A 68,555-nucleotide genomic window follows, 5' to 3' on the forward strand; every position below is an offset into this window, starting at 1 on the left:
TGATGACCATTCTCTGGTAGTATTCGCAGAGCTTACAAATTCATTTGGAATTGCCGTCACAAAGCATGTGGGATGTGGTGGCGCTAGCCGCGGCGATGCGTGTGCATGTGCGACACTCAAGCTCGGCCAGCACCGACAACGACGGATCCGATAGCAACTCGCTACTACACGAGGCCGGGATGATCTCCATCGGGAGCAAAGTCTTCAGCATCGCTGACGAGGGCAACACGATGAGCATCGGGGACACCAAGTTCCGAGTTTTCAGCTAATAGTCGCGAGCAGTAAACGTAGCGGTTGCTACACTCTAGCTCAACTTCCAAGTAATATTTCATTTTCCACTATCACTCCTACTGCATTCTCGTGGTATCTTACGTCGTCCCCGACCGCTTCGCCAGTGCAGCAAACACCGACTGCGGTTGCGCCAAGAGATCCGACGGACACCCGAACTCCGCCACGCGACCCGCGTCCAGGACGGCGATCTTGTCGCAGTGCAGAATCGTGTTGATGCGGTGCGCGATGATCAGCACCGTCTTGGCCGCGAACGTCTCCTGGATGGTCGTCTGGATGAGCGCGTCCGTGGCCGTGTCCACGTTGGCCGTGGCCTCGTCCAGCACCACCACCTGACTGTCCTTGAGCAGCGCGCGGCCGATGCACAGCAGCTGGCGCTGGCCCACGGACAGGTTGTCTCCGCCCTCGGCCACCTCGAAGTCGAGGCCGCTCCCCCAGCGACGCAGCTTGTCCGCCATGTGCACCTGCTTGAGCACGGCCCAGAGGCGCTCGTCCGAGTACTCGTGGAACGGGTCCAGGTTCTCTCGCAGCGGTCCGCTGAACACGGGGTCCTGCGGGATGATGGCGAGGCTGCGGCGCAGCTCGCGCACGTTGATGCTCGAGATGTCGACGTCGTCGATGAGCACGCGGCCGCTGTCGAAGTCGCAGATGCGGAAGAGCGCGACCATGAGTGAGCTCTTGCCGGCGCCGGTGCGGCCGCAGATGCCGACCTTCTCTCCAGCGGCGACGTCCATGTCGACGCCTTTGAGCACGAGCGGGAGTTCGGGTCGGTAGGAGACAGAGTTGGTCGAAGCGAATCGTGCCTCGGGACGGCCACGACTGAGCTTTCACACCGGTAGTACGGTTCTCTGCGTCGAGTAGCTCAGCAACGCTTGTGCCCGAGAAGTCTTCGCTCTCGATCTGACGGAAGAACAGTAGTCGTTCAACACTGGTCATGGCGTTGTCTGTGCGATCCACCGAGCGCATGACCCACTGCACCATCGAGGTCAGCATGAGCGAATACGTGAGCGAGAGGCCAGAAGTCAAGGACCCGACAGACCCAACCGTGGCAACGAGGTACAGCGAAACAATAAATATGATGGCAACGGACAGGAAGTCCAGTCGCGTGGCCAACCATCGACTTGCAGCCCAGTAAGTCAGGTACAGGTTCGCGTTGGTGTCTACTACGCGCCGGTTCTGCTTTATGAAGTTGTCTTCCATGCGGAAGGCGCGGATCGTGTCGAGGCCGGACAATGTTTCACTGAAGAGGTTGTACACGGGCGTCCGCGTGACGCCTTCCAAACGCTTGATCTCTCGCGAAGACTTCTTGAAGTACTGCCCGATATACAGGAAAATGAGGAAGATCGGGATATACGCAACTCCGATCCAGTAGGACGCAAATGCAGAGACAATGAGCGCCCCAAGAGCGAGCGACGCGTTCTGAAGCAGCAACTGGTACTCCTGGGGAAGGATCGAGTCCATCTGATCCAAGTCGTTCGAGAAGCGATTCAAAATCTGCCCCATAGGAGTCACATCAAAGTACCGGGTTACAGGTGCTCGCAAAACGCGTCGGAAGAGCTCGTCGTGCATGTGCTGCGACGAACGAACGCATGACTCGATGATCATCAGTGCTCGACCGAAGGACAACATGGCACACAGAACAAGAAGCCCCAGGTACCACATGCCGAAGGTTGTGCCCGAGTCGGTCCACGTCTCGTCGTGGCATGTTGCGAGCCCAGTGTCCAGGCCACCAATCCACAACCGTACGCGCAGCTTGGCCAGCAACATAGGCCGCCACAATCACGAGAATGACAGCCAAGCCGTTGAATCCAGTCTCATCGAAGTAGGTCTTATAGATGCGGCCGCCAACCTTACCTTTCACACGATCTTCTGCCTTGATCAGCCTTCCTGATGCCTTGTCCTCCTTTGTTTCAGTCTTTTGCGCCACTGCAGCTTTCGTGATAGTGCCCGTGTTTCCCACTCCTTGTTTCTTGTCATCGGTCGGGTTCTCCATCAGCACCTCGATGTCGTTTCCAGCAGAAAAACGAGGTTCTGCAACACGCTCAGCGCTTTCAACATCGGTAGAGTGAGGTGCCAACTGCGGGAACTAGAGAGAACGTCCTTGTACGTGCCTTGCGCAGCGATGGCACCATCATGCATCACTACCACAAGGTCTGCACTCGGCAGCAGGTCATAGTGGCTGTTCAACACCAGCAACCGAGTCTGCTCCCCAGCCAGATCAACGATGCACTTGTCGAAAATCGCGTGAGCCACGTGCGGGTCCACAGCACTCAGCGGATCGTCCAGAATCAACACATCCGTCCCAGTGCGATACATGGCTCGCGCAATGGCCACGAGCCTTCTGACCGCCACTCAAATTGATGCCACGCTCGCCGATCTCCGTCGAGTCTCCATTGGGGAGAGCTCGCAGATCCATCGCCAGTTGCGACGCATCCAGCACCCGCGCGTACAGCTCAGCGTCGTATTCTTGTTCAAAGAGGATGTTGTCGCGCAAAGTGGCGTTGCGGATCCAGGTGTCTTGGCTCACGTAGGCCACGCGGCCTCCGATGTCGAGCACACCCGATGTGCGCGGCATTTCTCCTAGAATGGCGTTCACGAGGCTGGACTTACCCGATCCGACCTTGCCTACAATCATGATGAGGGATCCATGCTCGATTTCGAGATTGACACCCTCAAACTGGAAGCCTTGTTTGTCAGTGGTGTCTGACGTTGATGAATCGGGAACAGCAATGCCATTGGTTGCTGGCTTCAGGCACTCGCTAGCCTGTACGCTTTCAATTTCTTCTTGCTGGTGTAACTACAACAATGTCGCTTCCAGTCAAGTTTGCAGGCCATTCGAAGGCTCCATCTCGAATGGAAATGCGCCCACGACCGATTGCAGCATTTTCCACCCCGCCAACTGCTGACAGAAGTGGAGCATTGCTTGCTGGTGTCGACTCTTGTGCGCTCGAGTCCAACTGAAGTACGGACATCGCAGAAACCTCACTGCTGGAGAGGAAGGCGTCGATGCGAGTGTAGGCGATCTTGGCTTTCGACAAACCGCCAATTGCCAGGGGTAACTGATTCAACGCTGCGCGACTGATGTTGACCATGGCGACAAGCGTGAATGCCTCCACAACGGTGATCGTGTGTCGGATCAGCACATATACACCCAGCGTTACGCCCGAGAGGAAAGTCGGCGTGATGAACAGCATCACCGTGTTGATCACCTGGTACGAGTGGAACTGCCGCAGCAGACCCACCTCTCTCACTCGAAGCTTCTCCACACGCTGAGCCAGAGAGTCTTCCCACGCGTAGAACTTCATGACACGGATGCCCTGCAGAGTCTCCGACGTGACCTTGACACGTTCATCAATAACCTGCAGCAGCCTTCGTTGCAAGTCGGCGATGCGATCACCTTGATGGACGGAAATGACCATGACGACAGTAAGCACAACCGCGCCAGCAAGAGCAGCGTACACGTCGAAGAGAAATCCAATGAGCACGCACGACACGACAAAGGCCAACGGGCCCATAACAAGCCACGGACCCTGCACCATCGCAGTGAACACGCGCTCGGTATCGACGCTCATAAGCGTCAGAATCTCTCCTGTCGTGTACTCCTGCCTCGCCGCACTCGACAGCTTCAGCGCCTTCTCGTACACAAGTGACATGGTCAATGAGCGCATATTCGCGCCGATCCTCGACGCCACGAAGAACAAATAGTTGAGTGCACAAACCGCCACCAGCGAGCTGCCGGTCATCATGGCCACCAACCAGTAGCCGCTCGAGATGCCAAACACATTTTCTTGGCCATTCAAAAACTCGAGCAACGCTCTCGTCACGTACGTCTGCAAGCCTAACGCCAGTACGTACACGACGCAGCCCAGGAGCACCACTGCGAGTTGCGCTCGGAAAGTCTTCAAATAAGCCACGAACACCGGCGAAAGGCCGAAAATGTGCTTACGGTGCGGTTCGTACACTTGTCGGAAGCGATTTCCGAGCGATTCGCAGGCGTCGCTCGCGCACACGGGCCACATATCGTCAAGCTCGAGGATTTGGCGAGACCCGAGCGAGATCAGGGGCTGGATCCATTGCGCTAAAACGACCGACGGTAGTGAAGCTTTTGCCAACGGGTTGGGCACTTGGCTGAATGTTGTGCCTCGAGTTGCTGGAACTGCCTCATAATGGTCGGCCATTGCAAGGCGAAGCCAAGTCTCCGAGCTGCGCGGCTAATTGACGAGTGGAACGGAGGCCACGTACTTGCAAATCGATCATGATGTCGTGCACTTGTAACTTGTGGATCTTCCACAGCTCGTACGCCTTCTTGGTCTTCTTTCTCTTTTTGGCGCCACTGACACAGTCGCTCTTCTCTTCCGTGCAGGTGCCCGGAATCCAAAGTAGTTCATCTTGAAGCTGTTGCGCAGCACCTCTGCGTCCTCGTTCTACTTAATGTCTTCGTGCAGCGCCGAGTACAGCGCCGGCACGAGCGGCTTGATGGTCTCCAGCCATCAGCACTGTCATTCCAGTAGGAAGGGATAAATTCGCCAACATCCACATCAGGTGTATTTAGGCTTGCTTGCTATACAAGCTGTTCTCGAGTAAGCAAGAGTTGTCGGAGACTTGCACAAGGCAACCCGGAAAACTCCTTGTCATTGTCATGAAACGCGGCATCCAAAGGCCAAGAACTGCAATATGCCGTAGTAATCCGTAACACTTTCAGAGGAAGTTGGAGCTCGATGACAAATTGAGAAGTGAGATTAGTTAAAGCATTGCTAGCTAGGCTATTGCTACTCGGGCAAAATGCTGATCAATAGTGTGGCACTGCATTTAGTGGAGTGGAAAGACTAGGAGGAACCCCAGTGGATTCCCCAAGGTGATATTTCTTGGCAAGATGTACACGGAGTCTGCCTGGGATCACCAGACGACTTGGCCCGTGCGGCACTCAAATGTGCTGCAATTCTCTATTTGTGACCTGCCACTAATGTTAATGCTTTCTGCTCGAGCAGCATTGATATGTCAGCTCGCGTTAGTGCGAGGGTCTCTTTTCCTTATATAATAAATCAGTTAAATCCTTTGTTTGGCGGGGCCCAAAACTCCACTAAACCGTTCTGGATGACACGCTCGCCGAGCCAATACTTCCCTCGAAGACATAGTCGACGACAGTTTGGTAAGACCTCCTTGCAGGATTGAACAGAATGCCCGCTACTTCTACCACGACCGTCTTAAACGCTTCGGCGCGCGCAAAATCGCACCTAAACGGATTTAATCTTGGGTCGCACCTAAACGAAGATACCAATTTGGTCCGCGGTCTAAAATATGTGACATATTATTTGGTGCGCTGTCCAAATTCTCGCAGAATCGCATTGGTGGCGCGTGCTTGCTGCTGTCGACCGACCTACGCCGCCGTTCAGCGCGCTCGCCAGGTGCGTCTCGCTGCGTGATCTTCTCCGTCGTCTTGGCTCCACAATGCACCACGGTCCACTCTCTAACTCGCTCGTCTTCCCGACTAAATACACTTAACGCTTGTGTATCTCCTGCAGATCCCACCCATGGCGGACGTCGCCGAGTTCGAGCGCGCCGTCCTCGTCGCCTTCCAGTACGCGGGGGCCAGCATCAATGACCAGCAGGCGCAGACGGTCAAGCTGCAAGCCGAGAGCTTCTGCGCCGCCGTCAAGAGCCGGGCGGACGGCTGGCGCGTCGAGCTGCAGCTCTTCGAGCACTCGGAGCACGAGCAGGTCAAGTTCTACGCCCTCCAGGCGCTGCAGGAGGCGCTGGCAGGCGGCGTGGCTGACGACGTGGCTGTAGCCGTGCGAGTGGAGCTGCTGGCCTGGCTGCAGAGCCATGTGGCCTACGTGGAGAGCAAGGCGCCCTACCTCAAGACCAAGTTGGCCGTGGTCATCACGCTGCTGATCAAAAGAGACTACCCAGACCGCTGGCCGACGGCCTTCACTGAGTTGCTGGCCCTGCTCCCTCAAGGCGCGTCCGTTGTGGAGATGTACTTTAGGATTTTACTGGCCATCAACGAGGAGATCGTGGAGTTCGATGCTCAGAGGACCCAACAGGAGGCCGCGCACAATATGAGGATCAAGGACGCCATGCGAGAAGGGTCCTGCATGCGCGAGAGCTTCGATGCTATTGCGCGCGTGCTCATGAACGCGGACGCGAGTGACGTCATGCGACAGTTGAGTGCCAGTGCGCTCGACACGCTCAAGAGGTATATTAGTTGGGTGGATATCGGACTCGTGGTGAACGACACGCTGTGGCCGCTGCTGATGAAGCTGCTGCGGGACAGCGAGACGTTCCGCTGCCAAGCGGCCAACTGCGTGTTCGAGGTGATTGACAAGGGCATGACGCCGGAGAAGAAGCTGGCCATGCTGCAACAGCTGCAGATTCTCGAGATGCTGGCGGCCTTGCCGATTCGCGAGGACGACGAGTTTGCAGAGGAAATTGGAGAGGTGATCAACGCGGTGGGGCTGGAGCTCGTGACGTGCATGGACGCCTTCCGTCACACGAACCGGGCCGACCTTCTTCAGGCCAGCGGGGCTATGTTGGGCCAGCTGATGCCGCTTGTGTGGGAGCTCTTTGCGCACGAGTCAAAGGACGTGTCTGAAGAAGTGTTCGAGATCGTCAATACAGTGGGTGGTGCGTTGCTGCGTACGGAGACGCAGACAGCGGGCAAACCTCAGAGCGAATCGGAGGTTTTCCGACCGTCGGAGTACGTTCCGCAGATCCTGCATGGAATTTACCGACAGACGCGGTTCCCGGAGGACTCGGACTCGGACGCGGCTGAGTTTGAAGAGTACCGTCGCAGTCTGTACACCATCTTCCTGAACATCGTGCGTCAGCGACCGCATGACACACTTGCCTTCCTCACGAATCTAGCGCAGAGTCTGCCGGGGCAATTTGCTGAGATCGACCCGCGCGACCTCGAGAGCTTCCTGTCGCTTGTGTACCGCTTCAAGGAAGGCCTCGCCGCGCTCAAGGCCGTGGCAGTTCCATTTTATGAGCCAACAAGTCCGCTTACTCTCATGGTCGTGCAAGTCCATAGCCATGCTTTCAGCGTCCAGCAATGCAGTTCCGCTGCACCCGTCCGTGTTGCTTACCTACTACGATCTCACCGTGCGATACAGCAAAGTGTTGCAGAATGAATCAGCGCTTATCCCGGCAGTGCTCGAGATGATGTTCGGTACACATGGACTCGCGCATCCGGCCCACGTGCGCTCTCGTGTGTGTTACCTGTGTCTGCGTCTTGTGAAGGCTATCGGGGCCTCAGTTAATCCTCACGCGTCCAGTATCCTGACTGCGCTGCAGCCGCGCCTTGCAATTGCTAACGAGCGCGAAGAGCTCGCAAGCCTGCACAACCCAACCTACCTGGCCTACGACGACCAGCTATATCTATTCGAGCTTGCCGGCCAGATCATTGCTTCGCTCGTGCTCCCCGCAGAGGAGACTGGCATGACCGCGAAGCAGCTCCGGTACCGCTACACAATCGCCGTGTTGGACCCACTGCTCCAGGGATTGAATACGACGCTTAATGAGCTGGCGAAGGGTGCTCTGACGGACGAGGAGTATGTTACCGAGCACTGCGCGTCCCACCTTAACGCTATTGCGCACGTGTTGAAGGCCTTCAAGGGCACCGAGTGCATGGAAAACCACCAGGAAACATTCACACAGGTGCTGACCGCGGCGGCGTGCGTGCTTCGCGCACTGCCGCGTACTCCGCGCGTGCGCTCCAAGGTGATCTTCACGCTACACCGCTTGACCACAGTGCTCGACCGTGAACACTTTTTGGGTAACGTGCAGGAGACGTTGCAGACGCTTATGATGGGCTGCGAGCAGCCTGAAGTCGTGGAGATCGTGCAGCTCGTGGATCAACTTATTATCAAGCACAAGCAGGCTCTAGGCGGGTTCCTGGACAAGACAACGCTGCCGTTTGTGCAGCACTTGTGCGCTCTGATGCCCGAACGGAGTGCGCTCGCCCATGGCGAGACCAAGGACGCGCCGCAGCTCGAGCGTGAAGCCACACAGAAGTACCTGTACACCTTCCTACTCCACCTGGCTACCCACGGACTGGACGCCGTGCTGATCAGCGCGCAGAACGCCGCGCAGCTGGAGAACATGCTGCGTCTCGTGCTTGAAGGCTGCGCTGACGTTCAGGACGCCAACATCAACCGCGCGTGCTTTTCGATTGGGAGCATGCTGGTCGAGCGATGGATTAGCAGTGGAGCTCCTTCTCCGGCGTGCGAGGCGTCGGGCGCTTCGAGCGCGGCAACTTCGGCGGCATCGGCCACGCTGCGTGCCGAACTGCGGGCCGAGCTGTCCGCAGAGGGCAAGGCGCGCTTCACGCAGATCGCAGTGCAGGACTTCACGCGCGCCATGTTCGCCGTGGCGAAGCTGCGCCACTTCGACATCGACGACATGCAGACCATGCTGGCGGTCAAGGAGATCGTCAACATGCAGGCGGTGCTGGTTGGCGCCATCGGTCGAGTACCTGACGTTCATGCGCGACGTCTTCCTGCCGTCGCTGGGCTGTCCACCCGAGCTGGCAGGGCCATACACCGAGCAGGTCGCCACCGGAGACCGCAAGGCCATCCAGGCCGCGTACAAGGCGCTGGTGAGCAAGATGAAGTAGTAACTTTTGAGGCAATAGGATAGTAGGCATCGCAAACACACCGACAGCAAATAGAGATGCCGTCCCCATCGACACCCTCGTGTCACCCGCGATTCTGTCACGCCCACGTACGTCGGCGTAGACGGTTCGGTCTCTCTTTCATCATGCTGCGACTTGTCGATTCCTCACCATTCCTCGATTTGCGCCCATGGACGAGAGCGACTCCCGTTACGTGGGGCGCCGGCCACGCCGCGGGCCAAACGTGCGGAGCCCTCGCCGCCTTTCAGCCATGTGGCGAACCCGCTGGCCAAAGCCTCGCTGCCTTCGATCATCCTGGCCCAATGGATTCAGCCCATGGTGTCGCTCGGAGCTCGCCGCGTGCTGGAGAAGGAGGACGTGTGGCCAATTTGCTCGAGCGACGCGTGCGAACAACTGCGCGGGAGGTTCCAGCGAGTGTACGAGCCGCATCGACGACACCGGCTCGGCTTGTCGCCGTTGGCCGCGGCCTACGCTCGGACGTTCCGGGTGGAGCTCTCGTTCGTACTCGTGAGCTGCGTGCTGTACGTGTTCGCGCTGGCGCTGCAGGCGTACGTGGCGCAGGGGATTCTGCAGTTCCTGAACGACGAAGAACCTGTTCCACATCTCCAGCGGCTACTGGTTGATGGCCATGATGACGCTCAGCTCGCTCGTGGCCGTGTGCGCGCTCAACTACGTCTTCTTCTCGGCCTCGCGCATCGGCGCCAATATGCGGTCGTTGACCATGTCGCTCGTGTTCGACAAGGCGCTCAAACTGTCCAGTGCGGCGCGACAAGACTATACGACGGGCGAGGTGCTCACGCTCATGAGCGTGGACACGGAGCGCGTCTTCTTGCTGATGATCCAGGGCCCGTGGCTGCTCATGGGGCCGCTGTCCTTCGTCATCTCGGTCGTGCTCATCGGCTTGCTCTTCGACTTTTATTCGGCACTCGGTGGAGCGGTTGTGCTAGTGCTGGTGATGGCTATCTCGGCCCAGCAGGGGCAACGCATTGCTGACTTCCAGAAGAAGCTGCTGAAGGTCATTGACGAGCGCGTGAAGGTCACGTCCGAGGCGCTGCAAGGAATTCGAGTCATGAAGTTCTACGCGTGGGAGGAATCGCTGGCGCAGCGGGTGGAGAAGCTCCGCGTAAAGGAAGTGAGCCTGTTGCGGAAGTTCCACATGTACCAGGTCGTCAACACGGTCATGCTCTTCCTGACGCCGAGCTTCGTCTCCGGCGTCACATTGGGCATCTACGTGCTCATCCACCATACTATCAGCGTTGTCGAGGCTTTCACGCTGGTCGCCATGGTCAACATTTGTCGGACGGCTTTGAATCAGCTCCCGCAGGCTGTCGCTGGTATCTCGAAGGCAAAGATTTCGTATGCTCGCCTGGACGCCTTCCTTACTTGCGACGAAGTGGCCGCCCAGCTGCCTCTTCTAGCGCCTACAGCTGAAGACGAACACGCAACACCGTCGAGCAAGTCGCATCTGCTTGCTGGCCACAGCGAGGCCAACGGTTCATCTATCGGCCGCGGTTGTATCTCCATTCGCGACGCCAGCTTCCAGTGGCCCGCCACTTCGCAAACTGATGTCGTTGTGGTGACGCCGGCCGTGGAGGAAAGTCAAAGTGATGCCAGCCAGTCTCCTACCACGGCAGTCAAAGTCGACCCGGACGTGTCAAGTGTTGGGTCTCCGACCAAAGCGACCACAAGTGATAGCCATGGTTTCAAACTCGAAGCAGTCAACTTGGAGGTGGAGCGTGGCTCGCTCGTCATGATCGTAGGCAAGGTCGGTTCCGGTAAATCCAGCCTTCTTAGCGCGCTACTTGGTGAGATGTCTCGCACATCGGGTGTGCTCGACATCGGAGGCCGCGTGGCCTACGTGAGCCAAGACACCTGGATCCGCAACGCCACTTTGCGCGACAACATCCTCTTTGAACAAGAATACGACGCTGAGCTGTACGCGCGGGTGCTGGATGCGTCGCAACTGGCGATGGATCTGCGAGCTCTCCCCAATGGAGACTCGACGGAGATCGGCGAGCGTGGCATCAATTTGAGTGGCGGCCAGAAGGCTCGTGTGGCCATCGCGCGTGCCATGTATCGTACTGGGACGGATGTGTTGATTCTGGACGATCCGCTGAGTGCTGTGGACCCGCACGTGGCTCACGCGATTTTCGACAAGTGCATCGTTGGTCTGGCGGGTGAACAGACTCGGTTGCTAGTGGTCAACAGCCATTATGACCTGTTGGCACGAGCAGACCAAGTTGTTGTTATGCAAGATGGGGTTATCGCTGGTTACGGTTCGTACGCTAGCGTATTGGCCCAGTTCCCGCATCTCACGCTGGAAGGCACTGATAACACTGTAAGGCAGTCCGCCGACCAGGCTGACACAAATGCTAGCGATGAGATCGATATGCTGCTGCCAAAATCTGGTATGATGGCAGATGGCGTGGAGAGCGTCGAGGATGCACACAGCGACAACGAAGAGCCTAAAGAAGTGAAAGACGAAGGCGCAAAAACCTCAGCAGGTCGTTTGATTCGCGCTGAGGATCGAGTGAAAGGCACTGTCGGATCGCACGTGTACAAGGCGTACTTCGATGAGACTGGAATCAATGGCTGGGTTGTGGTGCTTGTGATCAGCCTGCTGTATGTCGTGGGCCAGGGTGCGCGAACCACAGTTGACTGGTGGCCTGGCCATTGGGCTCGCAACATGCCTCGTCGGGATGCGGACCCAACGTACTCGGGAACAACCTTCGGCATGTGGTATCTCGGCCTGATTGTGCTCTGCTCGATTCTGACGTTGATTCGAGGAGTCATGATGATTGAGTCGTGCATGCGTTCTTCGCAGCACATGCACGACGAGTTGTTCCGCCGCGTGCTGCGCGCACCGGTGACCAGGTACTTTGACGTGACTCCTATCGGGCAAATTCTGAATCGGTTCTCGAATGACTTGGACCAAATGGACACAACGCTGCCGCTGGAGTACCAGCTTTTCTTCCAGAACGTCTCCATGGCTCTCGGTTCGCTGGTGGTCTCCGCTTTCGCGTCTTACTGGATTGGCGTGTCGTATATTCCACTCTTGGTGATCTTCGTGATGACGGGGCAGTACTTTAAGAAGACTTCACGAGAGCTCAAACGACTGGAGGGTATCACGAGAACGCCCGTGTACAATCTTTTCAGTGAGACGTTGTCTGGTTTGCCCACGATTCGCGCCTTCCGCATGGAGGGCCAATTCTCAGCTAAAAACCGCGAAGTCGTGGACACGAATGCGAACATGTACTTGACGTATTGGTCTGCGAGTCGGTGGCTGGCAACCCGGCTGGATCTGCTGTCCGTAGTGATCATTTTCGTGGTTACCCTCTACCTTGTGGCTACGCGCGGCGAAATCGGATCGTTGACGTCAGGAATCTCGCTGACGTACGCGCTAATGCTCACTTCGGTGATCCAGTGGGTCATGCGCTCCGTTGACCGTGTCGATAATGCCACGACAAGTGTTGAGCGACTGCTGTTCTTCCGTGAAATTGAACGCGAGGACGATGGCGGTCAACGCGTCGCAGACTTGATTCCAGCAGACCCGGAGGTTAACAACCAACCTGTTCCTTCGTGGCCCTCGCATGGTGCCGTTCGATTCGAAGGGCTGTGTCTGCGCTATCGACCCGAACTCCCGCTCGTGCTCAAAGGCGTCGACATGGACGTCGCCGCTGGAGAGAAGGTCGGCATCTGCGGCCGCACCGGCGCCGGCAAGAGCTCACTCATGGTCGCGCTCTTCCGCATCTGCGACTTCGACAGCGGCCGCGTGCTCATCGACACGTCGACATCTCGAGCATCAACGTGCGCGAGCTGCGCCGCAGCCTCGCCATCATCCCGCAGGACCCCGTGCTGTTCAGCGGACCGCTGCGAGAGAACCTGGACCCGTTCCACGAGTACTCGGACGAGCGCCTCTGGGCCGTGCTCAAGCAGGTGCACATGGCGGACAAGCTGCGTCGCTGGGGGAGCGGCCTCGACTTCGAGGTGGCCGAGGGCGGAGACAACCTGTCCGTGGGCCAGCGCCAGCTGCTGTGCATCGGCCGCGCGCTGCTCAAGGACAGTCAGGTGGTGGTGCTGGACGAGGCCACGGCCAACGTGGACACGGCCACGGACGCGCTCATCCAGACGACCATCCAGGAGACGTTCGCGGCCAAGACGGTGCTGATCATCGCGCACCGCATCAACACGATTCTGCACTGCGACAAGATCGCCGTCCTGGACGCGGGTCGCGTGGCGGAGTTCGGGTGTCCGTCGGATTTGTTGGCACAACCACAGTCGGTGTTTGCTGCACTGGCGAAGAACTCGACTGCTAAGTGAGTCTGCTGGTCCTCGCATAGAAGTAATGGATTGATCAAATGATGTACAATTGGTGGTATGAATTCGTTGTTGGTATGTATCAAGACATATTTTGAACCATGGTGTACACTATAGGTCGGTGCGCGCTTTTGCATCGTCTGCCAGTCTATCCCAGTTCCAGGTGCAGAGCATGCGTACAGCCATCGCGCTCACTGCCAGTACATTGCCCGATGCCATGCCAATCCATAGCCCTTGGACTCCAAGTCCGCACTGGAACGCTAGCAGCGCGCCGAACGGAACTCCAAAGAGGTAGTACGCCAGTGCATTGATGATCGCTGCAGACTTTTGTTTGCCCGCACCTCGAAAGATGCCTTGGATCACAGCGTTCAGGCCATCAGGAATCTTCTGCGGTGACATGATCGCCATCACCTTGGAGGCTAGATCTGCGCTCTCGCCTTTGTCCAGGAACAGAAGAGGAATCCAGCCACTCAGCCCAAAGATCAGCGCCATGAAGACCAGAGTCGTGACGAAAGTGATCGAAATCGCGACGGTGCGCGCCAGCTTCGCTGTCTTCGGCAGGTTGGCTCCAAGGCAATTGCCAACTCGAATATTGGTTGCCACTGATAGCCCGGTAAACGTCGTGTAGACAAGTAAGTCTACGTTGACCAACACGGAATGGGCCGCCACGGTCACCACGCTGTCAGGCAGCAGCCAGCGAGGATGGTCAGTCAGCGCTTCAAAAGCCCACATTTCCATACTAAGCATCAGCATTCCTGGCACTCCCAGCCGCAGAAAGAGACCCACGTAGCGAGTGGCAGCGCTGAAATCCCAGGGGTGACACCACCATTGCTTCAAATGATGCGGCCTCCACACGAAGTACGGAACAAGGAGCAGCGGGAGAAAGAAGTTGCCCAGACTTCGGCCGATAGCGATCCCATTGAAGCCAATCGACGTGTGGTAGGCAAGTCCGTAGCCGGCTGCGACGTTGACGACGTTGCTGATGGCTGCGATGGCGACGAGCGGAGTCATGATGTTTTGCGCTTGGAGAACCTTGCGCGTGAGCTCGTAGAGGAAGAGAAATGGCACCCCCGGAAGCATCCAACGGGAGAAGTGTCCAGCCAGACGCGCAATCTCTGCATCTTGGCCCAGCCACTTCAGGATTGCCTCCGTGAACGAATTGACGAGAACCATCGGCACGAGGACAGTGGTGAGAACCATGACTCCAGTCTGAAAGTACACGCCGATCTTTTCCAGGCGCTTGGCTCCGTAAGCTTGAGAGCAAAGCGTGTCCAGCGCCGACGCGAGCCCCAGCCCAATTGAAAGCGAGGTGATGTTCAGCAACTACACAACAACACTTGAAGTCAGGATGCCTTCACTACTAAGGCATAAAGGACCGGCGAGCATGCTCTTCGTACCATAATTGAGAAGGTGGCAGCGTCGACGTAGTGTTGGTCGTATGGAGAGTCCATGTTCCCAGCGAGGATAATTGACATGAATCCGGGAAGAAACTCGAGAAACGTGGTGATCATCTACGTGTACAATATGAGAAGCTAGGACATTGTAACCACAGCAGCTTTGTGCCATTCTACCCACCACGGGACCAACGAGCTGGAGCAGCGTCTTGACTTCCTCTGCAGTTTGCGGGACCGGCTCATCGGAGCGACCACTTTGGGGCGAGACACAGCTAACGAAGGACTCGCTGCGGTCGCTTTTGTCGTTGTGCGAGAGCTGTAGACTCATGTGGTTGTCGGTCGGCAAAAGCAATAGTGCCAGCAGCGTGATTCACACCATTCTCCCGTCGTTGGCGCAGTACCTCGCACGCGAGCAGTTGAATCGTTGCAGTTGCCGGTGTGTGGGAATGTTGTCGTCGCACCGGCAATTGTCTTTTGATGAGTTAGCTGCGGCCATACAAACCTCGCGGCATTCTCGTCGTCTGCGCAGTATTCACCAGGTAGGAGTGATTGCAGAGACAAACAATGAGTGGAACGTACCATCCACTCATCATTGCTGAGCTCAACCAGAACTTGATGCGTGTGCTGACGGAGAACGTCAGTACAAGCAACACAAGCAGCAGGCCAAGCAGCAGGAACTTGCCAAGTCGTGGCGGTTGCCAGCGCATGGAAACGGAAGCAGAAGAGTAGAATACAAGGACACTGCCTCAGCGCATGCCATAGCATCATGATGATCGACAACAAGCCGACGCAGGCACTGTCGAAATGGATGGTGCAGTATCACCTTAGCACATCATCGGAGGAACAAGTATTTGGAGGATGGATTTTACTAAAAGAAGAAGACAAGATGTGGCACAGGATAGAAGCGGCAAGCCTCTGTTTTCTAACCAAGAGATCAAGACACCGCAATGCGATGGCAAAAGGAAGACAACAGCCCAGGAAAACAAATGGATCAAGAACTACACCAGTTTTTGTCGTCCAATGGGGAACTCGAGCAAAAGCAAGCCTCGAAGCAGTACGTCTGGTGGCGAAAGCGCAAACAGCAAAAACCTACAACCTACGAGAGCCAACAAGAGCATCAAGACCCGCTACTCGAATATCTCCGCCAATTCGAATGCCACGACCCAAAGTAAAACACTCCAAGACAGACGAACGGCATAAAGTCGCGTCTTATGTATTACAAGGCTTCTTTAGGAAAATAACATAAACATCAAATAGAAGGCCATTTAACCAGAAGGAAAAAAACTTGATGTGTATAATATTCGCAACGGCCAGTTGCTGTCTACAGCGGCTTGGTGGCCATGACGAAGACCCGCCTGAGGTTGAAGATCGTGTTTCCGTCGCTCTGCTTGGGGTACGCAGCGGCGATCATTTCGCGGTACGTTCGTTCAAACTCGGTGGCGACTGCTGAAGGTAGCGCTTCCATGTACGGCCGCAACGCCGTGAATCAGCCACGGGGTTGTCGCCCTCGAGAACCTGTGCATTATCGCCGCCCACATGTCGAGCTCCACGCCGCTGTCGATGCCCTTGAACGACTCGTAGTAGAAGCTCGGGTCCTTTTCACACGTGACCCACCGCACTACAGCTACGCGGTCAGCCACGCCCAACTGCTCGGCCGCCGCTGGCGACTCGGCTGTAGACGCGCGTCTGGGATCTGGAAAGTCAAGACGCCGCCCGGTTTCAGGAACGAGTACAGTCTCGGTCGTGCCTGTCAGCGTTCACCCACTGCGACCCTGCTGGAGAAAATGAGGTCCACGGGTCGCTCCGATTCAAAGCTCTCGAAGTCGGTCTGACGTACGCGAACTACTGGGGATTGAGGGATCCGTTCTCCTTGTGCTCGCGTTGGGCGACCTTTGGGTCGTACAGGAAAGAGGGCGCCATGTTAGTGCCGAGTTCGATGATCTTCACCGAGTTACCGGCACTGGGCAGCGAAGACGCCCGACCAAGGCCGGACGCAGACGCTGGCGCTGGAACTTGAGGTACTTTGCGGTTGCCAGGTTTGCGTGGTGCGGGCGTCGTGTTGGGCCATGGGTGAGGTGGTAAGTTACCTGGTTGAGTGGAAAAGTTGTGAACTGTAGTGCTGTGTTAACTCAATTTGAGGACAAGTACATCGCAAGTGTAGGCTGATGTACAAAGCTTTTTTAGCGGGTCATCATTGGCATCCAGCCAATCAGAATCGTTTGCCTGTGAAATCCGATAGCAATACTGATCACCGTTTCTGACGTGACAGACGATGTACTACGCTGAGCCTGTTCATCGCGAGTCATGACTGATGAACAACTGTTTAGGCGAGGATACCCTTTGTACATCGATGGCTCTCGGCTCAGTCCACCTACCGGTTCATTTCGCGAGTTGCTCGCCATGTCCGCCGTCATGTGGGCCGAGGTCGTCGACTACATTCCGGCACCGCCGACGCCTCCAAGTTGCGTGTCCACGGACGATTCGGAAGACGAGAAGAACAAACCATTCAGCCGACGCCCCAACCCACTCGAAAGCGCGTCACTGCCGTCCATCACCATGGCCCATTGGATCCAGCCGATGGTGTCGCTCGGTGCGCAGCGCGTGTTGGAGCTGAGGGACATGTGGCCCATTGGCCCCAGCGACTCGTGCGACGCCCTGGAGGCTCGATTCCGTCGAGGGTACGACCCCAAGCCTCAGGTGCTCGGTATCTCCCGTTGCCATGGCATACGCCAAGACGTTCCAGAAAGAGCTCGTCCTCGTGCTCTTCGGGTCCGTGCTGTACGTTGTGGCACTGGCCATGCAGTCCTACGTCGCGCAAGCGCTGCTCCAGTTCCTGAACGACCGAGAAAACATCTTCGGGATCGCCAACGGCTACTGGTTGGTGGTGCTGATGACGGCCAGCTCCATCGTCGCCGTCTGCACTCTCAACTTCGTCTTCTTCACGACCTCACGAATCGGAGCCAACGTTCGATCGCTGACGATGACTCTCGTCTTCGACAAGGCCCTACGGTTGTCCAGTGCTGCACGCCAAGAGTACACGGCGGGTGAGGTGTTGACGCTGATGAGTGTGGACGCAGAGCGGGTCTTCACTGCGGTGCTGCAGAGTCCTTGGCACGTCATGGGTCCACTGGCGTTTGTCGTCTCAATCGTCATGATCGGCGTGCTGCTCGACGCTTACTCCGCACTGGCAGGCGCGGCCGTGCTGGTTGTGGTCATGTGGGTAACTGTGAAGCAGGGAGACCGCATCGCGCACCTCCAACGCAGGCTGTTGGAAGTCATCGAGAAGCGGGTCAAAGTCACGTCCGAGGCCCTTCAAGGCATTCGCGTCATGAAGTTCTACGCGTGGGAGGAGCCACTGGCTCAGCGCGTGGAGAAGCTTCGCGCGCGAGAAGTCGGCCTCCTGCGCAAGTTCCACTCGTTCCAGGTGATCAACACGGTGATGTTGTTCCTCACGCCGACGTTCCTGTCGGGCGTGACGCTCGGACTTTACGTGCTGCTTCACAGCACCATCGATATCATCGAGGCTTTCACGCTGATTGCCATGGTCAACATTTGCCGAACTGCGCTGTTCCAGCTGCCCCAGGCCGTCTCGAGCTTCTGCAAGGCCAGGATTTCGCTGTCTCGCGTCGACGCATTTCTCGCCAGCGACGAGTTTGTCACCAACCACCTCTCGGATTCAACACCGTCCAACGCGATGGCAGTCAGCCCAACTACGCAGCCACTCATTTCAAAAGACTACACTGAGGACACTGGCTCAATTGGGCGAGGAAAAATATCGTTCCGAGATGCGAGTTTCCGGTGGCCTGTATCAGCTCAAATCAACGACCTCGTGGTTGTCACCACTGCGGTCATTGAAAGTCAACCTGGCACGGCGCTGGAAACACCCTCCTCGGAGTCACAGCCCATTAATTGCAAGTCCACGCTCGATTTCAAGCCGGTCACACAGGTCGATGCAGGTGAAAGTGTAGCGGGGCCTTTCAAGCTTGAAGGTGTCAACTTGGAAGTGGAGCGTGGCTCGCTCGTCATGATTGTAGGCAGGGTTGGATCGGGCAAGTCCAGCCTCGTGAACGCCATTCTAGGAGAAATGCCGCGCACATCGGGTGTGCTCGACATCGGAGGCCGCGTGGCCTACGTGAGCCAAGACACCTGGATCCGCAACGCCACTTTGCGCGACAACATCCTCTTTGAACAAGAATACGACGCTGAGCTGTACGCGCGGGTGCTGGATGCGTCGCAACTGGCGATGGATCTGCGAGCTCTCCCCAATGGAGACTCAACGGAGATCGGCGAGCGTGGCATCAATTTGAGTGGCGGCCAGAAGGCTCGTGTGGCCATCGCGCGAGCCATGTATCGTACTGGGACGGATGTGTTGATTCTGGACGATCCGCTGAGTGCCGTGGACCCGCACGTGGCTCACGCGATTTTCGACAAGTGTATCGTTGGTCTGGCAGGGGAGCAGACTCGGTTGCTGGTGTTGAACAGCCACTATGACCTACTGCCGAATGCAGACCTTGTGGTGGTGATGAACGATGGGGTTATCGCTGCTCACGGAAGTTACCGAGAGGTGCTGGAACAATTCCCGAGCCTTACCCCAAATTCAAATGTTGACAATACGGACATCGCTGGCGATACGGACGCCGATTTGGTCGAGGAGAACGCTGATGAGGTGAAGGTCGTACCGGTGAACACGCACGAAATGCCTCGCGAGGAAAACGTCGCTGAAGAAGAGGGACCCACAGGCCAACTAATTCGCGAGGAGGATCGAGTACGGGGGTCTGTCGGGGGTCATGTGTACAAGACGTACTTCGACGAGTCCGGATTCAACGGCGTTCTTGTGGCGCTTGTGCTGAGCGTGGCATACGGTGTCAGCCAAGCTGCGCGCACAGTTGTGGATTGGTGGCCAGGGCATTGGGCTCGAAATATGGCGCGCTTCGACGTCGATCCCTCCTACTCCGGCACAACGTTTGGCATGTGGTACCTGGGGCTTATCGTGCTTTGCTCGGTCCTAACGATGGCCCGGGCGCTCACACTCATTGCATCTTGCATGCGTACGTCTCAGAACCTTCACGACCAATTATTTCGCCGAGTGCTGGCGGCTCCTGTCACGCGATACTTTGACGTGACACCAGTCGGAAGAATCCTCAACCGGTTCTCGAATGACCTGGATCAAATGGACGCTGTCCTGCCGGAGGAGTATCAGCTCTTGTTCCAGAACGTGTCCATGGCGGTTGGTACACTGGTAGTGTCGGCTTTCGCTTCGTATTGGATTGCTGTGTTGTACATTCCGCTCATCGTCATCTTCGAGTTCATGGGGGATCACTTCAAGAAGTCGTCGTGCGAGCTCAAACGGCTAGAAGGAATCACACGAACGCCAGTGTACAACCTGTTCAACGAGACGCTGTCAGGCCTCGCCACCATCCGAGCGTTCAGGATGGAGCGAGCTTTTTCCGCTCGAAATCGTGAAGTGGTGGATCGGAACGGTTCTGTCTACTTGAGCTACTGGGGTGCTGGTCGCTGGCTTGCGTCACGCCTGGACTTGCTGTCGGTAGTCATCATCTTCGCAGTCACGACGTACCTCGTATCTGCAAAAGGTAACGTTGGGGCCTTGACCTCCGGCATCTCGCTCACCTACTCGCTCATGCTGACTTCGGTCGTGCAGTGGGTCATGCGCTCGGTGGATCGCACCGATAACGCTATGACTAGCGTGGAGCGTCTGCTGCATTTCCGCGAGATCGAGACTGAAGATGACAGTGGCAGCACCGTCGCTCAACTTCTACATGCTGAGTATCAATCCACCGGCTCCACAACAGCGTCATGGCCGTCCCGAGGCACGATTCGCTTCGACCAACTCTGTCTCCGATACCGACCCGAACTCCCGCTCGTGCTCAAAGGCGTCGACATGGACGTCGCCGCTGGAGAGAAGGTCGGCATCTGCGGCCGCACCGGTGCCGGCAAGAGCTCACTCATGGTCGCGCTCTTCCGCATCTGCGACTTCGACAGCGGCCGCGTGCTCATCGACGACGTCGACATCTCGAGCATCAACGTGCGCGAGCTGCGCCGCAGCCTCGCCATCATCCCGCAGGACCCCGTGCTGTTCAGCGGACCGCTGCGAGAGAACCTGGACCCGTTCCACGAGTACTCGGACGAGCGCCTCTGGGCCGTGCTCAAGCAGGTGCACATGGCGGACAAGCTGCGTCGCTGGGGGAGCGGCCTCGACTTCGAGGTGGCCGAGGGCGGAGACAACCTGTCCGTGGGCCAGCGCCAGCTGCTGTGCATCGGCCGCGCGCTGCTCAAGGACAGTCAGGTGGTGGTGCTGGACGAGGCCACGGCCAACGTGGACACGGCCACGGACGCGCTCATCCAGACGACCATCCAGGAGACATTCGCGGCCAAGACGGTGCTGATCATCGCGCACCGCATCAACACGATTCTGCACTGCGACAAGATCGCCGTCCTGGACGCGGGTCGCGTGGCGGAGTTCGGGTGTCCGTCGGATCTGTTGGCGCAACCGCAGTCGGTGTTTGCTGCGCTGGCGAGGCGTGGTGGTAGATCTTAGTGTTGTAACTATGAGTATCAATTTGTAAGTTGAAGTAGTTGTCGTGGATATGCTGCCTGATTTGACGTGTCATGACCAGTCGAAGGCGCTGAAGGAAGCACTGACCGCGTCACGCTCGCCACCTCTGCTTTTACCTCGTAGTGTGTGAATGACGTCGTCGCCAGGACGATGAATTGTGCGCCACCTAATCAACACGCGTGAAGTACAGAGTCTCATGGAGGTCATAAACGACGCGAACCACCGACTTGGTTCCGAACTATCCTCCACAAACACCCCACCAACCTTTGGTCTCTTGAATCGATCACTCCCCAATTTCCTGGCAACACCCACACCGTTCATCGACTCACTGTCAGTGTCAATTCGTCGTCAATGGATCACTGGCCCGAGATCAAGCAAGACTACGTGAAAGCACCACCGACACCCGATGCCGTCTCGCTGAGAGAGTCGACGACCAAGCCCGAGGCTGCACTGTTCAGTCTGCAGCCCAACCCACTCGAACGAGCTTCGCTGGTCTCAACCGTCTTGGCGCAATGGGTCTACCCGATGATCTCGTTGGGGTCGAAAAAGGTTCTCGAGATGGAGGACATGTGGCCTCTTTGCCCTCGAGACTCGTGTCAAGCACTGGAGATCCGCTTTCGCCGTGTGTACGAGCCGGAGAAGTCTCATATCTTCGGGATTTCGCCGGTGGCTATGGCCTTTGCAGTCGCGTTTCGAGGCGAGCTGACTGTTGTTTTCGCGGGCTGCATGCTGTACGTCCTGGCGCTGGGGATGCAGTCGTACGTGGCGCAGGGACTTCTCGAGTTTTTGAACGACGAGGACAACATCTTCCACATCTCCAGCGGCTACTGGCTCATGGCGATGATGACGGGTAGCTCACTGGTGGCTGTGCTGTCGCTCAACTACGTCTTCTTCGTGTCCGCGCGTATTGGAGTGAATATGCGGTCGCTGACGATGTCGCTCATCTACGACAAGGCGTTGCGACTGTCGAGTGAGGCGCGCCAAGAGTACACAACCGGCGAGGTTCTAACGCTGATGAGCGTGGACACCGAGCGCGTGTTCCACTTCGTCGCGCACGGCCCCTGGCTCGTGATGGGGCCGCTCGGTTTCGCGATTTCGATCATGCTCGTGGGCGTGCTGTTCGACTTCTACTCTTCCATTGCCGGCGCCGTCGTGCTGATTGCGGTCATGGTGCTCTCGGTGCAGCAAGGAGATCGTATCGCTCGGCTGCAAAAACAACTTCTCCAAGTGATCGACGAGCGGGTGAAAGTCACGTCTGAGGCGCTGCAGGGCGTCCGGGTCATGAAGTTTTACGCGTGGGAGGACTCGCTCGCACAGCGCGTGAACAAGCTGCGCGTTCGGGAGGTGGCATTGCTGCGCAAGTTCCACTTGTACCAAGTGGTCAACTCGGTCATGCTTTTCGTGACGCCCACGTATCTCTCCGGCGTCACATTGGGCTTGTACGTGCTGACGCGGAACCGTATTACGGTGGTCGAGGCCTTCACCCTCATTGCGATGGTCAACATTTGCCGCACGGCTCTCAGCCAACTGCCGCAGGCGATCGGAGGCTACTCCAAGGCGAAAATCTCGTTTGCGCGTATCGATGAGTTCCTCCTTGCTGATGAGATTGTAGCTCAGTCTCTCCAGCCTCCATCTTCGCCAGCCAGAGCGCTCGTCGCTGGGGCCCGTGGATCTACCAGCAAAGGCTGCATTTCGGTCCGCGACGCTAGCTTCCGATGGCCGGACATGGCTCCCACAGAAGGTGTTCTTGTGGTCACATCGGCGATGGATGAACCGAAGGTGGATGACGGAAGTCACGAGGTGTCGGCTCTTTCGACAGACGATAAAGGCACAGCCCTTCTAGGCGAGCACGTGTACGCTAATGCCCAACAAAACTTCTCAAACAGAGAAACACCAGGGTTTCGACTGGAAGGTGTCAACTTGGAAGTGGAGCGTGGCTCGCTCGTCATGATTGTAGGCAGGGTTGGATCGGGCAAGTCCAGCCTCGTGAACGCCATTCTAGGAGAAATGCCGCGCACGTCTGGTGTGCTCGACATCGGAGGCCGCGTGGCCTACGTGAGCCAAGACACCTGGATCCGCAACGCCACTTTGCGCGACAACATCCTCTTTGAACAAGAATACGACGCTGAGCTGTACGCGCGGGTGCTGGATGCGTCGCAACTGGCGATGGATCTGCGAGCTCTCCCCAATGGAGACTCGACGGAGATCGGCGAGCGTGGCATCAATTTGAGTGGCGGTCAGAAGGCTCGTGTGGCCATCGCGCGAGCCATGTATCGTACTGGGACGGATGTGTTGATTCTGGACGATCCGCTGAGTGCTGTGGACCCGCACGTGGCTCACGCGATTTTCGACAAGTGTATCGTTGGTCTGGCAGGGGAGCAGACTCGGCTGCTGGTGTTGAACAGCCACTATGACCTACTGCCGAATGCAGACCTTGTGGTGGTGATGAACGATGGGGTTATCGCTGCACAGGGGTCGTACGTGGATGTGGTTGCTCGGTTCCCTCAGCTTGGAGTACACGAAAGCCGCATCGGCGACGATAATACGGCCAAGGCAACTGAAGAGACTTTCGTAGAAGATGACATCGATCCAATGTTCAAACCCCCACGAGAGTCTGAATCAGCTCAGAAGACGACAGAGAGCCCAGTTGAGACGAAGGAGGAGACAAATGATGCCGTTCTAGCGGGAAAACTGGTTCAGTCGGAGGATCGCGTGAGAGGGACCGTGAGTACTCGTGTGTACAAGACATACTTCGACGAATCGGGATTCAACGGCATCGTTGTGTTCGTGGTCTTGGCCATCGCATATTGTATCGCACAAACAAGCCGCACAGTCGTGGACTGGTGGCCTGGACACTGGGCGCGCACTTTAAAGCAACACATGGACGACCTGACGTACTCAAGCACAGACTTGGGTATGTGGTATCTCGGACTCATTATCCTTTGCTCCGTCCTGACCATGATGCGCGCGCTCATGATGATCGAGGCCTGCGTGCGCACGTCACAAAGTCTGCATGACGAGCTCTTCCGACGAGTGCTGCGCGCCCCAATTACGCGGTACTTCGACGTGACTCCAATGGGACGTATTCTCAATCGCTTCTCTAACGATTTGGATCAGATGGACTCGATCCTGCCGCAAGAATACCAAGTACTGTTCCAGAACGTATCCTTGGCGCTCGGCTCGCTTGTCGTCTCCGCCTTCGCGTCGTACTGGATCGGCATTTCCTACATCCCCATCTTTTTCATCTTCTTATGGACTGGCGAACACTACAAGAAGACTTCGTGCGAGGTCAAGCGGCTGGAAGGCGTCACACGAACGCCTGTGTACAACTTGTTCGGTGAGACGCTGTCTGGGTTGGCCACAATCCGAGCCTTTCGCATGCAGAGCAAGTTTGCAGCGCGCAACCGCGAGGTGGTCGACACGAATTCGAACCTCTACCTGACGTACTGGTGCACAAGTCGATGGCTAGCAACGCGCCTCGATCTGCTGTCCGTCGTCATCATCTTCATCGTCACGCTCTACCTCGTTTCAACCAAGGGCCAAGTGGGCGCAATGACTTCTGGCATTTCACTCACGTACTCGCTCATGCTGACATCCGTCGTGCAGTGGGTTATGCGTGCTGTCGATCGCACCGACAATGCCATGACCAGCGTGGAGCGATTGCTGTTCTTCCGTCAGATTGAGAGCGAGGACGACTCCGGCAGCACCGTCGCCCAACTTCTACATGCTGAGTATCAATCCACCGGCTCCACAACAGCGTCATGGCCGTCCCGAGGCACGATTCGCTTCGACCAACTCTGTCTCCGATACCGACCCGAACTCCCGCTCGTGCTCAAAGGCGTCGACATGGACGTCGCCGCTGGAGAGAAGGTCGGCATCTGCGGCCGCACCGGCGCCGGCAAGAGCTCACTCATGGTCGCGCTCTTCCGCATCTGCGACTTCGACAGCGGCCGCGTGCTCATCGACGACGTCGACATCTCGAGCATCAACGTGCGCGAGCTGCGCCGCAGCCTCGCCATCATCCCGCAGGACCCCGTGCTGTTCAGCGGACCGCTGCGAGAGAACCTGGACCCGTTCCACGAGTACTCGGACGAGCGCCTCTGGGCCGTGCTCAAGCAGGTGCACATGGCGGACAAGCTGCGTCGCTGGGGGAGCGGCCTCGACTTCGAGGTGGCCGAGGGCGGAGACAACCTGTCCGTGGGCCAGCGCCAGCTGCTGTGCATCGGCCGCGCGCTGCTCAAGGACAGTCAGGTGGTGGTGCTGGACGAGGCCACGGCCAACGTGGACACGGCCACGGACGCGCTCATCCAGACGACCATCCAGGAGACGTTCGCGGCCAAGACGGTGCTGATCATCGCGCACCGCATCAACACGATTCTGCACTGCGACAAGATCGCCGTCCTGGACGCGGGTCGCGTGGCGGAGTTCGGGTGTCCGTCGGATTTGTTGGCGCAACCGCAGTCGGTGTTTGCTGCACTGGCGAAGCGGTCGGGGACAGTCGTAATGTAGTTTTTCGCCGAATATAGCTAGTTTGTTTTATTCTGCACTTCTTCCTCAGCAACCAGTGATGCTGGGGATATATCAACAATCGGTGTGCATTGGTCTGCTACCGATGGTGCAACGCAAGGTGCATGCAGCTGGTGGAGTTCAATGGAGCGACATCTCACCCAGCCAAGTCGGAAGTGATCAAAAAGATAGGATGCAGTGCTCACGCATTGCGTTTGGTGTTTTCGTGGGTGGTACTTGCGGGTCACTCGAGTTAAATAGCACTCACGATTGAGCAATGTTTAGATGAACAACAAACAAAGGGCGGGCGGTGTCCATCCAGGCGATTAGCAATGATAATTTACCATAAGTCCTGACCATCGTAGGTAACCCCCGTCTGGGCTCACGTCACTTGTTCATCGCATGCATCATGTCGAGACTGGGTGCTTGAGTTCCTCGCTATACTCTTCAACACTTGCTGTTGTCCACGCTCGCCGTTTTACATACGAAGCCGATCATTTCCCAATCGGCAACGTGCGTCAACAGTGGATCCGCTACAGCGATGGACCAAGGACACTACGTGGAGGCACCGGGCGGCCGAGAGTCGTCGAAGCCTCCAGCCGTCCCCTTCAGCCAGCTGCCCAACCCGTTGGCGAGAGCTTCACTACTGTCAATCATCTTTGCCCAATGGATCCAGCCCATGATCTCATTGGGGTCTCGCCGTGTGCTGGAGCTTGAAGACATGTGGCCTGTGTGCCCCAACGATGCATCCGTGTCGCTGGAGCAGCGCTTCCGTCGAGCCTACGAGCCGCACCGTAAGCACATTTTCGGACTGTCGCCGGTTTTCATGGCGTATATGAAGACGTTCCAGTCGGAGCTCGCAGTGGTGCTGCTGGGCTGTGTGGTGTACGTGGTGGCGCTGGGGTTTCAAACGTACGTGACGAGAGCTCTACTGGAGTTCCTGAACGGCTTGGAGAATGTGTTCCACATCTCGAGCGGCTACTGGCTCATGGTGATGATGACCGGCAGCTCGCTGGTGGCAGTGTGCATGCTCAACTATTTGTTCTTCGTGGCGTCGAGGATCGGCGCGAATATGCGCTCATTGACCATGTCACTTGTGTACGAGAAGGCGCTGAAGATGTCGAGTGCGGCGAGGCAGGAGTACACGACAGGAGAGATTCTGACGCTTATGAGCGTCGATACCGAGCGCGTGTTCACTGCGATGGTGCAGGGTCCGTGGCTTGTTATGGGCCCGTTGGCCTTTGTCGTGTCGTGCGTGCTCATTGGATTTCTCTTCGACGTGTACGCTGCTCTTGCTGGCGCTGTTGTGCTTACTGCCGTCATGGTCATTTCCGTCCATCAAGGTGATCGCATCGCCGACTTGCAACGAAGGCTGCTGCAGGTTATTGATGAACGTGTCAAGGTCACGTCGGAGACTCTGCAGGGCATCCGTGTCATGAAGTTCTACGCGTGGGAAGACTCTCTAGCTCAGCGTGTGGAGAAGCTTCGAGTGAGAGAGGTGGGTCTGCTGCGGCAGTTCCACTCGTACCAGGTGATCAACACGGTGATGCTGTTCATCACGCCGACTTTCCTCTCGGGCGTAACGCTGGGTGTATATGTGCTGATCCGACACACGATCACCGTGGTGGAGGCATTCACGCTTGTCGCCATGGTCAACATTGCCCGGTCACCGCTGAACCAACTGCCACAAGCGGTTGCTGGGCTGTCAAAAGCCAAGATCGCCTACTCTCGCATCGACGCCTTCCTCGACAGCAGTGAACTGTCCGCCATGCCAGCGCTACCACCGAACTCGAGTAACACGAAAGAACCAACTCCGTCGAGCAAGATGCCTCTTCTTACAGCAAGCGGGGCGTTTGAAGGCACTGCAGTCGGTAGTGGAAGTATTTCTATCCGAGATGGAGCGTTTGAATGGCCTGCGAATTTGAGTGGAGGTGACATCGTTGTGGTAACGCCCGCAGAAGAAGAATTCCGTGATGAAGGCCTTGGCAAGGCTGTCTCGAACAGCCTGAGGTCACCATCCGCGGTATTCTCTTCATCCAGCAGCAGTGATAAGCAGGGGTTCCTGCTTGAAGGCGTTAACCTTGAAATTGAGCGTGGGTCCCTTGTAATGATCGTAGGCAAGGTCGGATCGGGCAAGTCCAGCCTCGTGAACGCCATTTTAGGAGAAATGCCGCACGTGTCCGGCGTGTTAGAGATCGGAGGTCGCGTGGCCTACGTGAGCCAAGACACCTGGATCCGCAACGCCACAATGCGGGAGAACATCCTCTTTGAGCAAGACTACGATGCCCAACGCTATGCGCAAGTGCTGGACGCGTCGCAACTGGCGATGGATCTGCGAGCTCTCCCCAATGGAGACTCAACGGAGATCGGCGAGCGTGGCATCAATTTGAGTGGTGGCCAGAAGGCTCGTGTGGCCATCGCGCGTGCCATGTATCGCACTGGGACGGATGTGTTGATTCTGGACGATCCGCTGAGTGCTGTGGACCCGCACGTGGCTCACGCGATTTTCGACAAGTGTATCGTTGGTTTGGCAGGGGAGCAGACTCGGTTGCTGGTGTTGAACAGCCACTACGACTTGCTCCCGTATGCAGACCATGTTGTGGTCATGCGTGACGGTGTGGTCGCCTCCCATGGTTCTTACGACGACATCTTGGCTCAATTTCCACAACTGACAACGGGGCTCGTCAGTGTTGGCGGGGAAGGAAGCGAGACCGTTGACACTGAGGCTTCGAAGGAGACGGCCCAAGTAGGCGCTGGAGCTGACGTCGATCCAGCGAGATCAAGCGACGGTAGCTCTACCAAAGAAGCCCGAGAAGTTACGCAAGAGACGGAAGTGAAGGAAAACAACACTTCGGGGCGGTTGATCCGGGCTGAGGATCGTGTCAAAGGCAAAGTGAGTGGCCAAGTGTACAAGACCTACTTTGACGAGACTGGATTCAACGGACTGGTAGTCATCCTCGTGATCGTTGCGGCTTACGTTGCTGGCCAAGGCGCACGCACGATTGTTGATTGGTGGCCTGGACACTGGGCTCGCAACATGCCACGACGAGACGTGGACCCGACGTACTCGGGCACAACCTTCGGCATGTGGTATCTTGGATTCATCCTGCTTTGTGCAGTGCTGTCTTTTGGTCGTGCTCTCATGATTATCGAGTCGTGTATTCGGTCGTCTCAGCACATGCACGACGACCTCTTTCGACGCGTACTACGAGCCCCGATCACGAGGTACTTTGACGTGACTCCCATGGGGCAGATTTTGAATCGCTTCTCGAACGACTTGGATCAGATGGACTCGATGCTTCCTCAAGAGTACCAGCTACTGCTTCAGAATGTCTCCTTGGCTCTGGGTGCGCTCGCTGTCTCTGCATTTGCGTCCTACTGGATTGCGCTCACCTACATCCCGATCTTCCTCATTTTCCTGTACACGGGGCAGTACTTCAAGAAGACGTCGAGTGAGATCAAGCGTCTGGAAGGCGTCACGCGGACACCCGTGTACAACCTCTTCAGTGAAACATTGTCGGGCCTCGCCACGATCCGCGCCTTCCGCATGGAAGACAACTTCACTGAGCAAAACCGGCGGGTGGTCGATGCAAACTCGAACCTGTACTTCACTTACTGGGCTGCAAGCCGATGGCTGGCCACACGCTTGGACTTGCTGTCGGTACTCATCATTTTCGTAGTCACCACGTACCTCGTAGCTACTGCCGGGTCTGTCGGGTCCTTGACGTCTGGCCTCTCGCTCACGTACTCGCTCATGCTGACCTCGATGGTGCAGTGGGTCATGCGCTCGGTGGATCGCACAGACAACGCCATGACCAGTGTTGAACGACTACTGTTCTTCCGTCAGATCGAGAGCGAAGACTTCTCGGGCACAAGCGTTGCTGAGCTACTCGACGCAGAGAACCGTACTACCGGTGTGAAAGCTCAGTCGTGGCCGTCCCGAGGTACGATTCGCTTCGACCAACTCTGCCTCCGTTACCGACCCGAACTCCCGCTCGTGCTCAAAGGCGTCGACATGGACGTCGCCGCTGGAGAGAAGGTCGGCATCTGCGGCCGCACCGGCGCCGGCAAGAGCTCACTCATGGTCGCGCTCTTCCGCATCTGCGACTTCGACAGCGGCCGCGTGCTCATCGACGACGTCGACATCTCGAGCATCAACGTGCGCGAGCTGCGCCGCAGCCTCGCCATCATCCCGCAGGACCCCGTGCTGTTCAGCGGACCGCTGCGAGAGAACCTGGACCCGTTCCACGAGTACTCGGACGAGCGCCTCTGGGCCGTGCTCAAGCAGGTGCACATGGCGGACAAGCTGCGTCGCTGGGGGAGCGGCCTCGACTTCGAGGTGGCCGAGGGCGGAGACAACCTGTCCGTGGGCCAGCGCCAGCTGCTGTGCATCGGCCGCGCGCTGCTCAAGGACAGTCAGGTGGTGGTGCTGGACGAGGCCACGGCCAACGTGGACACGGCCACGGACGCGCTCATCCAGACGACCATCCAGGAGACGTTCGCGGCCAAGACGGTGCTGATCATCGCGCACCGCATCAACACGATTCTGCACTGCGACAAGATCGCCGTCCTGGACGCGGGTCGCGTGGCGGAGTTCGGGTGTCCGTCGGATCTGTTGGCGCAACCGCAGTCGGTGTTTGCTGCACTGGCGAAGCGGTCGGGGACGACGTGAGGTATCGTGAGAACGCAGTAGGGATGATAGTGACAAATGAATCATTACTTGGAAGTTGGGCTAGAGGGTAGCAACCGCTACGTTTACTGTTCGTGACTAGCTGAAAACTCGGAACTTGGTGTCCCCGATGGTCATCGTGTTGCCCTCGTCAGCGATGCTGAAGACTTTGCTCCCGATGGAGATCGTCCCGGCCTCGTGTAGTAGCGAGTTGCTGTCGGATCCGTCGTTGTCGGTGCTGGCCGATTTTGAGTGCATCGCACACGGCATCGCCACTTGATCGGCGGCCACTCTGAGGTGACGCATTGCCGCAATGTCAGTGCAGAGCACCGCAGCAGCCGTCACAACGTACGCGACAACGGTCCTGAGCATATCTTCTTGGTGCTTGCACGTTGTCGAGTGGGTTGGAGAGTGAGCAAGAGGTTTCTCCTCCGTCGTCGTTGAAAGCCGGTCAATTCCGAGGTTGCCGCTTTCTAATCGAATCCAAGATCGCCTCGAATGCTGGCAGCATCACTTCAACAACAGACCGATATTGCATCTGCAAGTACTGTACAAAAAGACACTACTATAATAAGTACGTATTGAAATGCCGGCAATATCCGGCACTTTATCCGGCAATCGGCGATGGACTCGAAGTTGCTGCGGCGCGTGGGCTTCTTCTGCGCGCTCTGGTCGCTGCAATGCTGCGCGTCGGTGCTGGGGGCCATCTCCAGAGACGCCATCTTCCTGCGCTCGTACGCGGCCTCCAGCGTGGCCGCGCTCACGCTGGCGCTGGCGCTCAGCACAGCCTACGCGCTGACGGTGGCCACGCAGCTCGTGGACGGCCTGGCGGCGCGTCCGGGCGTGCTGTACGCGTCCGGACCGCTGGTATTAGGCGCCGGACTGCTGGGCCTGACGCTGCTGTCGCTGGCCGCGCCGTCTCTGGCCCGGGTCACGTCCGTGCTGCTCTATCTGTGGCTGGAGGTGTCGACCCAGTGGCTCACGCAGCAGTTCTGGGACCTGTGCGCCAAGGCCTTCGACGTGGCCCAGTCCAAAAAGGTCTTCGGAGCCATCACCTTGGGCTCCACGGTCGGCAGCCTGCTGGCCAGCTTGGTGGTGCTACCGGCCGTCCAGAGTCGTGAACTGCCGACGGAGTTCAACTTGCTGGTCTCGGCCGCCATGCTCTTCTTCATCGCCGGGGTGCTGCTGCTCTCGGCCGAGCACTTTACAGCCGGAAATCCGACACAAAGTGCTGTGGCCGGGAAGAAGAGGACTCAGGAGAAGCACAAGACCGCTGACACGTCGTCCTCCGCGGCCATTATCAGTGACATTCAGGCCAGGACGTACCTGAAACACATTTGCTTCTTTGATATGCTGGCCACGGTCATGCGGGTGCTGGTGGACAATACGACGCTGACGGTGGTGTCGATGCAGCCGGAGGAAAAAGTCAAGGCCTCCCTGTCTATGATCAATGGGCTCCAGAGCTTCCTCATGATCCCCATGCAGCTACTCTCTGGGCCGTTCTTCACCCACTTCGGAGTCATGTACGGCATCGCGACGCTCCCCGTGACCATTTTCTTGTTCGGAGCTTCGACCTACGTTTCGAACGTGAGAGACTGTGCTTTTGGCAAAATAATTCTCGACTATGGTGATTTTCTAACATAAAGTTGCTTGTGAACAGTCTGCTTACTCGCTGATTTTCACGCGAGCGCTCTACAACGCTGTTTCGCAGGCGATTTTCAATCCAGCAAGGCAGTTGCTGTGGCTGCCTTTCAACGAGAGTGAGCGAGGTCGATTCCAGAACTTCGTTTGTGGCCCTTTCCGCTCGCTGTCACGGATTTTTGGCGCGGTTCTATCCATGTTTCTGACAGCTAGCATCGTCGTTCAGTTTATCGGAACTTCTTCGTCGAGGTGGAGTATTGCGAACTGCGTTGGTCGTTGTGTCTGCTTCAGTGAACTGACTGCTGGATGTGCTCAGTGTGCTGATGATCGCAACGTCAGCGGCGTGGTTTGTCGACGCGCTGGCAGCCAGGAAGTCATACGCATCAGAGTTCTACGCCTCATTACGGCAGGGCTATCTGGACTTGACCTCGTCCTTAGTTGACTTCACACCCGATCAGGTACATTTCGCAAGCTGAGTGTGCGTCTTCGAATTGGAAGCTGATTCCTTGTGCTTGGATTCGTCCAGATTCTGCTGGTGAAGGAGACGCTGGTGAATGGAGAGCAGAATCAAGCCAATTTCGTGCTGAGCTCGCTGTCCCACGAGCATATTGGTCTCTTTTCTCAGGTGAGTGATGCTTTCGATGAGACCTTCTTCTTTTATCGTACCAACCAGTCGTTTTCTTTACTACGGTAGGAATTGCGGGCACTATTCTACAAGGAAAATCGAGATGGTATACCTCTCACACCAATGCACACTAAGCTGCGCCTGCTGAATCTCCACACGGCAGCAAAGCGAGAGTTCGTGCTTCACGCACAGGAATCGTACTTACTTCCGGATGCGAGCACGTTCCCCACTGGGATTTTCAACACAATGGACCTTATGATGCTCATGAAGGACAAGTCTGTTGCAGTGCCTCGCCAACTACGTGTTGCCGCAATTTTGGCGTGTGGCTACGAGAAATTCAACATGAATGCGGACCAGTGCTCTGAAGTGCTTCACAATTTGCTTCATAATGGGGAAGAAGATAAATCCGTCGTGGTGTGTGCTGCGGTGGCGTTATTGCGGCTGTCCGACTGGATGGACGAGGAGGCAAATGTTATCCTTCAAAGATTACTTCACGAGGAGAAGGTTCTCGAGGCGCGTGTAGTGGGCTTGAAGATTGTCGGCAAAGAGTTACCGGAGCTGCTGGGTGATGGCTTTCTGGTGTACTTACTTCATCACTCGTCGACTCAAATCGTCCAAGCAGCGGTTGAGTGCTGCTCAAACAGCTCTCGTAACTCTCGAATGCTTATCCCGGCCCTGATGAAGCACCTTTCGAATTCGGTTCTGCGCTCTCAAATAGTGGCGGCACTGAAGGGGTTTGAGCCAGCTGCGTTGTGGGGGCCACTTTGCCAGTACACGGAAGAAATGCTACAGGTGCGAATGCAAGGAATGATCAATTATGCCTTGGCTTCCGATCGGATTCATAACAAGAGAGAGGGGCTGGCAGGCGCGCTCAAAGTACTTGATCACGGCGACTTCCCGTTTGAAGACAAGTTGAATTTCCTTCTACATTTGATTGAGACGCTGCTAGTGGCATCAAAAGACTTGGACGGTGATGATTCGCCCAGCGAGAAGACCCCAAGTAATGCTGATGTACTGCACCATCTCTTCGGAAAAGATGATGTTATGGAAGAACTGGTTGTCGACGCCTTGCTCTCACTGGTAAGTAACTTTCGCTTGCATATAACGGTTGATTCGCACATAACACCTACCCATGAATCCTCATGTAACCTGTGTACGTAGATTGCATCGACGGACGAAAAGACGATGAACTCTTTTTCGCAGCTGATGGACCCCATTCACCATGCTCTAAGCACCAAGATTCGCGAAGCCCATGAGATGCGTCATGTTCTGGACCTCTTCTTCCGCATTTGCCCACGAACGGCAACAAACATTGAGGAAACATCCCCGTTGTTGCTACAGCATGTCGAGCACAGCTTGAAAGATACTCTCCGACTTCTGCTTAAGCTTCTTTCTACGGGATTCCCGAAAGAGTTTGACGTCGCTGTTATTCTGGAGGGTTTGCAGTCTGACTTGGGACAAGTGCACTCCGCAATCCAGGTACTGTTACGCTTTCCCGACATTTGTTTACCCGGTTGAAGCTAACGTTCTTTTCGTTCGTAGGAGGTGCTGGAGAATCTGCTTCCTTCAGCCTACAAAGGTTTGGTATTGCCGCTGCTTTTCCCGAAATTATCGGCAACGAAAGCTGCTACGAAGGTTTGCGATTATATTTATGGTCTCACAGTTGGATTCATGGACTCATATTTCGTTGTGTATAGATGGCTAACAACATTGTAGAATTATTCGGCGGAAAAGATGGCGTCGACATCCTCCTGGACGTCATGAAACACCAGGAAACTGAACTGGAGTTGTCAGCTCTCGCTCTTCAGTATTTCCTGCATATTGCTGGTGATCATGCCGAACATCTCAATGATGAAGCGAAGCTGACGTTTCAGGATGAAATCATCCCAAGCCTGCTCAGGCACGAGCTAACGAAGGAGCTACTGATTGAAACATATCACAGGTACGACCTGCTAGTATCTATTTCATACCGGTAACTCGAAGCTGATTGCTGTGTGATTGCCCTCTTGCAGCCACCAAGAGGTCCTACCGTACGAATCCGCCGCGATTCTTAAGGATTGCGAACCCCCGCTTCTGTCGCGTATTGCAGTACGAGTAATAATTCTCAAGGAGGGTTGGCTAGAAACAACTAACACTAACGTGTTGCAGGTGGCGAACTGCCTTCGGGTGTCATCATTGTTCGAGAATGTGTGCGCGATTAGTATTCTGCGAGTAATATCGCACCATTTCGTCCCGATGACTGCGAAACGTGGAGAAACATTTGCAGTTGAGGGCAACATAGGTAAAATGCTTGTGTCTGTTTTGTCTTGCTGCTTTTGCTTTGGTCTGATTGTTTTTTTTTCCTTCTCGGGTGTGTAGCTTCAGCTATGTTCGTTGTTGCTACTGGTACCGTCCAGCTTCACAAAGAGCGCAGAATTCTAGCAGAGCTGGGCTTTGGAACGTGTGTAGGACAAGCCGCTTTGCTGCAGCACTCTCTCCATGCGGGAACCCACATATCCTCGGCCACTGCGCTCACGGATTGCACTCTGCTCAGCATCACGCGTGAAGAGCTTGATGCGTTGATCAAAGAAACCCCGCAGGTGTCTAGAGGCGTGCTGAATGCGGTGGCCTCGTCCCTTCAGCTGTTGTACTTTGAGGTGAGTATTATCACTGGAGAGGCAAAACAACACGTCACATTAACGCTTTCGCTTGTTTTGCCCAGCCTCTTCGCGCCATCGCTCAATCGGGTAGTCTCCCTCGCCGCGACCGGAGAGCTTCCTTGACCGCAGAAACAGCGCATTCCGATGACAAAGCGATCCATCCAATGCTGAAGATGACGGAGTCTCTCACGACTAACATCAAGGCAGCGCTCTCCGTTGATCGTGCGGCCAAGTCATTTCTGTACAATGTTGGTCGCTCGCGGACTGCTCCGCGCTCCGTACCATTATCGTTACCAGGGGCCAGAGGCAGGCATCGAAGTCTCAGCAACTCGCAACCAATTGGGCGGAGCTTAAGCTCAGGTACCTTGGCATCGAAGGGGCTGCTCACTCTCTCGGACCCCGCTGACTACACAACTTTTGAGAAGTGCATTCATCTGAAGGCATCTCACCTAATGAGAAACCTCGACGACGACAAGGTATCGTTGGTGGCTCAGTTATCGCAGGTTGTCGTGCTCAGCCACGGAGATGTGCTCTACTCTACCGGGACCAAAGTGGAGTGTGTGTACGTTATTATCGATGGCACGATGGAAATCGCAAACTGCGAAGGTGATACGGGTGCAGACTCTGCACCTTCTTCCTCGATCAAGCTCCACGATGGCGATTGCTTTGGAGAAGAGGTATGCGTTACATGTTCTGCTTCATGGCTGGTCGCACATGGTAACTTGTTTGGTGTGTTTCGTGTAGTCGTTTGTTCCCAATGCAACTGCTAACGGTGTAGCGTCAGCCGTTGGTCGGTGCACGCTTTTCGAGATCACGACCAAGGAGCTGATCGACCTGAGTGAACTGCACCACGACATCATGCACGTGCTGTTGGCGTGGCTGTCGCAGACGTTGGCCGAGTCGACCAAGACGATGATTGCTCCTCTCCTTTCTCCGACTACTCCCAGTGCCCCCGCTGTGTTTTGGGAAGATGAAGAAGAGGCCTTCGAGTTGAGGAACCGGTCTGGCAAATCGAGAGCGGAGACGGATTAAACGGCGGCGCAGATCCCGTTGCGTTGGAAGAACACTAAAGAAAAGCAAATAGAGGGGTGTTACCTGCATGGCAACCTGTTGATGCGATTCTGCCTTGGGCATGAAATCCTTTCGAACATAACCTTTCTCGTAAAAAGTTGTAGAAACGTGCTTTTGGACTCGTCCCAAGTTGTCTTTTGCTCGTCCCGCGTGTCTTTGGGGCTTTCACTTTTGCGATGCACTACTTGTCTGACCATGGACTCGGAGTATGGAAACAACCAAGATAACCTGGCCGAAACTCTTCAAAGCGCCTACGAAGCGGATGGTTTCCAGACACCAGCAGAATCTCAAAGTAGGGACGACAGTGACTTCGGCAGTATTGATCAGCGCTCGCGCAAGAAGCAAAAGATGGAGCCTGGCGACTACAAGGCCAATATCGACAAGCTGCAACAGGAAATTGCCGAAGCGAAGAAGAGATTGGATACCCCCCATAATTTACCGCGTGCTGCGTGGGAGCTCGGAAAAAACTGCATCGATACCAAGCAGATTGCAGCCACCATGGGGCGCAAACTGGCCGAGCATGCCCACTGGTTGCAGCGAGTTAGCAGCTTGATGGAGAGTGCACCGCTTTTTGACTACGATGGTCAATCGGGTGACGAACAAAAGACTGGACAAGCTGATGGAGTTTATGATTCACAACCAAGCTTGGATGAGTGGCGAGTGGAAGCGAAGGCTCGATCGCATCCTAGGCTGATATTGGACGAGCGCATGCGTGCAGCAGTGGCTGCTTGCCAAGCAAATGCGTCCAGGCTCTTGGATGACGCAGCTCAAGGTGATCCATCCTTCCACTTGTCGATGGAATTCGAGTCGCGCGGGTGGAAAATCGCAGCGGGACTTGTCATGAACGATAACGTGGGGTTCAGCTGTCATCGAGTTCTCCCCCCTGGATTGAGCAACAAGACGAGAGAAGTCGCGATGACGTTATGGAACTCTGTCGAGAGCGACGAAATTTTCCGTACATTCATGCCGCTTGTACAGGACTCGATAATCATACACCAGGAAGCAAAGTGCTCTCTTTCGTGCCGGGTAGTGCAGCTTTCTCAGGAAGCGAGTCAGCAGGCTGTGGCAACTGTCGAGTCGATTAACTCGAGCCGTGATGGCGAAGGAGAAGAAAACTCGTGGCAGATCTCCATGGAGGTCGTACATGATTATTATCTGTGCACGTTCGCTGCGGACGCGTCGGGCGACTCGGCCATACAAAACACTGCTCCGCCTCTCCAGCTTGATCTCGGACTTCAAATGAGCAAACTCAACATGCACAACAAATTCGTGATGGGAGCGCGGGTGACCAAGACGAACGAGGGTGTGGACATCCTCATCGCCGGCTCCGCACGCTTTGATCTTCCATGTTATCGCGACCCGGCGTTCGACTTGCTCAACCATTTTGTGTCGCACATGCCAGTGTATGAGGCCCTACATCTTACACCACTTGGTAATAATGACAAACAAGACTGTGAGTGAGTGATGAATATACGGTCGTTTTCTCCCACTACTTGTTCGTACAACTGCTGGTTGCCAACCAGCAAGAACCCCACCTTAAGAGCACTGGCTGGCTTCAGAACCTTCTTCTTTGCTACCTCAGCTAATGTTGCAGCTACTTGCGCTACCCGAAGCCGAAAGCTTGGATTGTTGCAGTAGTTCTTCCACCTGCGCCTTATCGTTTGCAGTCTCCTCCTCAGTGGTAGCTCCACTACAGTTTGCATCCAATGGTAACGGAGGGAAGAGTTGTTCGATCGACAATTGAGCGGTATCTCGTCGACGATAAAATAGTATGTACGCCATCGAGGATACAACCTCTTTCTCGTCGATGTCTTTGCATTGATGATCGTTGAAGCACTTCCACTTGCCATCATGATCACTCAGCACGTACGCGAAGTAGTGTCCTCCCCCAAGCGCACCCACATGGTTGACAACAGCATACAAGTCGTACAGGAAGCCATCATCACCGCGAACGGCTGCCGTGGCTGAAGCAGGTGCATCTAGCACCGATGATGACTCTCGTCGAGGGGTTCCTGGTCTTGCTTGCTTTGGACTACCACTAACTGGCGATGAGTCAGTCGTCGCCTTCGTCTTGAGTTTACCGCCCAAAAACAACCAGTACTCTAGCCCAGACAACCGACCACGGGGCTCACGCTTCCGAGCTACAAAGTCGCCAAACTGTAGACCTCTCAGTGGAAAGTCGACAAGGTGGTGCAATTTACGTCGCGATACTTGCGTAAAACAGAAACGTTTGAGGTGAATCACAAGCAGCGGGGGCAGTCGCCACAAGTCCATCTTTTTTGTAGCAGGGCGTAACGTCTTGCAGTGCCCGCAGAAAGCTTCTGGGATTGTTTCCTTGGCCGTGAACATTTCCATGCAGTGTGCCAAGTTAAGAGGTTGATTGTCCTGTCGTTGATGTTGCTGCACAGAAGCATCGAAGTCCATTTTACTTGCTTGAATTGGGTCATACTCCTCTTTGAGTGTACGGATATCCCAGTCAATCGCCACCGTTTCCTCCGCCGATAGCGAGATTGCTGTCTGAGCAGACGGTATTAGTATGCAGCCCAAACATCCATCTAGCCACTCACACCGAGAGCATCCAATGCCATGTGACGTAACAAGCCTTAAGCAAAATCCAAACTTTGTCAGAGGGAGGTGCTCGCCGAGAGCCAGCGACGATGTATCGGTCCGAACTCGTTTACGGCTCTGGGTCTTAGCATCCATCTCGGACGGCGGCGGGGGCTCCTGCCAGTTAAAAATGCGGCGTAATCGGTTCCAGACGAGCATGTACAGATTATAGGCTGTCGTAACGCGCAACGATACACGAATGACCAATGGCGCGCCAAACAGTCGCGTGATATGTGCGTTCGTAAAGCTGTCTGTCGACCGCTCCACTCGCCGGTGAACAAGGAATATGAAGGCATTGCTCTGACGGCGCTCAATCACTTTCGATAACGGGATATGGTACCTCCGGACGCCCGACGGGTACGCCACGTTAACTGTACCAGAGTTGGCACTGCTCCCAATAACGCGCGCAGCCACCATATCCTTGGTTTTGTCAATGCGAACGTAAACAGACGTTCCCAGCGGTAGTATTTCGTCTTCGTCATCTTCTTCACAGCTGTTACTCGCCTCAGAAGGACTAATAGATTGTTGTTGCTTAAAAGCATTCCCATTTTCCTTGCAAACGGAAGCTGTTCCACCACCAGGGATGCCGTTTGACTTATGTGGGGAATCCACCGCCGGAACCGTTAGCTCAGTTCCACCTAGGGTATCAACAGCACGCACTGCCTGCTCGGTGGTTGCGGCTACCGATTCGATTGAGGCTTGTTTCGTAGGTTCGGCCGACTGGGGAGATGCGATGCGAGGAGGCAACAAGTCCTCCTCGTGATCGAGCTGAAAAGCGGTCAGTTGATCTTTTTCGTGGATTTGGCTTAGAGGTAGCTTGTCATCCAGGAGCAGTTCCACAGTGTGCAAACTGGAGATTCGAGCGATTACCACTTTCGTCCAGTCATCTTCGCTTGTGGCCTCGTTGGTGCTGTAGACTACTTCCTCGAGTGCGTCAGGATCCACATTTTCCTTATCTGCCTTCTTCAAAAATGCTGCCACTTGCTCTTTCATTTCCTGGATCGTATCGCCATTCTGTACTCGCACCGAAAAACGCAATGGCACTCGATCGGTGCGAAAAATAATCGTCAGCACGATCGATCGCGAGTTGCTTTCGGGTAGTGACAGCTGCAAAAAGGTAAACGGCTCGAATCGCGCCGACTCGTATCGACACACGGAACACTCCAGCAAGCTCTTGTACTGACCGGTAAACAGCGCGACAATCACTGAATACTCGCGTTTCTGGTGATTTTGCCACCACTCTTCTGCTACCAGAGCGTCGGGTCGACCATCACTATCAGGCTGCTCAGTATACGGTTTCTTTACGACGCGATTCAGATCTTCACTTAGACTACTTAGCAAACACGATAGCAGCTCTTGTGCGTCATGCTGATCCGATCCAGCAAACTGCGGACTGCATTTCGCCAGCACCTTTTTGAATTCATTTGGCGCAAAACGTTTGCGATCAGAAATCCACAGAACTCGAAGTAATTCGCCAAATGCTGCCGTCAGTTTCCCGTTCGTGCCATCACGATTGCGTAGGTTAATATCCTTCAGATATGCCTCGTTTTTGAAGTATTCAACGAGTAGACGCGTGTGGCTTAAACACTGCAGCGCACTGCTCATATAGCACGTATTGCCAAGATTATCCAATCCCACCAAGCCCGGTCCTTTAAATGCGTCCTTTGAAAAACGTTTTTTCACGATGGGAGATGCAAGCACAGGATCCACCTCTATTGTCGGAGAACCGGCCTCACTCCCAGATCCTGTAAGCCCCAGCAACACGTTGCAAGTCAGTATCGCGCCACTTTTGAAAGGAATCTGCATGGACACCACCACACGTACCACGTTGGGTCAAAGCTTCACCCAGGTTGCCTCGGGAACAAATGTCAGATGTTCGTAACGACGGGCGATGTTCGCGCTGTCGTTTACGCGATACACCTTCGGCCGTGCTACTTTGACTCCCTCGACCATTTCCCTGTATCGGTTGACGGACTCCGCTTTCCGAGGGAGAGGAGGTGATTGTATCATCCGTCTGAGATAGTGGCCACGATCCGTCATCGTCTTGAACTTCGAGTAAGAACACGCTGTCTTGTGTCAACTTCTTTAGCTCAAGCGGGTACTCGTCGCGTAGGCGAATTTTGTGATCTGGCATTTTATCGTTGAAGTACCACAATCGTGCTTTATCGATCAGTTTCAGCAAAAGCAGCGCACGACAAGTAGCCTCAAGAAGGCTAGCTGAAGTACTCAATTCACTCAGCAATATCTCTTCTCCCGACCGAATCACGCTGCCGTTGGCAGGGTCAACACGCGCAACGCGTAGTACTAGGGGAAAGAGCTCAACTTGAAGCGCCGGTTCTGCCTTTGTGGGAACCTCGATGATAGACCGGACTAAGTCAGGCCCGCCATTGTACCACGAAAACAGAACGGTGTAGACTGATGATGGAACCATCTACAAACACGAGTTGCAACTTCAGAACAAGACGATACAGACCACACCTCAAATAACTTACATAAAAATCGCGTGCCAACACCAGTTTCTGCTTTAGTCGTCGGCACCCACTTTGCATGAGAAGGCTCCAGTTAGCAATTAGCCCAGGCCGAGTAGAACGACTGCCAGAAGATTCTCCGCCGAAACTAGAGGCACGTGATGCAATATTACCACGAATGTTTCGGGCTGCCTCCATAACCGTATTTGGAGGAATCTGCGGCACAGGCAGTGATCCGTAGGGGCTTCCATTCTTAGGGTCCATACCAACGTAATCACACCATTTCCGCCACCATTCTGCCCCGACCAAGTTCCAACTCTGGCGATGCAACACAGTAACACATAGCACACATCTGCGTGGGTCAACTCGCAATAATACCACCTTGCTCAAGATCCGAAAGAACGTACTTGGCCAATACCAAAGACACGAGTGGCTTCTCGCCAATGCCACTCCACTATCCGCTTTTCGAGGTAGGCTGATTCCGGCTTGAGACCAAATAGGATGCATGCTGCAAAGGCCAATTGGTGGAGCAACTGGCGCACGGCGACCGCTCTGGTCGCCCATCTGGTAAAGGCCTCTTCGTCCCAACCTGCTTCTGCAGTCTGTGTAGCTGAAATCTACATCCAGAAGAGCAACCCTGTACGTCAATATACCATACGAACGAGACCACAGACATAGCAGAACAACGGCATCACCTCTTCAACTTGTCGCTCCTCTTCTTGTTCGACATCAATGTTAGAGTCGCTTGTGTCGCAGTTGACGCCCACATGAATGAGCTCCTTCATCGCCGCAAAGTCGACCCTCACGGTCGTACTTCGATCGCTGTAAATGTGGAAGAGATGGTGCATCTTCTCATCTCGTGAGCCTCCCCGGCAAAAGTCGGACAAAAACTGGCAGAACTCTTCAAACAGCACGAGCTCGGGCATCGCCGTGCAGGCACAAAACCTCTCCAGCAACTCCGCCGGGAACAGGCCCTTCTCACTCAGCACGTCAATAAACTGGCTGCTCGGAATCCTGGTGCTCGCTCCTCCTTTCGGGTCGAATATCTTCTGGAATTGCCTTTCCAGCGCTGTGACCTCCGTCAATGAGAAGAGTGTGGCCTGCGCAATGCGCCGTCTGATCGCAACGGGGTTGTACGTCTTCTCCAGAGCCAATATCTGCGGGTCGTCCTCCATGCCGATCTTGGCCGCGAGCACAGCCAGCCACTTGACCAGCAGCGCGTCTCCTCGCGCATCTTTCTCCTGGACAATCTGCTGGAACTCGTGCAGATCCAGAGCAGATCTGCCGTCAAAAACCCTGTCCAAGAACGAGACGGTAGCGAAGCTCCGGGCGCGCTTGCGGCCGTAGATGACGTCCATGAACCTGTCCAGCACCTCCCTCGAGACCTCCCCGGCCCCATCCAGGTCGTACACGATGAAGAGTAGCTGCACCTGCTCCTGGAACGTGCCGTGCTTGAGCCAAGCCAGACCACTGAGCACGTTCAGTAAACTCAGCTCGCCCGAGTGGTCCGTGTCCAGCACTTCGAACAGGCGGTCGGACAGCGAGTGCGGGATCACGGTGAAGGCGCCCAGTACCTTGTTGCGGAATGTTTTTTTGCCCAATAACGGCACGTTGCCCGCTTCCGATGCTACAGTTATCGCTGCCGATCCCGTCAAGTTGCTGGAGCTGCCGTTGGAGGCCGAGGAGCTGCTGCGGTACGGCGGAGAACTGGAGGACGCGCCCTCCACGCGGCAGATGCGGCGGTAGCCGTCCGTGAAGCGCTTGAGCTCGGCGTCCGACAGGCGCGACACGTACGCGTCGGCGGGCCCGAGGTCACCCGCGGCGGCCGACGCGCCGCCCATACTCATCATGTTCCCCATGGGAAGTTCTTCACTTCTTGGAGAACTGATCTTTAGTATGAGAAAGGAGGGGTCTTCAATGCGGAATGGTCTCTATAGTGTGGTGTACGTAAAGTGACTATAGTAGGAAACGAATAAAATAGGCAAACGCCTAGAGTGGGGTATGGTGTGTGTGAAAGTTAAACAGCTCCCTGCCTCCCATTCCTTCGTTCGACCTCGCTTGGGATCCATGCTGGCTCGTCGAGGACGTGTCTGCGGACGCCGCAGCTGCTTATGGCGGGCAGCCACCGAGCTGCTGCATGTGTCGGCTTCTCGCAACGCCACGTTCCACACGCTCAAGGCGTCACATTTCACGAGTCTGCGACTCGCTCCGTGCTCTTTCTCGACGCTGTCGACGTCTCCGCTGCCGTTCCAGACGCCGTTCGGCGCCCGTTCCCTGTCCCAGAACCTCATCAGCCCGCATTATGACGAGGAGGAAGAGAACCACGACACGGACAACATGAAGGTGCCGCAAGAGCTAAAGCTGCCGCGAGACACCCGCCTGATCACGCTCGAGCGCCTGGAAGACGAGTACTTGACGCGCCTCACGGAGGCAATGGAGACCTCCGACGGGTCTGCAGCCTGGCGCACGGCGCTCGATATTTTCGATGAGATCCAGCACGCGAACGGCCGTGGCCTGGCGTTGGGTGTGGCGTCCTTCTTGGTGGAGGTGCTGGGCTCGAGAAGACGCGTGCAGGACTGCATGCGCGTGCTGGCCTTTGCTCGCGAGCAGGGCATTCGTCCCCGCATCCAGTCATACTCCTGTGCCATTGGATGCTGTTACAAGGAGGAGCAGTACGCCCACGCTCTGCGGGTGTTTGAGGTCATGAGGAATGACGGATACGTCCCTCAGTTGGTCACGTACTCGCACGGGCTGTCGGCGGCGCTCAAGTCTGGACAGCATGAGCTCGTGCTGGAGATTTTCGACGATATGATCAAGAACCGACTGGACCTGAACATTATCATCTACAACAATATCCTCAACAGCTGCGCGCGCGCGGCGGACGTGCAGTCAGCGTTTGGCGTGCTGCGCGCGATCCGTCAGCGGCGACTGGAGATGACACAGGCCACATACCATTCGCTTGCAATCTGCGCCGGTAAGACGGGCCAGTGGGAGCTGGCGCTGGATGCTATGGCCACGATGAAGGAGGAGGGCTTCGAGCCCACGTCCACCATTTACAACTCGGTCTTCTCGGCGTGCGCGAAGGGCAAACAGTGGGATACGGTAGTTGAAGTGTACGAAGCCATGCCGGAAGACCTCCGCGAGAGCCTTCGTGGTGTGTATCTTGGAGCCGTCATTATGGGCCACGCCAAGGCGGAAGATGATAAGGTGAAGCTGCGCGGCTTGGAAATCTTCCACAAGTACAAATCACGGTCGAAGGAGGAGCAGCCCAATTTCTTCGCCTATAACGCCGCTCTCATTGCTCTGTTGGAGACCAACCAGTTGGAGGAGATGCACCCTCTTGCCAACGACATCAAGAAGCAGGGGATGAAGTGGGACACAGTGACGTATCAGTGCCTCATTCTGTCTTACATTCGCGGCGGCGCCGTGGAGACAGGGGTGCAAATGCTGCAGAAGAACGCCAAGCGCATGGGCAAGACCACCATGTGCTATCGTGAGGCCATCCAGTTCTACGAGGAGAAGCGCAAGAACCCGCGCGAGGCTGTCCGACTTACGATGCAGATGATGCAGGTGAACAAGCGTCTGAGCCGCCTCGACTGGCATAACGCGCTGCGAATCGCGCTGCAGCTGCCCGAGCGTGCGCCGTACTGGAATTTCCGCAAGTGGATGGGCATCCGCGCCAAGGGCATCGTTCAGGACGTGCCCCCGCATCTTATGCTGCCCACACACGCGGACCAACGCATGCTCTTGCAAGGAGACACGCCAAGCGATGAGCAGCCTGAGAAGAAGCACTACCAGGACAACTACCATTCGCGCAAGCGCCAGCTGAACCGCAGGAAAAGCGAGTTCGACGAAGAAAAGTTCCTGTAAAACGTTAGACACTTTGCTATGTTCTGTAACCAGTCTTGTCTCCTTGTGCCTTCATCCTCTTGCATCGCATGAACCGCCAAACCAGTTTGCATTGCAAACCGTAACCGGTACGGTATCCGAAGTCATGTTGAAGTGGTCCATCTGGATCAATTCTTGACATCCGCCGTCAAGGCTTTCGGAGATATGGTCAGAGTTGGTCACCCGAACGCGCATTCTGTGGACTGGCCCGCCATCTATGCAAGCATGTGGAAGCGTGGCCGCCTCTCTTACGCCAGCCTTTCTCGCTGGCTGTGCATGATGCCACCCAGGACTTGTGTGTGAGCCGACTTCGAACACCACCCGATTCTCTCGTCATTTCCTTATTCGCGACGGAATCCGCAACTTCCGGACTTTACTCGCGCACGACATCTTGCCAGCAATGCAGTCGAATGCGGTGGCTTTAGTGTTGTTGTTTTTCATCGCAGCGGTGCACGGTCACAGCTGGATCGACTGCCTCGACACCGATCGCACAGTCGTCTACAATCGCGGGCCCGAGTACATCTACGGCGGAACCAGCGCCAACGGAATGTGCGCAGGCTACATGAAGGACTACGTTGGTCGTGGCGACGCCGACATCAACAACAAAATGACATTCAAGATCCTGATCGCCGACGTGACCAAAAGCGCAGCAGTGTGCACTGCCGACGCCTGGGACTACTCGGGCTGGCGCACCCGCCTCAGTTTGACCGCTGGCTCTACCTTCTACTTCGGCTACACCTCAAACGGCCATATCGTCAAGGAACAAGCGGCTGGTAAGACTTTCTACGGCGTTTACTGGACTGGTGTGCCAGGCACGAGTCTGCCGACGACCTCGGACTTGACTTCGGACAAGCTCATGGACGGCCAACTCCACAACTTTGACGACGGAAACTGCGGCGAGGCGTTTACGGACGAAGCCCAGACGATTCCGTCGGGGCGCGCTGGAGACGGATACCCCTGTGTTGGCACGTTCACTATGCCTGCTGGCACGGCTGCGGGCGTCTACAACCTCGTCTGGTTCTGGAAGTTCTACGACGCCGACACCAACACTTCGATCCCCACGAGCAGTGGAACCTACGGCGGCGCGGCGTACACGAGTTGCTTCCAAGTGGAAGTTACTGCCTAGTCCCTTTGAAAACAGACCGCAAGGAGCAAAAATCGTAGCCTTGCAGACAACGCTGACGAGACAATCAGTCGTCTAGATTCAGAAAACAACAAGAAGGTGAAACCTTCTTGTTGCTCTTGCATTAGCTGTCCTTTGAGATAAGCAATACCAATCTATATCTCGCCAGTAAAAACTAAACTATTCCGCTAGCTAGAGTGTGCCTTGCGCAGCGCAATAGTAGCAGCGCACGTGCAAATGATGGCTGCACCACGAAAAATGGCGCATGTCAAATCTTCTCCGCTCCCAACAAACAGCCTCAACTGCAACATTTTACGACCGCTTGCCCTGAAGTGACGACGCCATTCATCGTTTGGGGCCTATCAATGACCACTGCTCTTGAAAAGTGGTTAGCACGATCGGAGCTGCATGCTCCTCGCTCAGCGCATGGGCAAGAAATCTCTCCAGGTGCATTAGAAGATTGTGAATCGACTCGTGGTGGAATTGAAGATGGTGCTCCTCGTGATGTGCTGTCTGGTGACTCTGTCGAGAGCTCTCGTGTCGAGGCGAGTGAGGGTGTGAGTGTGGGTGCGGTTCGTGCTGGTTTCTCTCGTGGTGGAATTGAAGATGGTGCTCCTCGTGATGTGCTGTCTGGTGACTCTATCGAGAGTTCTCGTGTCGAGGCGAGTGAGGGTGTGAGTGTGGGTGCGGTTCGTGCTGGTTTCTCTCGTGGTGGAATTGAAGATGGTGCTCCTCGTGATGTGCTGTCTGGTGACTCTATCGAGAGTTCTCGTGTCGAGGCGAGTGAGGGTGTGAGTGTGGGTGCGGTTCGTGCTGGTTTCTCTCGTGGTGGAATTGAAGATGGTGCTCCTCGTGATGTGCTGTCTGGTGACTCTATCGAGAGTTCTCGTGTCGAGGCGAGTGAGGGTGTGAGTGTGGGTGCGGTTCGTGCTGGTTTCTCTCGTGGTGGAATTGAAGATGGTGCTCCTCGTGATGTGCTGTCTGGTGACTCTATCGAGAGCTCTCGTGTCGAGGCGAGTGAGGGTGTGAGTGTGGGTGCGGTTCGTGATCCTTTTAACCAGAGTGGCAAAGTCAACACGCAAGTCGTTTACATAACTAGAGAGCTGGTTTGCCAGGGAATTCGATGCGTTAGACCTAAGCAATACGAGTACTGTTACAAAAAAACTCACCACAACTGCGTTCGCGAGCGCTGCACTGCGACTGCTACTCACGGCCCTGGATTCTCAAGGAAACTGTGCAGACATTGCAACAATCGTCAGAGCAATAAACACAACAACAATACGGATGTTTGTTTGAAATGTGGATATAACAAAAAGAAGTCGGAATTCTTTTACGGGGAAGCAAATTCGTTGTGTTATTCGTGTGCCGTTTCCGCTATGGTCGTGCTCGTCGACCGATTAGAGCAAACATCCAGCGGACCGTGTGCCCACACATGTTTAAACATGAAATGTGTAAGACTTAGTACGGTCATTCGACCGCAGACACCCACCGGGAAAAAAAGGAAGACTGAGTGCAGAAGGTCACATGAGAGCTGCCCACGAATCAAATGCACAGCTTTGGCAACTAGTGGGCCCAAAAATCAAAGACTGTATTGCCGCGCTTGTGCTACCGAACTACATCTCAACGCGACACACAAAAACAACAGGTTTAAGTGCATTCGCTGCGGGTGGGGAACCCAGAATTATGCAGTCAAGTACGGAGTTCGCGATGCCACACCTACACACTGTTATAGTTGCGCCCAAAATGAAAATTTGGTACAGTTCTACACTGTACATGGACCTTGTGAGTTCACATCGACTTCCGCACAATTTGCAGGCCAATTGTGCAATGGTGATGCTATCGGAAAGATAAATGGAGTTAAATGCTGTGGCAAACATGGATCTAGTGAATCTGTTGAAAGATTTCGAGAGGATTTTTGCATGGAGGAAGGATGTTCTTCTCTCAAATTAGCACCCGCGAAACACCGTGAACCGGGATTCTGCTACAAACACGCAAATGCAAACGGAATCAAGACATACAGATATTGTATAGATTGCAAAGTCGTATCATCTGGATATTGGTGTACCGATGGCCGAAGATGTCGGTACTGTGTTGAATTACGACTGAAAGCAGATAAAAATTTCAAATTTGTCGGACAAAAAAGAAGAATGTGCCTACGCTGTGGAGACAAAACACCTTTATTCGCATGGAAAGGTGACAGAGCAATTTTGTGTGGTTCGTGCAAAGATGAAGACATGGTTAATGTTGTGCTGAGACTTTGTGCGTTTGGGGGATGTACCGCCTACCCAGTGTATGGATACAAAAACTCTCGTTCACAATTTTGCAAGGCTCACTGTCTAAAAGACATGATTAATGTGAACACCCCATTATGTCAATACTGCGATTACACTTGCATGAACAAGAAGTACAAACCGTACTGTGCACAGTGTTTCTGCTATTTAAACCCTGATCTGGCGGAATCGAAACAACACAAAATCCGAGAGAGAGCATTTATGATTCCATTGGCTAAATTACACACCGACATGGTTTTGGATAAGCGAATACGGGGTGGGAATTCTAAGCGCCGACCAGATGGATTTATTGACTGTAGCACCTACGGGATCGTCGTCGAGATTGACGAAGAACAGCACGCTTCGTATGATCAGCTGGATGACAATCGGCGAATGATGGAGCTTTACGAAGACATGAACGACCGGCCCATCGTATTTATTCGGATGAATCCAGACAAATACAAATCTGGAAACGTGACAATGCAATCAGCTTTTGAATTCAAAGATGGCAAGCGTGTGTCAAAGGGCCCAGAGTTCAAGCGGAGACTAGATCTTCTGAAGGATACGGTAGAAAATGTTCGGTTAACGGCACCGGATAAAGCAGTCACCGTGATATATCTTTGCTTTGACGACTAGTTGAGTGGTGACTTGTTAGCAAATACACGTATACTTAAAATTTGTATTGTTTACTTCCACTGAAAAATATTATATGCATAACTGCGCTGTTTATAACGATATGTACATAAAATTACTTTGTTTTACCCACTTATATCGCTGTTATTGTTTGTTTACCGCAGGTGATATGATTGGTTAAAATAAAATTCAGTTAATTTCGATTTGCTAAAACATAACAAATAGCGACACAAACACAATGACACAGGTGATATGATTGGTTTAAATAAAAGTCAGTTAATTTCGATTTGCTAAAACATAACAAATGGCAGGGTATTAGGGTTACTGCTGTCCGCCAGCACCATTTGCGAGAGTGCGTAGAAGGCGAACGAGATGGAGGAAAACCCAGCCAGACAGCGGTAGAACAGCATCATGCGTTCTTCCGGCGCCACGTACAGGGTCTTGCCGCTGTACCAGATGCACACCTGCATTGCAATAGCGCTCCGTTAGTCTCGCACATCACCATCCGAACCTGCACGCCAACCACTTACGTAGTTGAGCGCCATGGCGACAATGGAACGCCAGAAAATGGCCTCAATGGACGTCATCGTGTACGTGTTGAACTTGACCATCGTCGACATGAGGCTGAAGCACACGGCCGACATGGCCACGCAGGCGATGCCTAGCAGAGCGTGCGGGCGGTTCTCGTCCTTCCCATCGAACGACTCCGTGGACCTCGTGGGCAGCAGCGGACGGTTCTCCGTCTCGCTTCCGACGGACATGGCAAGCGATGGTTAGCGGAGGGTTGCGCGTGGTACGGTGGCTTGAGTTGTGGGCAATTGATGAGTGTCGACGTCAGTTAAAAGGGCCATTGGTGTCAGCGGCTGGCGTCGTTTGCCCAATCATTTCCGCTTTGTTCATCGAACGAGTTCTGCGATGAACTACGGAGGAAGAGAGAGCAAATCTGTCGCAACGGCATTTGACAGCCATGATCAACTTCTCGTGGCGACTACGGTTTTTGGTGCAAGCATTCACTCTAGACGCGGCAGGACCGCTTTTTAGATGGCCAAACGGTTTGGTCACTTTTAATACGGTCATTTATTTAAATTACGGATAGGTTAATACACCAAAACGGTTGCTGGAACGCGACCTTTCGGTATAGTAAAGTACAGCCACGTGTTTAATCACGTTGTTGGTTAAGTGTAATTGTTTGATGTGACTATAAAGTAGTCAATGTGCGACCTTTGGGAAACGTTTTAAAAGGCATCCATTGGCCGCACTTGACGATGCACATGAACATACTATTAATACATGCTACAGGTGTCAATTCTGCAGCGGCAAGATACATTCTCCGGATTATGTGGGACCCAAGGTGCCCTGGTAGTCGTTTTGTGGGACTGGTGTCCCTCATTTTTCAGAAACACCAGATTTCGTTCGGAAGAGTCGCGGTAGAAACCCAACGCCGCAAGCATCACTTTAGATTTTTGATGTAATTTGAGGAATGGCGAATCCCACAACATCGAGTGACGATCTACAATCACTTCGTGCACGCACAGCCGAAATCTGTGCAAATACAGTATGCGCACGATCATGCTCAGTGTACCGGAATCCTTGTCTGGCTCCTCTCGATACGATCTCCAATTTTTCAGCAGGCGTTTGTACGCCGCATTGCCAAACATTGCAGCTCGGAGTAGCCACCTCCGCTCGCAGAGGAATCGTATGAATCCGTTCTCGCTATACTTCCTACAGATCAAAAGAAGCTTCGAACGGCTGTTACCCAGACCATGCAGCTACCTACGATCAACAGCGACAAAAAGCTCGACACGCCGTAAGAAAACAATTCCAACAATCCAAAACTTGTCGTACTGTTCAATAGAAGCCATTAAAAGGCCAACATAACGCAGGGACCCATCGAAAACAAGAATACGGACTGAATGCAGACAGCGTTCGTATGAGTGTTACCCGCGACCTAAATGCACCGATTCGGCAACTAGCGGACCCAACAATCAACGCGTTTATTGCCGTGCTTGTGCTACCGAACTACATCTCAACGTGACGCACAAAACCAATAGGTTTAAGTGTATTTGCTGCGCTGCGTAGAGGAGGGGGGGGGGGGGGGGGGGGGGGTAATCCAGTGAAGTATGAAGTTCTCGTCTCAATACCAACACACTGTTCTAGCTGCGCGCAAAATGAAAATTTGGTTTAGTTCTACACATTATATGGACCTTGTGGACCCACAGTCACCTCCGGTGCAATCACGGGTCAATTATGCAATAGAGATGCAAATGGCATGAGAAATGGCGTAGCCTGCTGTGGCAAGCATGGGTCTGGCGAATCTGTTGAAATATTTCCAGAAGATTTTGCATGGCAGAAGGGTGTTCCTCTATGAAATTAGCACCCTCTAGAAAACGTGCTCCGGGATTCTGATACAAGTACGCAAATGCAAACGGAATCAAGACATACAGATATTGTATCGATTGCAAAGTGGTTTCTGCCGGCTATTGGTGTGCCGACGGCCGAAGATGTCGGTACTGTGTTGAATTACGACTGACAGCAGATAAACATTTCAAGTTTGCCGGGCCAAAAGTGTCTACGTTGTGGAGACAAGGTACTTTATTCGCATGGAAAGGTGACAGAGCAGTTTTGCGTGGTTCGTACAAATATGAAGACATGGTTAATGTTGTGCTCAAACTTTGTGCGTTGGGGGATGTACCGCCTACCCAGTGTATGGATACAAAAACTCTCGTTCACAATTTTGCAAGGCTCACTGTCTAAAAGACATGATTAATGTGAACACCCTTTTGTACCAATACTGCGATTATTCTTGCATGAACAAGAAGTACAAACAGTACGGTGCACAGTGTTTCTGTTATTTGAAACCAGATTTGGCGGAATCAAGGCAGCACAAAATTCGAGAAAGAGCATTTATGATTCCATTGTCCAAAGTGCACACCGACATGGTATGATTTTGGATAGGACAATACGTGGTGGTATTTCTATGCACCGACCAGATGATTTCATTGACTGTGAACGATACGGAATCGTGGTCGAGATAGAGGAAGAACAGCATGCACCGTACGACCAAGTGGATGATAATCGACGAATGATGGAGCTTTACGGAGGAGTAAACCAACGACCCATTGTATTTATCCGGATGAATACAAATCTAGAAACCAAACAATGAAATCAGCGCTCAAATACAAAGATGGTAGACGCGTGCCCAATTGTCTAGAGTTCGAGAGGGGGCTGAAACTTCTAAAGGATACTGTAGAAAATGTGCGCTTAACGGCACCGGACGAAGCAGTCACCGTCATAAACCCACATCTTAAATGAATTTACCGATGTGAGACCAGCTACCGGTCTCCCGGGAGTTCTATATTTGTGTCCAGGGCAGTTTGACTCAGTAATACTGATATACTGGGTTCGAGAGGTGTTTCGTGCGTTTTCATGAACCAGCAAGTGAAATGTTAGACCTGTGGGTCGCAGTTTCGCAAAGGACGTTTCTGCGCGAAATGAGCCACGACACAGACTATTGGCAAAAACCCACCTTCAGAATAAATCTGTGCACTACGATGAATGACTTCATCCGCATTGATGATGCAAGGTCATGGTGCACGTCAGATCTTTCTCGATGCAAACAGCACCCGTTCGCAGCATTTTACGGCCGGTTTTATACAACAGGCTAGTCGTGGATTAAAAGCTGGTGATTGTCGTGATGCGTTGCTTGGTGAGAGCCGCGCCGAGGCGAGTTTGGGTGCTTCCCGTGCCACTTGTAGACATAGCGACCGCATAAACGCGCAAGTGATGTACATAACAAGGGCGTTAGTTTGCCAAGGAATGCGATGCGTTCGGTCTAACAAATATGAGTATTGTTACAAGAAAACGCACCACAATTACGTTCAAGATCGCTGCACCGCGACTGCCACACACGACTTTAGCTTCTCAAGGACGTTGTGCAATCACTACTTTGAGCGACAAATGCAAAACCAATAAGGATGTTTGTTTAAAGTGTGGATACAACAAAAAGAAGTCGGAATTCTTGTATGGAGAAGCGAATTCGCTGTGCTATTCATGTGCTGTTTCCGATATGTCCGTGTTGGTTGACCGGCCGGAGCAGACGTCCAATGGACCGTGTGTGCACACGTGTCTGAACATGAAATGTGCAAGAACGAGTAAGGCCAACATAACGCAGGGACCCATCGAAAACAAGAATACGGACTGAATGCAGACAGCGTTCGTATGAGTGTTACCCGCGACCTAAATGCACCGATTCGGCAACTAGCGGACCCAACAATCAACGCGTTTATTGCCGTGCTTGTGCTACCGAACTACATCTCAACGTGACGCACAAAACCAATAGGTTTAAGTGTATTTGCTGCGCTGCGAAGAGGAGGGGGGGGGTAATCCAGTGAAGTATGGAGTTCTCGTCTCAATACCAACACACTGTTCTAGCTGCGCGCAAAATGAAAATTTGGTTTAGTTCTACACATTATATGGACCTTGTGGACCCACAGTCACCTCCGGTGCAATCACGGGTCAATTATGCAATAGAGATGCAAATGGCATGAGAAATGGCGTAGCCTGCTGTGGCAAGCATGGGTCTGGCGAATCTGTTGAAATATTTCCAGAAGATTTTGCATGGCAGAAGGGTGTTCCTCTATGAAATTAGCACCCTCTAGAAAACGTGCTCCGGGATTCTGATACAAGTACTGTAGCGGGGCTACACATTCGGTTCACCTCCTACCTTAGTGCAACATGCACTAAGGCATACATTCAGGTGACCACCACAGGGTGGTCCACATTCATAGCAAAAGGCATATGACTGGTAGAAAGTAACACCTTTCTACCAATGAGAGTCATTCAATAGATAGGGGTTCTGCCAGCCATCCAATGGCAGAACCTCTCATTAGAAATATCAGTTTTAGGAGGAAACCCCATTTACAATCAATACAGTTCTCATTTACCACCAAAGCTTCCGTTTGGTTCATTTATCTAGGTTTAAGTATACTTGTGGATACAAGTATACTGAACTTAAGTAATTTACTCCTACGCTTCCTCCTACACGTGCGCACACGTGTAAGCTTAAGTAGTGGGTCTAAGCAGACCCACTACACCTGGTAGCACTTTGTAGTCCGTCCAACGACCGACTAACACGTTCGTATGGAATACGAACGCGGGGCTGAGAACCTGCCCTCGGACAGTAACATGTCCGTGGGTAGCCCAAACACGTCTGCAACGCATGTTGCGCGTGCAGACTGCCCCCACCTGTCGGAACCAGAGTGGGAGGCCCTCCAACGACTGTCAACAGTCATTGGGGAAGCGGCGGTAGCAACGATGTTGCGAACGCTATCACCGACGGAGCAACACGGAGTTGCTCTGGGTTTCATCGTGAAGGAACAGCGTGAAACCGCTGCTCGAACTTCGGTGTCGCCATCGGCCACACCGCGCGTGGAGTCATTAAAACTCCACGTAAGCAGCTACGTTGGAAGAGAGGGCGAACCTCTCCTCCGTTGGCTTGTCGAGGTCGACACTGCCATTACGGCTCGACGTCTCGTCGACCCGTTGTCGAAGGTTGCGTTCGCCATGTCATGTCTTGGCGGACGAGCGAGGAGTTGGGCGTACGGACGCCGACTCACAGATCCTACGTGCTTTAGCACGTACGAAGAGTTCAAGGAGGAGCTCAAACTAGCGTTTGAGCCCCCGCAAAACGAGTTCCGATCGAGGGCGGAGTTCCTCGATCTGCAACAGGGCAAGCATGACGTGCATGCTTACGCCCAAAGAGCACAGTACTTGGTCTCGAACATCGTGACCAACCCGATTGACGAGCCGACAAAGGTCGTCACGTTCATGAAGGGCCTTAGAGATGGGCCTGTGAAGACCTATCTCTTCCGAGAGTATCCAAATACTCTCGAGGCTGCAATTGCGCTTGCAATGCAAGAAGAGTTTAGCCTGCGGCAGGCTAAACTGCATGTGAACGCCCCGCGGCTGATGCCACGACCGGTGGTAAGGCCGTCGGGAGGTCCCGAACCAATGGACCTCTCGAGTGCGACCGCTGCAGGGAACCAGCAGCGTCGTGGATCAACGAATGTGCGTTGTTTCCGCTGCGGAAACATCGGTCATTATGCCCGCGAGTGCACAGCACCTGTGCACGCGACGAGGAGCCGTCGTGGCGATACTGGGTATCGTCACGGGCAATCAAAAAACTAAAGGGACCAGCAGGCGCGGGGCGCCCTGCTGGTGATGCGATCGAGCGTGTCGACATCGGACACGCTGCAATGAAGATCGCTGCCCCCAGTGAGAGTCAATCTCACTGCAAGAAGCAAGATGACAAGCCGAACCTTGTCATCCTGAAGGTAAGCTCGAAGAGAGAGAAGTCTCTTCGTGCTCTAGTGGACTGTGGAGCGTCGAACAACTTTGTTCGACTGCAGAGCCTTCCAAGGCTTGACTTCGAGGAGGTGGAAACACCTGGAAGTCTATTGGAAGTGAGGCTAGCAACGGGTGTCGTTGTTAGAACCGAGAAGCGTATCGTACGCGTACGCTTCTCTTATCAAGAGAAGGAGTTCGTCGACGAGCTTATCGTCCTGGAACTGGACGATAAGTTCGATATGGTGTTGGGCATGCCGTGGCTTGCACGGCATGATCCGGTGATCGACTGGATGAAGCGCACGATCGTGCGCTTCGGGAGCAGCAGCAGCGCGACAGAGAGCGATGGCCCTGTCGGCGCAGCACATGCACCATGTGGTGCATGCGGCCCTCCACTAGAGACAGCGCGGAATGCGGCTGTCTCCGGTCTCCCCAAGCGAACGCCAACGACTGCGAGAGTCGTTGGGAGAAGATGTGAACCGAATCAGCAGGGCCTGGTTCAATCCGATTCGAGAGGGTCTCGAAGCGTCCGGGGCGACGCGGTAGTGTCGACAGGTAATGTCGACACACAATTGGTCGAAAGACACTCCGCCGTTAGGCGTAGAGGTAAAGAAGGCGCGTCGGCTCTGGGAGCCGACGCTGCAAGCAGTGCGGACGGTTGCAAACGTCCCGCACCGGAAATGCTTGCGAGCTCGCGTGCAGCCGGGCTGCACGACGAAGCGGTGCGCGATCAAGCCGGGCTTGAACGCGTGCGCCCGCGGGTAAAACCCGCCGGCGAATACAAGGAACAACTGTCCACGGCCGGGCCTGGACAAGAAGAAACTCGCGGAGCCGGGCTCCGCACGAGAAGTGAACGGCGCAAGCAAGAAAAGCTGCGCAAGTCTCGGTCAGGGACCGAGACGCTACAAGCAGTGTCTGCCGGGCAGACACAGGAGTTGGAGACGACCGTCGAGACATTGAATGTCTTGACGCGTACGAGTATTGGTCTCCAATACAAGAAGATGAGGCTGAATAATCCTCCGACGTTAGCGTCGGAGTTGATGTCGCTCCCAGTTATAAGCTGGAAGCGTTTCGCTCGCGAACTGCACGATGGACGCATCGAGCAGATCTGCATCCTCTCGGACGTCGAGAGGATGACGTGTGAAGCAGAAGAGCTGAATCAGCTCATCTCTGAGGGCGCGGACGCCCTCAGCGCGAAGTCGAAGAAGGAACGCTTCGACGAGCAAGGCTGGGACTCGCTCAAGGCGAGCCCCTTTTACAAGGTCTTGCGTGAGTACAAGGATGTACTCCCGGATGACATTCCTGCGGAGTTACCGCAGGATAAGGGTGTTCAGCACGAGATTGATCTCGTGCCGGGAACGAAGTACTGCGTCACGCGACAGTGGCCACTGCCGCGTGAGCAAGTCAAGGCAATCGACGACTTCTTTGAAAGCCGTCGCAAGGCAGGGCAAGTGCGGGAATCGAAGTCCCCGCACAGCGCGCCTACGTTCTGTGTCAAGAAACCACAGGGCGGATGGCGCATCGTTCATGCGTACAACAAGCTGAACGATGCGACGGTACCGGCGCAAACGCCGATACCTCGAAAAGATGTGATCATCGATTCGATGACCTCGAGTACTATCTTCAGTACTCTGGATCTGAGAGACGGGTTCTATCAGATCCTCATGCGTGAGAGTGATATCCCTCTCACGGCGGTAAGCACTCCGAGCGGCATGCTCTGGGAGTGGCTCGTAATGCCGCAGGGGCTGAAGAACGCCCCAGCGACGTTCAACAGGTGCGTCACGCACTTGTTGCGCTCGGTGCGCGACTTCGCACCGAGCTATTTCGACGACGTGTTCATTCACAGCCGGGCTGTGAATGGGAAATCGGATGTGGAGATGCATACAGAGCATCTCCGCAAGTTGCTTGAGCTCATGCGAAAGCACAAGCTCTACGCGAACCTGAAGAAGTGTATCTTCGGGGCGACCGAGATACCCGTACTTGGGTGTCTCGTGGGGAAGAACGGCGTACGCCCTGACCCAGGAAAGGTCAGAGTGATCAATGAATGGCCTACGCCTTCAAACGTAAAGAAACTGCGGCAGTTCCTTGGACTCGCCACGTACTTGTGCAAGTACGTGAGCAACTACGCGGGCAAGATTCGCCCGCTGTCGCAGCTCTTAAAGAAAGAGGCTGCATGGGAATGGACTGCTGATTGTCAGCAGGCCTTCGAAGCAGTCAAGCAGGGCTTGACTGAGGCGCCGATCTTGGCGGTGGCCGACCAAGATCGCCCATTCCACGTTGTGTGCGATGCATCCGATTTCGCGATCGGATGCGCACTGATGCAACTCGATCACGAAGGTCGTGATCGTGTGGTTTACTACCAATCGCGTCAGCTGAAGCCAGCTGAGCGCAATTACCCGGTACATGACAAGGAACTCCTTGCCATGAAGTATGCACTCGCAAAGTTTCGAGTGTATCTACTTGGGAGTAGACCATTCGTGGTCTACACCGACCACGCATCGTTGCGTACGGCGATCAAGTCGCCGCACATATCACAAAGAATGGCACGGTGGCTGTCATTCTTTGCTGAATACAACTTCCAGGTTGAGTACAAACCTGGAAGGTTGAATGTCGTGGCCGACGCGCTCTCGCGTCGACCAGATTATGCGGTGCAAGAGGCCGACGCCAACGCAGTTGGCGTCGTCAGGACGACTACACCCTCGTCGTCCTTGCTGGACGAAGTGAAGGCCGCATACGCACATGATGCGGATGCGAAGCAATTGGTGGAGTACTTCTCCACACCTTCTGACAAGTCTCGTCAGAAGCTGGCCAAACACCTTCGTGCCCGTGTACACCGTTATCGTGTACACAATGGTCTGCTGCTTTACAGCGCAGTCGACGACAACGCAGATCGCATTGTCGTGCCGGATGATCATGAGCTGAAGCTCAAGATCACGTATGAGTACCACGATGCCCCGACATCGGGACATCCTGGCCGTGAGAAGACATATTTGCTTCTCACGCGTGACTTCTATTGGAGTCACCAGTACAAGTGGGTACGCAAGTACGTTCGTGCTTGCGAGGTATGCCAGCGCGTGAAGCCTGCGCCCAACTCGCAGGCTCCGCTTCAATCACTACCGACTCCGTCGGAGTGCTGGCAGTCCATTTCAATGGACTTTGTTTTTGGTCTTCCGCAAGACAACAAGCGGAGGACTGGTATTGTGGTCTTTGTTGACCGCTTCAGCAAGATGGTGCATCTTGCTGCAGTACCAGCCGAGGTGACAGCCAAACAGACGGCATGTCTGTTTGTCGACATGGTGTTTAGACACCATGGTATGCCACTCGACATCGTGTCGGATCGGGATCCGCGCTTTACAGCGCGATTCTGGCAAGAAGTGTTTACACTTCTTGGGACGCAGTTGTCCATGTCGACTGCGGATCACCCGCAGACCGACGGACAAACAGAGCGTGTCAACCGCGTGCTGGTTGACACCATGAAGAGCTACGCGCACTCGTTCCATCAATGGAGCGACTGCTTGCCGATGGCGGAGTTCGCCATCAACAACTCGGTGCATGTCTCGACAGGACACACACCGTTCTACGTGAATGCCATGAGGCACCCACGCGTACCGAGCGTACTCGGTGCGGTAGCTCCTTCCTTAAGTGGGGGAGGATATCCGGTTAATTCAAAACAACCGGATAAGCACGCTGATACAAGCAATGTATCAGCTGTGACGACTCGCGCACGTACTGCGCGCAGTCATGGCGACGACAAGACAGTGTCTACGACGGGCGTAGACACTTTAAACGACAACGAACATCACGCGCAGGCCGGGCCTGCTGCGAACAAGGAGCACGAACTGAACCAGGGGTTCAGCTCGGATGCAATGGACTTTGTCCAGCGTCGACAAGCCGTAATTCGGTTTGTCCAAGATGCAATAGCAGCTTCTGTCGATCGACAGAAGCTGAATGCCGATAACACCGGCAGGGGAAACACAAATGAATTTAAAATTGGTTCATTAGTTCTGTTAGCTACGCAGAACCTAGCTAAACATGCAGTTTCCGATTTCGGAGCAAGCAAGCTTGCTCCGCGCTTCATTGGGCCATTCACCGTGTTGGCGAAGCATGGCAACGCATACACACTGGACATACCGTCCAGCATGCGCTTGCACCCAACGTTTTACGTTGGGCGACTGAAGCCGTACGTGCAGCACGAGTCACCTACGTCTGGTGACTCGCCAAAGCGCTCTCGAGCGCGGCGACGCGCTTCGAGACGCCAGAGAGTCTCGTCCCGATCTCGACCTTTACGTTCGAGGTCGTCTGCGCAACCTCCGCGAGCTGAGCCTTTAACAAGCTCAGCTCCTGACGCAGAGCAGCGAACTGCGACGCTTGGAGACGCTCAACAGCCTCCAAGCGAGACTCAAGGTTTGGTTGACCAAACCCGGGGCGTCTACCCGCCCCCCCCACCCCCGTTGCGAGACGCACGCGGGGCAACTCGCTGGATCGTCCAGCGAATTGTTGGTCATCGGAACCAGACCCAAGGTCCGGTTCATTTTCGTATTCGTTGGAGAGGATTTCCTCCCCAACACGATACGTGGGAATCACGGAATGTCCTGATGGAGGACATTCCGGAAATGGTGACGGCGTACGAAGGCCGCCACCACCACCTCCGCCGAAGGGCGTAAAACTTGGGCGAGCGCTGTAGTCGCCTACAGCACTCGGATAAGTGCTGCGATTATCCGCAGCACTAGAAGACGCCTGCGCCTGAAAACTGGCGCGCAGGGTCTTGAGGTCGTCAGGTACACACATGGACGTGTACCCGTTGACGTCCCGCTCGGTGATGCGTACTGCTCCGGGGTAGCAGTACTCACAAGCAGTGTCATAAGGCACTGCGCAAGGAAGTCCAATACCGACTGCACCATGGTGCAGTCGTTCAAGTTTACCACGCTTCGAGAATTTCTCGTAGCGCTCCCGCGCCTGGCTAATCCGGTCGCGATAGCCAGCGGGGTTCTTGTTGAAGTTTTCAACAAAGGCACTCCAACTTTGACAAAGTGCCTGCCACTCGGGCACTTTGCTTCTGCGAGAAGTCTTCTTGCTCGCAAACCATCGGAGCTCATGGAAGAGCCCGATGTAGTAGTCGCGCCTTTGATTCGTTAACGGATCAAAGTGTACTCGCTTCGCGACGTCATCGTCAACGATGGCGTTGCACGAGTACAGCGCGTACAGATTCGGTGGCGCGGTCGCACCGAATCGGCTGCCGATCTCAGACTGAGACGGCATCCACGGCTCGCGCACTGGCTCAGTGTGCGAGGCCGCAACAACAGCGGATGGAGCAGAGTCATCTCCATCCCGCGGAGTCGTTAAGGCTCCAGCGGCAGCGAGCGGTGTTCCACTGCCGCTGCGCGAACGCTTCGAGCTCGAAGCGTTCGGGTCGTCCTCGCGTGGACGACGCAGACCCACATTGGGGTCAGTGTGGCCCGGAGACAAGATGTCCTTGTCTCCTTCGAGTTCCCCCTCCTCGACTTCACTTCCGTAGTCGAGGGGAACTCCCTCTCCACCCGGAGAGTAGATACCCACTCCGGTTTCGACAGCAATGATCTTGCCTGTCTTGTTTCGGATGGCATGTTTCTCATGCCATCTCGAGTGGTATCCAGCAACAGAGAGGCGACTCTCTGTTGCCGCGCTTGTCGGCATCGCCGTCGAGGCGATGCCAGTAGCGGTCGTGGCTGAGGCAGCGGCCGTCGTCGCCTTGGAGGCGACGACAGCACTTGCTGTTGCCGAAGCGGCCGGCGTCTTGGACGAAGACGTCGTTGGCGTGCTCATTGGGAATGAGCACGTGTTCTCCCGAAGAAAATACGGATTGACGTGTCGAGACCGGCACGTCAAATCCTAACGGGGGGATGGTGTAGCGGGGCTACACATTCGGTTCACCTCCTACCTTAGTGCAACATGCACTAAGGCATACATTCAGGTGACCACCACAGGGTGGTCCACATTCATAGCAAAAGGCATATGACTGGTAGAAAGTAACACCTTTCTACCAATGAGAGTCATTCAATAGATAGGGGTTCTGCCAGCCATCCAATGGCAGAACCTCTCATTAGAAATATCAGTTTTAGGAGGAAACCCCATTTACAATCAATACAGTTCTCATTTACCACCAAAGCTTCCGTTTGGTTCATTTATCTAGGTTTAAGTATACTTGTGGATACAAGTATACTGAACTTAAGTAATTTACTCCTACGCTTCCTCCTACACGTGCGCACACGTGTAAGCTTAAGTAGTGGGTCTAAGCAGACCCACTACAAGTACGCAAATGCAAACGGAATTAAGACATACAGATATTGTATCGATTGCAAAGTGGTTTCTGCCGGCTATTGGTGTGCCGACGGCCGAAGATGTCGGTACTGTGTTGAATTACGACTGACAGCAGATAAACATTTCAAGTTTGCCGGGCCAAAAGTGTCTACGTTGTGGAGACAAGGTACTTTATTCGCATGGAAAGGTGACAGAGCAGTTTTGCGTGGTTCGTACAAATATGAAGACATGGTTAATGTTGTGCTCAAACTTTGTGCGTTGGGGGATGTACCGCCTACCCAGTGTATGGATACAAAAACTCTCGTTCACAATTTTGCAAGGCTCACTGTCTAAAAGACATGATTAATGTGAACACCCTTTTGTACCAATACTGCGATTATTCTTGCATGAACAAGAAGTACAAACAGTACGGTGCACAGTGTTTCTGTTATTTGAAACCAGATTTGGCGGAATCAAGGCAGCACAAAATTCGAGAAAGAGCATTTATGATTCCATTGTCCAAAGTGCACACCGACATGGTATGATTTTGGATAGGACAATACGTGGTGGTATTTCTATGCACCGACCAGATGATTTCATTGACTGTGAACGATACGGAATCGTGGTCGAGATAGAGGAAGAACAGCATGCACCGTACGACCAAGTGGATGATAATCGACGAATGATGGAGCTTTACGGAGGAGTAAACCAACGACCCATTGTATTTATCCGGATGAATACAAATCTAGAAACCAAACAATGAAATCAGCGCTCAAATACAAAGATGGTAGACGCGTGCCCAATTGTCTAGAGTTCGAGAGGGGGCTGAAACTTCTAAAGGATACTGTAGAAAATGTGCGCTTAACGGCACCGGACGAAGCAGTCACCGTCATAAACCCACATCTTAAATGAATTTACCGATGTGAGACCAGCTACCGGTCTCCCGGGAGTTCTATATTTGTGTCCAGGGCAGTTTGACTCAGTAATACTGATATACTGGGTTCGAGAGGTGTTTCGTGCGTTTTCATGAACCAGCAAGTGAAACGTTAGACCTGTGGGTCGCAGTTTCGCAAAGGACGTTTCTGCGCGAAATGAGCCACGACACAGACTATTGGCAAAAACCCACCTTCAGAATAAATCTGTGCACTACGATGAATGACTTCATCCGCATTGATGATGCAAGGTCATGGTGCACGTCAGATCTTTCTCGATGCAAACAGCACCCGTTCGCAGCATTTTACGGCCGGTTTTATACAACAGGCTAGTCGTGGATTAAAAGCTGGTGATTGTCGTGATGCGTTGCTTGGTGAGAGCCGCGCCGAGGCGAGTTTGGGTGCTTCCCGTGCCACTTGTAGACATAGCGACCGCATAAACGCGCAAGTGATGTACATAACAAGGGCGTTAGTTTGCCAAGGAATGCGATGCGTTCGGTCTAACAAATATGAGTATTGTTACAAGAAAACGCACCACAATTACGTTCAAGATCGCTGCACCGCGACTGCCACACACGACTTTAGCTTCTCAAGGACGTTGTGCAATCACTACTTTGAGCGATAAATGCAAAACCAATAAGGATGTTTGTTTAAAGTGTGGATACAACAAAAAGAAGTCGGAATTCTTGTATGGAGAAGCGAATTCGCTGTGCTATTCATGTGCTGTTTCCGATATGTCCGTGTTGGTTGACCGGCCGGAGCAGACGTCCAATGGACCGTGTGTGCACACGTGTCTGAACATGAAATGTGCAAGAACGAGTAAGGCCAACATAACGCAGGGACCCATCGAAAACAAGAATACGGACTGAATGCAGACAGCGTTCGTATGAGTGTTACCCGCGACCTAAATGCACCGATTCGGCAACTAGCGGACCCAACAATCAACGCGTTTATTGCCGTGCTTGTGCTACCGAACTACATCTCAACGTGACGCACAAAACCAATAGGTTTAAGTGTATTTGCTGCGCTGCGAAGAGGAGGGGGGGGGTAATCCAGTGAAGTATGAAGTTCTCGTCTCAATACCAACACACTGTTCTAGCTGCGCGCAAAATGAAAATTTGGTTTAGTTCTACACATTATATGGACCTTGTGGACCCACAGTCACCTCCGGTGCAATCACGGGTCAATTATGCAATAGAGATGCAAATGGCATGAGAAATGGCGTAGCCTGCTGTGGCAAGCATGGGTCTGGCGAATCTGTTGAAATATTTCCAGAAGATTTTGCATGGCAGAAGGGTGTTCCTCTATGAAATTAGCACCCTCTAGAAAACGTGCTCCGGGATTCTGATACAAGTACGCAAATGCAAACGGAATCAAGATATACAGATATTGTATCGATTGCAAAGTGGTTTCTGCCGGCTATTGGTGTGCCGACGGCCGAAGATGTCGGTACTGTGTTGAATTACGACTGACAGCAGATAAACATTTCAAGTTTGCCGGGCCAAAAGTGTCTACGTTGTGGAGACAAGGTACTTTATTCGCATGGAAAGGTGACAAAGCAGTTTTGCGTGGTTCGTACAAATATGAAGACATGTTTAATGTTGTGCTCAAACTTTGTGCGTTGGGGGATGTACCGCCTACCCAGTGTATGGATACAAAAACTCTCGTTCACAATTTTGCAAGGCTCACTGTCTAAAAGACATGATTAATGTGAACACCCTTTTGTACCAATACTGCGATTATTCTTGCATGAACAAGAAGTACAAACAGTACGGTGCACAGTGTTTCTGTTATTTGAAACCAGATTTGGCGGAATCAAGGCAGCACAAAATTCGAGAAAGAGCATTTATGATTCCATTGTCCAAAGTGCACACCGACATGGTATGATTTTGGATAGGACAATACGTGGTGGTATTTCTATGCACCGACCAGATGATTTCATTGACTGTGAACGATACGGAATCGTGGTCGAGATAGAGGAAGAACAGCATGCACCGTACGACCAAGTGGATGATAATCGACGAATGATGGAGCTTTACGGAGGAGTAAACCAACGACCCATTGTATTTATCCGGATGAATACAAATCTAGAAACCAAACAATGAAATCAGCGCTCAAATACAAAGATGGTAGACGCGTGCCCAATTGTCTAGAGTTCGAGAGGGGGCTGAAACTTCTAAAGGATACTGTAGAAAATGTGCGCTTAACGGCACCGGACGAAGCAGTCACCGTCATAAACCCACATCTTAAATGAATTTACCGATGTGAGACCAGCTACCGGTCTCCCGGGAGTTCTATATTTGTGTCCAGGGCAGTTTGACTCAGTAATACTGATATACTGGGTTCGAGAGGTGTTTCGTGCGTTTTCATGAACCAGCAAGTGAAACGTTAGACCTGTGGGTCGCAGTTTCGCAAAGGACGTTTCTGCGCGAAATGAGCCACGACACAGACTATTGGCAAAAACCCACCTTCAGAATAAATCTGTGCACTACGATGAATGACTTCATCCGCATTGATGATGCAAGGTCATGGTGCACGTCAGATCTTTCTCGATGCAAACAGCACCCGTTCGCAGCATTTTACGGCCGGTTTTATACAACAGGCTAGTCGTGGATTAAAAGCTGGTGATTGTCGTGATGCGTTGCTTGGTGAGAGCCGCGCCGAGGCGAGTTTGGGTGCTTCCCGTGCCACTTGTAGACATAGCGACCGCATAAACGCGCAAGTGATGTACATAACAAGGGCGTTAGTTTGCCAAGGAATGCGATGCGTTCGGTCTAACAAATATGAGTATTGTTACAAGAAAACGCACCACAATTACGTTCAAGATCGCTGCACCGCGACTGCCACACACGACTTTAGCTTCTCAAGGACGTTGTGCAATCACTACTTTGAGCGATAAATGCAAAACCAATAAGGATGTTTGTTTAAAGTGTGGATACAACAAAAAGAAGTCGGAATTCTTGTATGGAGAAGCGAATTCGCTGTGCTATTCATGTGCTGTTTCCGATATGTCCGTGTTGGTTGACCGGCCGGAGCAGACGTCCAATGGACCGTGTGTGCACACGTGTCTGAACATGAAATGTGCAAGAACGAGTAAGGCCAACATAACGCAGGGACCCATCGAAAACAAGAATACGGACTGAATGCAGACAGCGTTCGTATGAGTGTTACCCGCGACCTAAATGCACCGATTCGGCAACTAGCGGACCCAACAATCAACGCGTTTATTGCCGTGCTTGTGCTACCGAACTACATCTCAACGTGACGCACAAAACCAATAGGTTTAAGTGTATTTGCTGCGCTGCGAAGAGGAGGGGGGGGGGTAATCCAGTGAAGTATGGAGTTCTCGTCTCAATACCAACACACTGTTCTAGCTGCGCGCAAAATGAAAATTTGGTTTAGTTCTACACATTATATGGACCTTGTGGACCCACAGTCACCTCCGGTGCAATCACGGGTCAATTATGCAATAGAGATGCAAATGGCATGAGAAATGGCGTAGCCTGCTGTGGCAAGCATGGGTCTGGCGAATCTGTTGAAATATTTCCAGAAGATTTTGCATGGCAGAAGGGTGTTCCTCTATGAAATTAGCACCCTCTAGAAAACGTGCTCCGGGATTCTGATACAAGTACGCAAATGCAAACGGAATCAAGACATACAGATATTGTATCGATTGCAAAGTGGTTTCTGCCGGCTATTGGTGTGCCGACGGCCGAAGATGTCGGTACTGTGTTGAATTACGACTGACAGCAGATAAACATTTCAAGTTTGCCGGGCCAAAAGTGTCTACGTTGTGGAGACAAGGTACTTTATTCGCATGGAAAGGTGACAGAGCAGTTTTGCGTGGTTCGTACAAATATGAAGACATGTTTAATGTTGTGCTCAAACTTTGTGCGTTGGGGGATGTACCGCCTACCCAGTGTATGGATACAAAAACTCTCGTTCACAATTTTGCAAGGCTCACTGTCTAAAAGACATGATTAATGTGAACACCCTTTTGTACCAATACTGCGATTATTCTTGCATGAACAAGAAGTACAAACAGTACGGTGCACAGTGTTTCTGTTATTTGAAACCAGATTTGGCGGAATCAAGGCAGCACAAAATTCGAGAAAGAGCATTTATGATTCCATTGTCCAAAGTGCACACCGACATGGTATGATTTTGGATAGGACAATACGTGGTGGTATTTCTATGCACCGACCAGATGATTTCATTGACTGTGAACGATACGGAATCGTGGTCGAGATAGAGGAAGAACAGCATGCACCGTACGACCAAGTGGATGATAATCGACGAATGATGGAGCTTTACGGAGGAGTAAACCAACGACCCATTGTATTTATCCGGATGAATACAAATCTAGAAACCAAACAATGAAATCAGCGCTCAAATACAAAGATGGTAGACGCGTGCCCAATTGTCTAGAGTTCGAGAGGGGGCTGAAACTTCTAAAGGATACTGTAGAAAATGTGCGCTTAACGGCACCGGACGAAGCAGTCACCGTCATAAACCCACATCTTAAATGAATTTACCGATGTGAGACCAGCTACCGGTCTCCCGGGAGTTCTATATTTGTGTCCAGGGCAGTTTGACTCAGTAATACTGATATACTGGGTTCGAGAGGTGTTTCGTGCGTTTTCATGAACCAGCAAGTGAAACGTTAGACCTGTGGGTCGCAGTTTCGCAAAGGACGTTTCTGCGCGAAATGAGCCACGACACAGACTATTGGCAAAAACCCACCTTCAGAATAAATCTGTGCACTACGATGAATGACTTCATCCGCATTGATGATGCAAGGTCATGGTGCACGTCAGATCTTTCTCGATGCAAACAGCACCCGTTCGCAGCATTTTACGGCCGGTTTTATACAACAGGCTAGTCGTGGATTAAAAGCTGGTGATTGTCGTGATGTGTTGCTTGGTGAGAGCCGCGCCGAGGCGAGTTTGGGTGCTTCCCGTGCCACTTGTAGACATAGCGACCGCATAAACGCGCAAGTGATGTACATAACAAGGGCGTTAGTTTGCCAAGGAATGCGATGCGTTCGGTCTAACAAATATGAGTATTGTTACAAGAAAACGCACCACAATTACGTTCAAGATCGCTGCACCGCGACTGCCACACACGACTTTAGCTTCTCAAGGACGTTGTGCAATCACTACTTTGAGCGATAAATGCAAAACCAATAAGGATGTTTGTTTAAAGTGTGGATACAACAAAAAGAAGTCGGAATTCTTGTATGGAGAAGCGAATTCGCTGTGCTATTCATGTGCTGTTTCCGATATGTCCGTGTTGGTTGACCGGCCGGAGCAGACGTCCAATGGACCGTGTGTGCACACGTGTCTGAACATGAAATGTGCAAGAACGAGTAAGGCCAACATAACGCAGGGACCCATCGAAAACGAGAATACGGACTGAATGCAGACAGCGTTCGTATGAGTGTTACCCGCGACCTAAATGCACCGATTCGGCAACTAGCGGACCCAACAATCAACGCGTTTATTGCCGTGCTTGTGCTACCGAACTACATCTCAACGTGACGCACAAAACCAATAGGTTTAAGTGTATTTGCTGCGCTGCGAAGAGGAGGGGGGGGGGGTAATCCAGTGAAGTATGGAGTTCTCGTCTCAATACCAACACACTGTTCTAGCTGCGCGCAA

The 68,555-nt window shown here is 53.9% G+C and overlaps 16 protein-coding genes across 16 annotated transcripts; 10 read left to right on the forward strand and 6 right to left on the reverse strand.

Annotated features, from left to right (window-relative positions):
- Positions 1–368: 368 nt before the first annotated feature.
- On the reverse strand, positions 369–956 carry KRP23_10533 (ATP-binding cassette sub-family C member 2; the record flags this gene model as incomplete). Its single annotated transcript, XM_067880995.1, has 1 exon — positions 369–956. One exon carries the CDS (start codon positions 954–956, stop codon positions 369–371), a length of 588 nt encoding a protein of 195 aa, XP_067741282.1.
- Positions 957–3,062: 2,106 nt separating this feature from the next.
- KRP23_10534 (ATP-binding cassette sub-family C member 3) lies at positions 3,063–4,307 on the reverse strand (the record flags this gene model as incomplete). The annotated part of the gene is made up of 1 exon (XM_067880996.1): positions 3,063–4,307. One exon carries the CDS (start codon positions 4,305–4,307, stop codon positions 3,063–3,065), a length of 1,245 nt encoding a protein of 414 aa, XP_067741283.1.
- Positions 4,308–5,465: 1,158 nt separating this feature from the next.
- Positions 5,466–8,902, forward strand: KRP23_10535 (Exportin-T; the record flags this gene model as incomplete). The annotated part of the gene is made up of 4 exons (XM_067880997.1): positions 5,466–5,693; positions 5,811–7,284; positions 7,346–8,757; positions 8,837–8,902. The coding sequence occupies 4 exons, from the start codon at positions 5,466–5,468 to the stop codon at positions 8,900–8,902; spliced, it is 3,180 nt and encodes a 1,059-aa protein (XP_067741284.1).
- Positions 8,903–9,235: 333 nt separating this feature from the next.
- KRP23_10536 (ATP-binding cassette sub-family C member 2) lies at positions 9,236–13,240 on the forward strand (the record flags this gene model as incomplete). Its single annotated transcript, XM_067880998.1, has 5 exons — positions 9,236–9,468; positions 9,530–10,585; positions 11,537–11,559; positions 12,532–12,608; positions 12,686–13,240. 5 exons carry the CDS (start codon positions 9,236–9,238, stop codon positions 13,238–13,240), a joined length of 1,944 nt encoding a protein of 647 aa, XP_067741285.1.
- Positions 13,241–13,348: 108 nt separating this feature from the next.
- KRP23_10537 (Multidrug and toxin extrusion protein 1) lies at positions 13,349–13,990 on the reverse strand (the record flags this gene model as incomplete). The annotated part of the gene is made up of 1 exon (XM_067881001.1): positions 13,349–13,990. One exon carries the CDS (start codon positions 13,988–13,990, stop codon positions 13,349–13,351), a length of 642 nt encoding a protein of 213 aa, XP_067741286.1.
- Positions 13,991–17,350: 3,360 nt separating this feature from the next.
- On the forward strand, positions 17,351–18,698 carry KRP23_10538 (ATP-binding cassette sub-family C member 2; the record flags this gene model as incomplete). The annotated part of the gene is made up of 2 exons (XM_067881002.1): positions 17,351–18,587; positions 18,670–18,698. The coding sequence occupies 2 exons, from the start codon at positions 17,351–17,353 to the stop codon at positions 18,696–18,698; spliced, it is 1,266 nt and encodes a 421-aa protein (XP_067741287.1).
- Positions 18,699–20,596: 1,898 nt separating this feature from the next.
- KRP23_10539 (ATP-binding cassette sub-family C member 2) lies at positions 20,597–21,187 on the forward strand (the record flags this gene model as incomplete). The annotated part of the gene is made up of 1 exon (XM_067881003.1): positions 20,597–21,187. One exon carries the CDS (start codon positions 20,597–20,599, stop codon positions 21,185–21,187), a length of 591 nt encoding a protein of 196 aa, XP_067741288.1.
- A 369-nt stretch (positions 21,188–21,556) lies between these two features.
- On the forward strand, positions 21,557–25,714 carry KRP23_10540 (ATP-binding cassette sub-family C member 2; the record flags this gene model as incomplete). The annotated part of the gene is made up of 3 exons (XM_067881004.1): positions 21,557–23,005; positions 23,678–23,929; positions 24,884–25,714. 3 exons carry the CDS (start codon positions 21,557–21,559, stop codon positions 25,712–25,714), a joined length of 2,532 nt encoding a protein of 843 aa, XP_067741289.1.
- Positions 25,715–26,252: 538 nt separating this feature from the next.
- Positions 26,253–30,383, forward strand: KRP23_10541 (ATP-binding cassette sub-family C member 2; the record flags this gene model as incomplete). The annotated part of the gene is made up of 3 exons (XM_067881005.1): positions 26,253–27,504; positions 28,462–28,604; positions 29,559–30,383. The coding sequence occupies 3 exons, from the start codon at positions 26,253–26,255 to the stop codon at positions 30,381–30,383; spliced, it is 2,220 nt and encodes a 739-aa protein (XP_067741290.1).
- Positions 30,384–30,479: 96 nt separating this feature from the next.
- Positions 30,480–30,752, reverse strand: KRP23_10542 (uncharacterized protein; the record flags this gene model as incomplete). The annotated part of the gene is made up of 1 exon (XM_067881006.1): positions 30,480–30,752. The coding sequence occupies one exon, from the start codon at positions 30,750–30,752 to the stop codon at positions 30,480–30,482; it is 273 nt and encodes a 90-aa protein (XP_067741291.1).
- A 252-nt stretch (positions 30,753–31,004) lies between these two features.
- Positions 31,005–36,317, forward strand: KRP23_10543 (uncharacterized protein; the record flags this gene model as incomplete). The annotated part of the gene is made up of 13 exons (XM_067881007.1): positions 31,005–31,967; positions 32,041–32,270; positions 32,338–32,479; positions 32,548–32,646; positions 32,716–33,726; positions 33,808–34,125; positions 34,189–34,281; positions 34,344–34,588; positions 34,659–34,734; positions 34,795–34,927; positions 35,005–35,282; positions 35,348–35,962; positions 36,030–36,317. The coding sequence occupies 13 exons, from the start codon at positions 31,005–31,007 to the stop codon at positions 36,315–36,317; spliced, it is 4,491 nt and encodes a 1,496-aa protein (XP_067741292.1).
- A 234-nt stretch (positions 36,318–36,551) lies between these two features.
- KRP23_10544 (uncharacterized protein) lies at positions 36,552–37,817 on the forward strand (the record flags this gene model as incomplete). Its single annotated transcript, XM_067881008.1, has 1 exon — positions 36,552–37,817. The coding sequence occupies one exon, from the start codon at positions 36,552–36,554 to the stop codon at positions 37,815–37,817; it is 1,266 nt and encodes a 421-aa protein (XP_067741293.1).
- A 117-nt stretch (positions 37,818–37,934) lies between these two features.
- KRP23_10545 (Ubiquitin carboxyl-terminal hydrolase 5) lies at positions 37,935–43,290 on the reverse strand (the record flags this gene model as incomplete). The annotated part of the gene is made up of 5 exons (XM_067881009.1): positions 37,935–40,708; positions 40,788–41,394; positions 41,456–41,749; positions 41,839–42,048; positions 42,127–43,290. 5 exons carry the CDS (start codon positions 43,288–43,290, stop codon positions 37,935–37,937), a joined length of 5,049 nt encoding a protein of 1,682 aa, XP_067741294.1.
- A 208-nt stretch (positions 43,291–43,498) lies between these two features.
- Positions 43,499–45,301, forward strand: KRP23_10546 (Pentatricopeptide repeat-containing protein; the record flags this gene model as incomplete). Its single annotated transcript, XM_067881010.1, has 1 exon — positions 43,499–45,301. The coding sequence occupies one exon, from the start codon at positions 43,499–43,501 to the stop codon at positions 45,299–45,301; it is 1,803 nt and encodes a 600-aa protein (XP_067741295.1).
- Positions 45,302–45,719: 418 nt separating this feature from the next.
- KRP23_10547 (uncharacterized protein) lies at positions 45,720–46,445 on the forward strand (the record flags this gene model as incomplete). Its single annotated transcript, XM_067881012.1, has 1 exon — positions 45,720–46,445. The coding sequence occupies one exon, from the start codon at positions 45,720–45,722 to the stop codon at positions 46,443–46,445; it is 726 nt and encodes a 241-aa protein (XP_067741296.1).
- A 3,190-nt stretch (positions 46,446–49,635) lies between these two features.
- On the reverse strand, positions 49,636–50,106 carry KRP23_10548 (uncharacterized protein; the record flags this gene model as incomplete). Its single annotated transcript, XM_067881013.1, has 2 exons — positions 49,636–49,809; positions 49,876–50,106. The coding sequence occupies 2 exons, from the start codon at positions 50,104–50,106 to the stop codon at positions 49,636–49,638; spliced, it is 405 nt and encodes a 134-aa protein (XP_067741297.1).
- Between the last annotated feature and the right edge of the window lie 18,449 nt (positions 50,107–68,555).

Source organism: Phytophthora ramorum, assembly GCF_020800215.1.
Source record: "Phytophthora ramorum isolate Pr-102 chromosome Unknown Phyram_PR-102_s0010, whole genome shotgun sequence".
NCBI classification, from domain to species: domain Eukaryota; phylum Oomycota; class Peronosporomycetes; order Peronosporales; family Peronosporaceae; genus Phytophthora; species Phytophthora ramorum.